The following is a 67500-nucleotide window of genomic DNA, read 5'->3' on the forward strand; positions in this document are numbered from 1 at the left end:
GCACAGCACAGCACAGCACAGCACAGCCTGGCACAGCACAGCCTGGCCTGGCACAGCACAGCACAGCACAGCACAGCACAGCACAGCACAGCCTGGCACAGCCTGGCCTGGCCTGGCCTGGCACAGCCTGGCACAGCACAGCACAGCACAGCACAGCACAGCACAGCACAGCACAGCCTGGCACAGCACAGCACAGCACAGCACAGCACAGCACAGCACAGCACAGCACAGCACCAGCACTAGCCTAGCCTGAGCCTAGCCTAGCCTGGCCTAGCCTAGCCTGGCTGAGCCTGGCCTAGCCTAGCCTGGCCTGGCCTGGCCTGGCCTAGCCTGGCCTAGCCTAGCCTGGCCTGGCCTGGCCTGGCCTGGCCTGGCCTGGCCTGGCCTGGCCTGGCCTGGCCTGGCCTGGCCTGGCCTGGCCTGGCCACAGCCTGGCCTGGCCTGGCCTGGCCTGGCCTGGCCTGGCCTGGCCTGGCCTGGCCTGGCCTGGCCTGGCCTGGCCTGGCCTGGCCTGGCCTGGCCTGGCCTGGCCTGGCCTGGCCTGGCCTGGCCTGGCCTGGCCTGGCCTGGCCTGGCCTGGCCTGGCCTGGCCTGGCCTGGCCCTGGCCTGGCCTGGCCTGGCCTGGCCTGGCCTGGCCTGGCCTGGCCTGGCCTGGCCTGGCCTGGCCTGGCCTGGCCTGGCCTGGCCTGGCCTGGCCTGGCCTGGCCTGGCCTGGCCTGGCCTGGCCTGGCCTGGCCTGGCCTGGCCTGGCCTGGCCTGGCCTGGCCTGGCCTGGCCTGGCTGGCTGGCCTGGCCTGGCCTGGCCTGGCCTGCACAGCACAGCCTGGCCTGGCACAGCCTGGCACAGCCTGGCCTGGCCTGGCCTGGCACAGCCTGGCCTGGCACAGCACAGCACAGCCTGGCCTGGCACTGGCACTGGCCTGGCCTGGCACAGCACAGCCTGGCACAGCACAGCACAGCACAGCACAGCACAGCACAGCCTGGCCTGGCCTGGCCTAGCCTGGCCTGGCCTAGCCTAGCCTAGCCTAGCCTGGCCTAGCCTGAGCCTAGCCTAGCCTAGCCTAGCCTAGCCTGGCCTACAGCCTGGCCTGGCCTGGCCTAGCCTGGCCTAGCCTAGCCTGGCCTGGCCTAGCCTGGCCTGGCCTGGCCTGGCCTGGCCTGGCCTGGCCTGGCCTGGCCTGGCCTGGCCTGGCCTGGCCTGGCCTGGCCTGGCCTGGCCTGGCCTAGCCTGGCCTGGCCTGGCCTGGCCTGGCCTGGCCTGGCCTGGCCTGGCCTGGCCTGGCCTGGCCTGGCCTGGCCTGGCCTGGCCTGGCCTGGCCTGGCCTGGCCTGGCCTGGCCTGGCCTGGCCTGGCCTGGCCTGGCCTGGCCTGGCCTGGCCTGGCCTGGCCTGGCCTGGCCTGGCACAGCCTGGCCTGGCCTGGCCTGGCCTGGCCTGGCCTGGCCTGGCCTGGCCTGGCCTGGCCTGGCCTGGCCTGGCCTGGCCTGGCCTGGCCTGGCCTGGCCTGGCCTGGCCTGGCCTGGCCTGGCCTGGCCTGGCCTGGCCTGGCCTGGCCTGGCCTGGCCTGGCCTGGCCTGGCCTGGCCTGGCCTGGCCTGGCCTGGCCTGGCCTGGCCTGGCCTGGCCTGGCCTGGCCTGGCCTGGCCTGGCCTGGCCTGGCCTGGCCTGGCCTGGCCTGGCCTGGCCTGGCCTGGCCTGGCCTGGCCTGGCCTGGCCTGGCCTGGCCTGGCCTGGCCTGGCCTGGCCTGGCCTGGCCTGGCCTGGCCTGGCCTGAGCCTGGCCTGGCCTGGCCTGGCCTGGCCTGGCCTGGCCTAGCCTGGCCTAGCCTGGCCTGGCCTGGCCTGGCCTGGCCTGGCCTAGCCTGGCCTGGCCTGGCCTAGCCTGGCCTGGCCTGGCCTGGCCTGGCCTGGCCTGGCCTGGCCTGGCCTGGCCTGGCCTGGCCTGGCCTGGCCTGGCCTGGCCTGGCCTGGCCTGGCCTGGCCTGGCCTGGCCTGGCCTGGCCTGGCCTGGCCTGGCCTGGCCTGGCCTGGCCTGGCCTGGCCTGGCCTGGCCTGGCCTGGCCTGGCCTGGCCTGGCCTGGCCTGGCCTGGCCTGGCCTGGCCTGGCCTGGCCTGGCCTGGCCTGGCCTGGCCTGGCCTGCTGGCCTGGCCTGGCCTGGCCTGGCCTGGCCTGGCCTGGCCTGGCCTGGCCTGGCCTGGCCTGGCCTGGCCTGGCCTGGCCTGGCCTGGCCTGGCCTGGCCTGGCCTGGCCTGGCCTGGCCTGGCCTGGCCTGGCCTGGCCTGGCCTGGCACAGCCTGGCCTGGCCTGGCCTGGCCTGGCCTGGCCTGGCCTGGCCTGGCCTGGCCTGGCTGGCCTGGCCTGGCCTGGCCTGGCCTGGCCTGGCCTGGCCTGGCACAGCACAGCACAGCCTGGCCTGGCCTGGCCTGGCCTGGCCTGGCCTGGCCTGGCCTGGCCTGGCCTGGCCTGGCCTGGCCTGGCCTGGCCTGGCCTGGCCTGGCCTGGCCTGGCCTGGCCTGGCCTGGCCTGGCCTGGCCTGGCCTGGCCTGGCCTGGCCTGGCCTGGCCTGGCACTGGCCTGGCCTGGCCTGGCCTGGCCTGGCCTGGCCTGGCCTGGCCTGGCTGGCCTGGCCTGGCCTGGCCTGGCACAGCCTGGCCTGGCCTCTTGGCCTGGCCTCCTGGCCTGGCCTGGCCTGGCCTGGCCTAACCAGCCTAACCTGGCTAACCTAGCTAGCCTGCTAACCTAACCTAGCCCTTATTTTCTTTGAACTAACTAACCCTAACCTAACCTGACCTGACCTGACCTGACCTGACCTAACCCTAGCTAACCCTACCCCCGACCCGACCCATTTACCCGACCTAACCTAACCTAACCCTAACCCCCTAACCCTAACCCTAACCCTAGATGGACATAAGTTTCATAGTGAGCTGTTGGGTGTGACCCAGTATTTCAGTATAAAATCCAACATTTCTGCAATACATCTTAATTAAATGGTATTACATGACTTCTACATGAGTTTAGCTTATGATGCAATTCTGTGTGAGATAATGCATGAATGTAAGTCATATACACTACACTAAAAACTTTCCATTGCCACTCACCTGTTTAATTGACTCCTTGCCCTAACCATAAGTCCATCATGGGATTTGTTGATGATGGAGAGTGGACAGTGGTGCATCATGGGAAACGTGGTCATGCCCACATGCACAACACCATAAAACAGCTACACAGCCTTTATCTCGGACAGGACACACAATTCAATGTGTCTGTGATCTTCTATACAAACTTGCATGAACGATTTGGGTCCTGACACATAGTGAAATTTGGGCTCCCATTCATTTTCAATGGGAACAAACTTTCACTTATAACTTCCAAACGAAACGTCGGGTTGAAATGAAAGTGGGATCTGCCTGCCATAATTTGGGGTCAAGCTTTCCAACGGTACCAACCACGTCTCTCTATGACCTTCCGCTTACCCTAAATCCTAACCCTAACCCCCAACCCTAACCCCAACCCTAAATCCTAACTCAGCCAGCGCCGCCCGGGTCTATGTTGGCCATCCGCCCATGTTCTCCAATTGGCTAACAACCAGCACCTGAAAAAGAAAGGACATTGATTAATCCTAACAAACAAGGAAATTCACATACTTACCTGTTTGTAAAAAGGAAAAAAGGAAAAAAGTAATTGAAATACTTACCTGCCCTGTAATAAGAATACTTACCTGCCCTGGAAAATAAAAAAGCCATTGAGCCTGAATGCAAGCCACAATTAGTGGAAACAAAAATACAAAAATGAAAATACTTACCTGAAAAAGCAAAAAAGGATAAATTTGAAGGAGGCGGAGTCAACCCGTATAAAAGCAGAAAACACAGAGAGGAGTGTCATTCTGCATGCAGCCAGCCAAAAGTAAGCCTCATGGTTAGGGTTAGGGTTAGGGTTAGGGTTAGAGGCTACACGAATGATTGCCCACTGCTGATAGTTTGGGGGTGCCATAGAGAGCAATATGGGCTGGGGATGACACAAGATAGCAGATCAGTGCCTGAAGAAGGCTAATAAAAAGCCGAAATATTGCACACACTGATCTGCTATAAATTAAAGACGTCAATAAAATGTAAATTGAGCTGGAAAATTCCTAAAAGGAATAATTTTTTGAAACACTGTCCCATGGATAAAGGATATTTATCCACCATGAGACAAGTAACATTCCATAAGCCATTAGTTTATGGTTAAGGGATATGCATCCACCATAAACAGCTAAAGCAATCTCGGTGATGGGTAAATGAGCGATATTTAAGTCAATAATGACTAGGGGTAGGCTAATGCACAAAGTGGTGACCCATTGGATGAAGACACAGGGGATGGTTAATGGGACACGAGGCAGGCCCGTGCACAACGTTGGTCTCGGCTTTTAGCCGGGACCACGGCCTGGGGTAACCCTAATTCCTAACCCCCAAACCCAACCCTAAATCCCAACCCTAACTCCCAGCCCTAACCCTAAATCCCCAACCCTAACTCCTAATTCTAGGCTCCCATTCATTTTGAATGGGAACAAACTTTCACTAATAACTTCCAAACAAAACGTCGGACTGAAACAAATACTCCTGCCTTGATTTGGGGTCGAGCTTTCCCATGGTACCAGCCATGTCTCGCTACGACCTTCCATTCTGGAGATACAGCAAAACAACTTCCAGGGGGTGATATCTCGGGAAAGGAGGGTCTCAGCAAAACGAGGGTGGGACCATTGAATCTGACACCCCCGAAAATGGGGTGGTACAGCCAAGTGAGTGAGGGCGCTACCGCGGTGTAGTTAGCTTGATATTCAGACATTAGACAGACATTCGAAGCGGTAGTTTAGGGACCGTCGACAAATTTCTGTACGACTGAAAAAAAAAAACTTAAAAAAATTTATTCAATAGCTTCTAGGTCATGTGACCCTGTGACCCCAAACTAGTACCAAAATAATCTACTTGGACACCTCCACAGGGTACACCTCTTTGTATCCCAAAAATGTCTTCATTGATTTTTATTCATTTGTTTATTTTATTCATTTGTTTAACTCCTTTCTTATATAAATAAACAAATCATGTTTTATCAAATTCAAATTTTATTTGTCACATACATATACATACAGAGTACGACATGCAGTGAAATGTTTTTGTGTGTAGCAGTGGTCTAGTGTCCTTTCGTCCCTGGTGGGGCAGCTGATGTGCTGATGGAAATTCGGCAGTGTACACTTGAGGTTGGCACTGTTAAAATCACCCAAAACATTGAGCGCAGTGTCCCGGTGCTGTGTCTGGTGAAGGTTTAGAGTCTCGTGTAAGTCCCATATCGCAGTGTCCGTGTCCGCTTGAGGTGGAATATAAACGGCACTGACTATGACCGAGCTAAATTCCCGAGGGAGATAAAAAGGGCAACATTTGATGGTCAGAAGTTCAAGATTCGGTGTGCAGGAGCGTGAGAGGGGAACAATGCTCGCGCTGTCGCACCAGTGGTTGTTCATCAGACACACTCCACCTCCCCTTGTCTTCCCCAAATCCAGTGTTCTGTCCATGCGGTAAACTGAGAAGAACTCGACCAGCTGGATGGCGTGGTCCGGTACCGCTGGGTCCAGCAATGTCTCGGTGAAGCAGAGAAGGTTGCAGTCCCGAATGTCCCTCTGGAACTTGACCCTTGCCCTGAGGTCGTCGAGCTTGTTTTCCAATGACTGGACATTGGCTAACAGGATACTAGGTAAGGGAGCGCGGTGTGCGCGTGCCCTCAGCCTGTTCCTGACGCCGGCTCGTTTCCCTCGCGGACGCCGGTACGGGTCGCATCCTTTGTTCTTCCTCAGGATCTCGCTCGGCCAAGATGGGTCCGGGTCCAAAAACGGCGAAAGCTGAGTGCATTGTGCACCAATAGAAATAAGAGTGGCCCTATCGTACGTAGTGATGGCCATCTTACAAAAAGAAACCGGTGTGTGTGTGAAAAAATACGAAAAATAAACAAAGACAAGCAAGGTTTGGTCGGAGCAGTCGTGACGGCAGCCGACCTCACTGGCGCCATCTTGCATTTTATCACGATTACACACCGTTTTTTATTGTTATTACATAATAGTCTACTTAAACACACAAGCAGCATTTCCATACTTTTTTTCTAGCTGTTTGAAGCTGCAAAGTGTCCATTCCCACACACTGTGCATGCATCCATCTATCACATGCATCACACTGGACCTGTTGACATAATTTGATATATTTCATATATATATATTAACTATATATTATATAACTTGTATTACACACACACACACACACACACACACACATATATTAATCTTTTTTCTAACTAATCTAATATTTGCCTTACTAACAGTTACAACTCACCCAGTTTGTAATGGGAGGTCCAGATCCTGGAGGTTTTGAGGCACCACACATGGCACAACAGTTGTGCTCGTCAAATACTGAAGTGAAAATAGAAACCAACTTGTAAGTTTAATTTTAAGAATATTTGTACACAAGCCCCTGTGAATCAAGGGGAGCAAGTAGCCATATTTAAAATTATTACATAATCTACTCAACCAACATGTAATAATTTGTGATGTAAGAACTTTTTCTATGAGTAGGGGTGGCGGTGCAATTCACAGACCTGATGCCTATAGGATCTCAAGGGCCAGGTCTCGTCTGTCCTTTTCCATTTCGTTTTCATTGGTATGAAAGTCCATATTTGGTATGTGGGGGAAGGCATTCATCACTGCTTTGGCCATCTAAAAAGAAACAAACACACAGAAAGCCTTATATATCACATTTTTAATGATGCCTTCTTTTGCTGTAATACAGATGCCATGGCAATTTAGAGAAGACATACAACATGCACAAGTTACACACTGGAGTGATTAAACATTCCACCTTAATGATTCATTGGATGTGGAATGTAGTTATTGGAGAAACGATCATTTCATTACCTTGACTACTATAACACCACAGCTATTGCCATCCTGCTGGACTGGATAACTCCCCCTTTCCATTTAACATCCAACCAATCTGTCAAACCGTGGCGTGTCCTCCGCATCTTTAAATACTCTCTGAAATTACATTTTAATATTAAATATTTAACCAATTCACAAATAAATACATGAAAAAATCGGTTGTTGTCATCAAATAATTCAGATGTGCATCTATACATTTATTACTCACTAGTGTTACCTTTACTGTTGGAATGCTTATATTTGTAGTTACTACACCTTAAAAAATTGTAATTAAGTCTACACAGTAAAGAAAATAAAGTATAGCAAGTGAAAGTAATCATTTTTTAAACATGATAAAATGTAGTTTTAGTATTATACTGCAGTTTTTTAGCCACATCTTCTGAGTCTTTCAATTCTGATGAAGTGCATGCTGGGTCCAAGACAAACACAGTGCTGTTGACTGCATTTGCATACTGTAAAGAAATTTCATAATTAAATTCACAAATAATAAACTAGTTAAAGGTAAGGATTTTAGGGATAATTATTTATTTAAATAATGTTCACTTACCATAAACTTCCAGTGATTGTTGTTTACAAGGAAAAATGACAAAAGTGCCTGGTAGTTGTTCAATTTAACCTGCAAAAAGATGTGGAAATACTGAAAAAAACTACTAATGGGCACAACTGATATAAAATACCACATGGAATACAGAATAGAGAAACCATATATTTGATATTCTATAACTATTATCAAAATAATATATTTAATTTATATTTGAGGATATCAAATATATTATTTATCATCAAAATAATATGCTTGATATCCTATAACATCATTTGACAGATTTCATACTTTTTTGAAATTTTAAGTTTTTTGAAAATACATTTTCTTCAACTGTTTGTTGTACCATGTACAAACCTCTATGCATTGAATAGGCAAACGACTATTTTGTTTATTGTGTTCTATGTATGTTTTTTTTCATTTCACTATACGTTCATCCCTTCAGTATTGACCCTAACCCTTTTGTAGGTTTTGAAATGTAGTCACAGGTCAACAGTCTCAGTCACGCCTGTCACTACTGTTCCTGTAACTATCCCCATCACTTTTAGTGTATATAAACGAACCATCATTTACCAATGTTTTTGAGTTACCTGAAAGCATTTCTGTTTTTTCCTGATAACTTGTTTTTTCTTCATCAACTGCTGTGGTAACAAAGACTTTTAACAAAGTCTTTTACCCCACCTGTCTTTGATTGTTTTCATTTGTGTTCTTGCACTCATGCAATTTATGTAGTTTAGGGCTCTTCAGTATAATTCAAGAAAGTTAATTTAAGTAAGCAATTTTTTGTTGCTTTTATGTAGCACCATTGTCCTAGCTGTTTTGTTGCACTATACACTGTATTCACTGTACATGGGTGAAATTATAATAAAAGCCACTTGACTTGACTGGTTAGGTCTATTTAGCATATGTCTGCTACCACCTTCTTTTAACACTAATACTTTTTTTGTATACACACAAAAACATTTGACCTACCTTTGGTAAACTGTGGTGACATAACTGGTTCCGTTCTCCAAACAAAATCATGCCCATTGTGTAATGGTTTAATATGTAAATAGTGTTCTCCATGTTACATTTCTGGACACCAACATGCAGTAAACCCTCAATTACCTAGAACACAATTGTTCCATACATTACCATTCATGACACATGAAACAGGTGTATGTAGGTTAAGGGTGGTCTGCAGACTCCTCTTTATTTATCATCATCATGTAAATATGAATATTCAGCATGGAATGTAAATTCTGAATGTGTTTTGGGACAAAAATACACAAATATTTGGGTAATAGGGACTAAAGGATTCATTTGCAAAAACAGATATCTCCATTTTCATAAGTGATTATACAAATGATCACAAATTATAATTTTTTTTATGGACCTCCAAAAAAACAATCTAATTGGTGTGGGGTTGTTTTAATGAAGTAAAAATAACTCATTTAGGATTCAGAATGTAGCACATATAAAGAATTCGAAATAAAGAATCTACGCCACAGATTTCCAGACAGGTAAATCAGTGATCAATCATAGCATTCAAGAGAAACGCACAACACCTGGCTGCACATATACTTTAGCACCCAAGAATCGGCACATGGACTGCAAACATTAGGTAGCACCAGGTATGACAGTGAGTAGCTCCAGTAACAGAGACAAAGACCGAGAAAAGAAAACTGAAGAGAAAAGAGAAAGAAAAGAAAAGAAAAGGAGGCTCTTACATGAAGCACAACATCTCATGCAGCGACTATTAAGTGTGCCCCTTATAACAATGACAGGCAGTGTATTTTTTTGGCATTTATCTGTTTTTCAAAAATGAACCCTTCATATGTTTTCAGGAATGGTGTGATGCCAGTACAAAACATACCCTGCCTGGCCAAAAAAAAAGTCGCACACTCTTGAGATTTCATTTGATGTCCATCACTCCGGAATAGGGTTAGTCTGGACTCATCGCACCACATAACCTTTTTCCATTGCTCCAAAGTCCAATCTTTATGCTCCCTAGCAAACTAAAGCCTTTTTTTCTGATGAGTCTTACTAACAAGTTCTTTTCTTATGTCCCAATCCTGAGAGTTCTCATCACATTGTGTGTATATGGAAATGTTCTTACTATCATTATTAAACATAGCAATGGTTTTTACTCTTGATTTTTTAACATGCAACTTCACCAAGTGTTGAGGGATATCCATTCGTGATTTTTTTCCAACCACATTTCTTCCACAAAGTTTATGGCTCAGCACTATTCTTTCTGGTTTTGATTTTGTGTCGAAGGGCTCTTAACGCAGTTCCAGCAATTTCAAAGCTCTCTAATTGTTTTCTTTGTTTGATGCAACCCAATAATTTGACATTTCTGAAATGGCAACCTTTTTTTGTCCAGGCAGTGTATGTTTTCTATTCACAGAGGGAATTTATAAATAGACTGCAACAGAAAGTTCCATGGTTGAATGCTGTACACAGTATGTTGATACAGCTATCAGTGATAATCAGTTGGCATTTTGCATTACACAAGATTTTATCTGGATTACTGTACTGATAACAGCATGATAAAAAAGTGTATATAAATTATGGAAAAATTTAAAAGAACAGAAAAACCTACATATGCTGACGTTTTTATACATACAATATAGAAATGTTGTGTGAAAATGCCTTACCTCGCCTGTCAACCACTCATGAGGTCGAAGTGAACAGAGCTCACTGTGGTGGATAACCATGTTTCTTCCTTTCACCTGTAATGGGAGCACTGCGACAACCACCTCCGTGTCATGTTTTTGCCACAGTGAGTTTAACTGCAGATAAAAGTATAAAACATTGTGAATTAAATAGAATACAAACACTTGTACACACATTATTACTTGGATATTAGACAAAGGATTCATTCACTGTATATATAGTATCTGTTAGAGCTCTTCAGAGCAGTGTGTTCAACTGATGCTCGATTTCCAAACAACATAAAATTTCCTGTTTTAGTTAATTTTTGATTATGATGATTTTTACCAAATAAATGAATGTTCATTGGAAGTTGAGTCATTAAGAAAGTTATTTTCAGATAATAATAAAGAGATTAAAAATATTTACCTGTGCATCTTTGTCTTTACTTTGTACAATAGGTTCTTTAACTGTTGTCTCATCAGCTTGTTTGGGGGTTGGCAGTTTTTTGGGTGGACTAAAGTACTTGGATTTACACTTTTCTTGAGCAGCAGAGCTCTCCCTTTTCACCCACTGTTCTTAATCTTCATATGTCTTGGAACTTGGCCAGGTTGTGTTTAATATTGAGTCTTTTTTCATGTTATGTACTGTTATGTGTTCTATGTATCGTCCTTGAATTGAGGCAAACATTTTCGAAATAAAATCTGGTACCTTTTTTCTTGACAGGATGTAGTCCTTCACCAGCCGAAACCATAGCTCTATATGGCAATTGGTTTCCCTGGTCTTTAGTTTAACATCTGTCTGTATCCTAGACTTGGTATGCCATGATATATCCCCAAGGAGCACACCACTCCACAACGGAAAAATACCCATGTAATTCTCTGTTAAGGCTTGAATGATTCCAGGGCAGTGGTATGGATTTTCTTTTCCTACTTTACCCTCTGATAGGACATCACACTCTGCCTGCTCATGCCTTATGTTAAATATGTGTGTAAATGGTGACTTGGCAACTATTGTCCTTGTATTGGCATCTCCGTTCTCATTTACATTTTCTGTTCCTTGTACACTGTCCCCCAGTGCCACATCCTTCATTCTTAAAATACACTGGTCCAGTGTAGATTTTGATTCCTTGACTAAGTCTGTGTTCTCCTCTGCACTGAAGAGGACACACATATGGTAAAACACAGACAAAGCATCCTGCATGGTTGTTGAATTAAGAAGCTGTGCAAAAATGAAAGTAGCATATTCTTGTACATTTCTGTCTGTCACTCTTCTGCTGAAAGCTTGGGACACAGCCTTAATAATATGGGCTGAGCAGAGGTGCAGCACTGTGAACTTGAGTGATTTTTTGGGTGTATCACTTGAAGGTCATGTGCTCTGTTCAGGTATGCTGTAAGATGCTCTTTGTTGAAGGCTAAGAGAACACTGTTGATGAGCGCCCAGCTGTAGTCTGTTTCAACAAATGCAATTCTCCTCTTAGTTGTAAATGAAAGTTTTCTTATGAATTCCATCGGCCAAAAGCTTATTGTTGGAACTGAGTGAGTATTACACACAAGTTCTGTCACAGGTAAAGGGGGTTAATCCTTACCCATTCCAGGTAAGACAAGAGCATAGTACAGCACCCTTTTTTTTGATCTGTTATTTTTTTAACCACTCCACCTGAAGGTGAAGAGTGATGTGTGGAGACTTTTTTATATGCTCAGCTACAATCCTTATCCCTGTGTATGTGTACAAATGTACAGCAAATGGATCGATTTGAAGATGCTGGACATATCCTTTTGATGAGGGAAGGCTGGCAATCTCTTTGATTATTTTTTGTATGAGCATCAGCTCTAGCATGATCTCATTGTGTAGTCTTGAGCTTTTCCTTACTTCATAAGAGATTGTTTTCAGGAGGTCCTTGGTCAAGCTGTGGTGGTGTGCTTTGCAACATAGAGTAATAATAATTACTAACACCAGTGGATATAGCTTTTGCAATTTTTCCTCTTCTGTGGTATTTGGCAGGCCTGAATCTTCTTTCCTGTTTAAGGTGTTGGACTTCACCAATGCGAAAGACTTTAAAGAATACTTTTTTGTCATCAGATTTTGGCTGGTCTTGTTTATAGAACTGATACACTGCCTTGCAACCAGAGAATGTACAATGCGCTTGGGCATGGAAATAATGACAACTTCTCTTGTGGCTATGGGGCATCTTTACACGTTGATATTTAAAGGCCAGTGTACAACATGGATTTTTTTTAACAAATTCTTTATAAAAAATGTCTGTCCATGGTACACGCAGGCAGTTCCTTCCATATTTAGGTTTGATTTTTTTTCCACTTTTTTGCAGAGATAGAAATGGAAAAAACCTTTGGCCCTGGGTTGCACACCACTGTTTCCCTTTTTTTCCTTTTAATTCTGCTTGAGTCTTTTGGTTGTTCTGTTTTTTTAAGCTCTACACATGAGCTGATCTGTCCATTAACATCTTCATCAACATGCGTGACTTCAGAAAGAACGTTTGCTAAATCATTTTCAGTTTCAGTGTCATCTTCATCTTTTCGGTATGTTAATGTAGCATTTGACAGTTCTTCACAATTTTTATGTTTGTCTTCATTCTTTAATTCACTGGATTTGTCACTTTGCAGTTCTTGCATTTCCAGATCAACACATACCATGATCTGTTCTTCATCATATTTGTCATCACCATCTTTGGCATCTACATGCATCATTTTACCGGAAATATAGCCTTTTACATTGTTCTTGTAAATTTCTTCTCCTGTGCTTGATAATGTTTGCTGGTGTCCTTTTCCCTCAGCTGTAGGTGTTTCCCCATTGTCAGAATATTTTTTTTGTTGCATCTCTGACTTAGCTTGATAAAGCTGTGTGCTACTGTAATCATCATCAATAGACATTGGTTCATTGTGAACATCTGACACTTCGTTTCTTCATTTTTTCCATGTTCACGTGGGATTTCATTTGCTGTATTCTGCTGTACAATGTTTGTTCTTCCTAAATGCATTGATATCAGAAATAAGATTAATGTTAAAAAGTAATAATAAAAAGGTCAATTGTCTTCATAAATATACTGCCATATGCTGTCGGACTGAATAAATTTAGGAAACATACAATTATATATTGTTATTAATGGGCCTAGTATAATATAAAATAACAATAATGCATATATTTAAAATAAGTAAAAACACATTTAAACACAAGATGTAAGATTAGCTTATTATATAGTGATTATATAATATATGGTCATGGCTGTTCAGTCAAAAAAATGTGGCTATAATGGAAGTCTATGGGGCAAAAACAGCCATGAACAGTAAATGAGGGAGAACAAAATTTAAATCTGATGCTGCAAAAATGTTGTTACTAATCTTTGACATGTCCAAGACTCTGATAAAAGGTAAAAAAAATATTTATGATATTTACAGATTTATGCAAAAAAAGTTGAAAATATTGAAAATATTTATCTGATATATTTTTTAAAGCAGTTTATTTTAGTGGCTGTTTTCATCCCGAACATAACATAAATGTTATGTTTTCTAACAGTGCACAAGGGTTAACCCTTATATACTGTAGGGGACGTTTTCATCCACTAGGGGTCACTTTTTATTCTTAATTCTTTTTATTCATAACTTTCTCTGAATTTCAGCAAATGGAATGATTTTTGGAGACAAACTTGTAAGAGCCATACTTCAAATTTTTACTGTGTAAATGTATCGTTAGAGTTGTTTGTTTATTAGTTGTTTATTGTAAATATTTCCTTGGTTTATATTTGTTTTATACTGTACGTCTTTTAATGACGTCATTTTTTGTCGCTAAAGGGATAGCCATGCTGGGAGCACGTGTATAAGACATTGACTAGTCATGCCGTAGGCACGTGTCAAAGACACAAGCTAGCCATGCTGGGGCCACGTGAACAAATATATAAGATGTAGACGAGCCGAGGGAGTACGCAAAAAAAACTAACAATGCATCAGTGCCAATGTTGTTACTAATATTTGACATATCCAAGACTCTGATAAAAGGTAAAAAATAAATATCCAGTCCACAATCACTTATTATATTGAAAATCAGTCATTTTGTGTGTTTTTTCCCCAAATCAGTGACATCATTTATGAACATGGCAATTAAAGAGTTAAAATCCTGGAATTTTTTTTTTAAACATTTAGTAGTTTTGATCAGAACTGAGGTTGATTAACAGATTTATGCAAAAAAAAAAAAAAGTTGAAAAAAATATTTTTCTGATATATTTTTACAGCAGTTTATTTTAGTGGATATTTTCATCCCCAAACATAACATAAGAGTAGTGTTTTCTATCAGTGCACAAGGGTTGGGTTTTATTTTAAAGTTTATTTATTTAAACTTTTTTTAAACTTTTTTTTACTTATTTTTTTTTAATTGCGTCGACCATTGCAAAGTTCTGTAGTAAATAATGCTGAAAGAGTGACATTGCAATATAATACCAATTTGGTAACTGTAAACATTACATGCTGCTTTGCAGCCATATTATAGACAATACAATACAATACAGTAAATTGAATATAGTATAGCCAACTGAAGACAGGAAGAATATACAAATTGAACATAATCTGGAATGGAATGGTGCTCAATTGTGTTTGTCAGACTAGTACCTGGATATTGAGAAATATTGTGAGAGGTGTGTATGTGTGGTCATCCACAACGCTGTTGGCTTTATGTATGCATTCTGTGGTATAAATGTCTGTGATAAAGGAAATAGAGACTCCAACAATCTACTGAGCTGTTCTCACTATCCACCTCAACGTCTTGCAATCAGAGACAAACCTGGAAGGTATAGAAGAAATCATTTTTTATTAAAATAAAAAAAAAATTATAAGATTAATCTTTATTGATCCTGAGGGAAATTGCAGTTCTGCAACAGCCACAGACAGCTAAAACACACATAAGAAAAAAGGATACAATAAAATAAAATAAGCCAAATGCACACAAGTACTATTTATATATACACATGTACAGGGAGGTAGTATGTCTTGAAAAGACATTTGTGCAATTATTGGGCACACTGTGTATAAGATTGTCCAGCAGCTGTGAGAATAAACTTGTATATACAGTGGCAATTCACTCCTTATCAGCAACAAGGAGGTTAACAATAGCCTGGCCCTGCAGGAGCTCATTAAAGAGCATAATGGCTAAAGGTAAAAAATGACCTCCCATAATGTTCTTTATAGCAGGGAACCTGTCTAAGTATATTACTGAATGTGGTCTTTTGTTTTGTTAAGAAAGCACAGAGTGGGTGAAATTCATTGTTCAACATTGTCTCAATGTTTTTTAAGTTTCTTGTCACAACATTGTTTCTTGTCATCAACATTGTCTCAAAGTTTTGCTTGACCACCGTCTGTAGTGAGTCCTGTCTGGTTCCTGTGACTGAGACTGCTTTCCTGAGCAGGTTATTAAGCCTATTGGCATCACCCACACTCACACCATTGCCCCAGCACACCACAGCATAAAAGATCACAATGGCCACAACAAACTGATAAAACACATTCAGAAGTGCCCTGCAAACACGAAACAACCTGAGTCTTCTCAGGAAATAGATGTGACTCAATAACAGGCACCCAGGTATTTGTAGTTGTTGACTACCTGCACACACTTACCCTCATTGGCAACAGCAGACCAGGAGTTGATCGTTCAGAAGTTGATAACCATCTCCTTTTTTTGGATAATGCTCAGTTGAAGATGATTCAACTTACACCGTTCAACAAAGTACCCGACCAGGTCTCTATGTTTGCAGATGGCACAGTTCACTGTTGTATTTACAGTCAGAAGTGTATAGAGTGAAAAAGAAAGGAGCTAATACAGTCCCTTGCGTGCTGATCATGAGCATGCTTGATACACAATCCCTAAACTGCACAAACTGGATATGATAGATGGCTCAATTTGCATAGCACGGAGCTTATCCCCTGCAGTCTTGGGTAAATGGTGTGGTGTCTCACTAGAGTAATTTGTAACAGGTAAATCACCTGCATCATACACCCCTATATGGTCCTGATATGGAAACTGAAAAGGGTACAGAACTGTTTTAACCAGGGGATGGAGGTAGGCCAGTGATGTCTGGGCTACTGGTCTAAAGTCATTCAAGACTTTTGGTTGTCCTTTCTTACTAACTGGAACTAGGCATTAATGTTTTAGATATAACAGGGACCCTTTCCAGCTTCAGGCTAAGATTAAAGATCCACTTTAATACACCACACATCTGCTCAGCACATTCTTTTTAGAACCCTACCATCAGGACCAGCAGCCTTCCTTCCACTGATTTTACCCAGCTCCTTTGTGAATGGGTGTTTGACGTAATCCCTGATGTTTGAAGACAGTGACAATAGCTGGGGTGCAGATGTATGTGGAGAGTGGAGAGAAGGTGTGAAGGTGTAGATGGGGATGTGACGTCCTCTATGATGGGTGAAGACAGGAACAAAGGCATCGGAGCACATGGTCACATGACCTGGAATATATTGAAGAAATAGTGAATTTTTAAAGAAAAAATTAAATAAAAATCAAAGGAGACATAGTTTCAATGCAATTTTTATTTATATAGCACTTTTAACATTAATCATTGTCAAAAATAAGCTTACAGAATCAAAAGAAAATTAGGGCAATCAGTAAAAATTGTGTGAGAAAATATATATAAAAAAAATTTGGGATAGCAAATCAGTGTACCCTGTGGAGGTGTCCAATTAGATTATTTTGGTACTAGTTTGGGGTCACAGGGTCACATGACCTAGAAGCTATTGAATAAATAGTGTTTTTTTTAAATAAAATTAAAAATAAAAGAAGAGATTTTTTGGGATACAAAGAGGTGTACCCTGTGGAGGTGTCCAAGTAGATTATTTTGGTACTAGATTTGGGTCACAGGGTCACATGACCTAGAAGCTATTGAAGAAATAGTGGGTTTTTTTCAGTCGTACAGAAATTTGTCGACGGTCCCTAAACTACCGCTTCCGAATGTCTGTCTAATGTCTGAATATCAAGCTAACTTCACCTGGTTGAGGGGTCGGGTCCGGCGTGCCTGTGACATGGTTTAGCTACTAACATATTGCGCTTCATAACTGTCTGAGTTGAGCTGGAATTTTTACACTCAGCGCCTGTGAACATAAACCCCGCCTACTTTGATTTGATTGGCCAGCATCACAAACACTTATGAATGCTGTAAGACTGCTGAGGCATCTCGGAGGAAAAGATCTGTTATCTTGGCTTTTTATCCTTGCAGCACCAAAGCGGAATTAATATAAGGTAATTATTTTACAACTTTTGTTATTGGAAAAATACCGAGGTCCGGACCTCAATGGTGGGTACAGCCCTGAGTGGAGTCTGCACTTCTATCTCAATGCTGTGGGCTTTTGATTGGCCCAACCCACAAATGCATCAGCTGCTACTTTCACTCCCTTAAAGTCTCTGATAAATTTGTTAAGGCTGTCCTTTGTTGGATTCCACTGTTGGTTTCATACTCATATCCTCCTCAGTGGAGGAGAGAGTCAGCAGCAGGTCAACATACAGAGCATCCGGACGCTTACCAAAACACCTTAGTGAGAGCCTGGTCCTTAGCCCACCTCCTGGTTTCCCCTTTTGTGCACAGTTTTCTGTGACATTTGTCGTCACTTGTCTCTTCCCGTCTCTGCATGTGCTTATATGATTCTCTGAGAAAAACTGCAACATCGTAAATTAATTAAAAGAGAGATGTACTTTCTACAACACTGCTTGTTGTGGCTGCCAATACCAGATTCAGAATATGTGAATAACACCAGACATGAATCTATGAAGGAGACTGCTCTGAGAGAAATGCAGAGAACCCTTGATAATGTTCCTGCGTGTTCTGCACCATCAGTGGAGTTGCCCACACATGTACCAGTGTCAATACCAAGCTTGTGTAATGTCTGTTTGAGCATCTCTACAAAATATTTTCCTGTTGATGCTTCACAGTCTACCACAGCAACCTCCAAATGTTCATGGATGGCATCAGTAGCATACCATAATCACTGCACATTGGTCTTTTGAGGTTATATCTTGGGTGGTATCTATTTGGACTGAAAACATGCCTGCCTGTTTAATCACATCTGCAATTGTGCTCTTTATAATTTGGCTGATGACGTCCACAACTTTAAAGATGATGTCTTTTGACAGGAATGTCACAAGACAGCCTCTGCCCTCTGCCCCAGTGTCATGTTGCTTCTTACTTTGTTCAATACTAGTGTTCAAGTGCTGTTGAAGGCACATATCATACTTGCTCAAGAGAATTATCAACTCTAGGAAGTTGCCATGATCAACTGCAGAGTTCTCCAATGTATAAGCAGCCTCTGCTTTATCTCCTCTGTAACTAAGTCAACATTTGCCAATGACTTTTGTGACATCTACTATGCGCTCCATTACCAGCCGCTTTTTCTTTACTTATTCAGAACGTAAAGGCAATTGGTTGCCAGTCAATATACTTTTCAGATCTGCCTTTTTAGCCATTATAAAGTAAGCATCTGCACTGGGCATTACTTTTCTCATGTTCCTCAATTCTCTGATTCCATGCATCCTCTGTTTCCATGCATTCATGCCTCCCTTTATAAAAGGACAAGTGCAAATGCCAAACACACAGAACAGTAGAGAGAATGATTTTTTTTCATTGTAGGTCAACCACTTGCGGTTGGTTCTGTTGTGAATTCACCAAAGCAGACCAGGGGACTCAGAAGTAGTGTTCAGCAGGACACTGCGGTGGTACCGTAGTCACCAAGTCCAGCGAAAAGAAGCTTGCGTTACAGTTTTAAAGGCCTTGAGTGGGCAATCCATGAAGATATGACAATACAAAAGGCTTGAGGTGATACGCCCCCAAGGGGAGGTAGACCTCATAGGTGTCGACTCCCTGGTATACTAATGCAAAAGCTTAGAGGTGATACTCTTAAACAAAGCATTGAATGGGAGAAAAATCCCCAGAGCTGGCCCCCCAACTGTAGGCTAGTTCACAGTTCCTCATCATCATCTGATTTGATCACCATTTGGTGGTGAGAGCTGAGATATGTAAATTATTATTCAAAGAAAAATGTATGTTACAGTAGATTCTAGAGTAAACTCAAAATATGTTTTCCTACAGTTCCATCCTTTCTGTTCTAAACATTTGCTAAGGGATATTTCTGTGGCTGTTGAGGATGATAACTGAAAAACATGTCAAGGTCCTTTGTCTGAGGATGAGCAAAATAATCATACTTATCATTCTCCTCATCTACACTAATTGCTTGTGGATCAGGGATCTTCTGCCTGGCTGCTGTTGTCTCACTGAAGATCAATGTCTCGGTCTCTTTCTTTTTCTCACTTCCCTCAGCATCAGGCATATCTGTATTAAACCACAATCACACATAAAATAAGTCAAAAGGCTAAAATCAATTAAATTTAATTGAAACAGATAATCAAAAGAAAAAAACCTGAACTGACTAAAAAAATTCCTTTAATGTAAGTCACTTTGGATAAAAGCATTTGCCAAATGCATAACAGTAAATGTTGCTAGACAATTCAGTTACCTTCAGTCGTCAGATGAAAAAATATCAGTCAGTTTAGCACATTTGGCCGCATCATTCTCCAGAGCCTTTCTGTTTTTTAACCTGGATTTTTCAGCTACTCCTGCCATCTTTTTACTATCCATTTTATCCTTCCTGTGATTAGCTCATCTCACTCTCAATTCATGCCACAGCATTAATCATTTCGGTCTGTCTCCATGGCAACAACCTGGGCACACGCGCTTGTGTTTGAGGAAGAGAGCGCGCTCTAACAACAGAAAACAGCACTTTTTAATGCAGGGTCTCATTATGCGCTGATTTAAATTCAAATATAGTGTAATTAGCTTAGTTATCAGTCACACAGTAACTTAGTTATCAGTCACACAGTAACTTAGTTATCAGTCACACAGTAACTTAGTTATCAGTCACACAATAACTTAGTTATCAGTCACACAGTAATTTAGTTATCAGTCACACAATAACTTAGTTATCAGTCACACAGTAACTTAGTTATCAGTCACACAGTAACTTAGTTATCAGTCACACAGTAACTTAGTTATGTCACACAGTAACTTAGTTATCAGTCACACAATAACTTAGTTATCAGTCACACAGTAACTTAGTTATCAGTCACACAGTAACTTAGTTATGTCACACAGTAACTTAGTTATCAGTCACACAATAACTTAGTTATCAGTCACACAATAACTTAGTTATCAGTCACACAGTAACTTAGTTATCAGTCACACAGTAACTTAGTTATCAGTCACACAGTAACTTAGTTATCAGTCACACAGTAACTTAGTTATGTCACACAGTAACTTAGTTATCAGTCACACAATAACTTAAACACATATATACGTTTTTCTGTGTATGTGACAAAAAAGCAGGAGAGTCTGCCAGCCCAATTTATGTGCAGGGCAGAGCAGCCCACCGGGAATTCTTCCGGTTCTCCCAGTGGCCACTCCGGGCCTGCTGAGGAGTGATGGACCTGCGGCTTGCTGCCTCAGAGGAGGGTGTATAGTGTTTAAAGGCTGAGACTTTCAATGAATCTGAGGTACCCTACTGATGATGTGTCCTAAAATTTAGCTAAAATAAGGCCAGAACTTATATAAAATAAATAAATAAATAAATAAATTATTCCCTATAACCCTATTCCAAAATCATTAAAAATCCCAACAATTAAGCATTAATGAAGGTTGACCTACTCAAATAAGTACCTCACCTCTGTTATAAGCCCAATGGGGTTTAATAATGGAGACAAATTTTTTCCTTGTCTCCCTATACAACCATGCAGGCTTCGGTCTGTGATCGGGGAATCATTGTACATTCACAAACCTAACCCTATTATGGTGTCCTTAAGGTGTTCCCAGGTCTGTTTTTGTATGCTTATGGTGTCCCCAAGTCTATTTTGGTATCCTTACGGTGTCCCCAGGTCTATTTTTGTGTCATTAAGGTGGCCACAGGTCTATTTTGGTATCCTTCAGGTGTCCCCAGGTCTGTTTTTGGGTGCTCAAGGCGTCCCCAGGTCTATTTTGGTGTCCTTAAGGTGTCCCCATGTTTTGATGTCCAAAATAGACCTGGGGACACCTTATTTACAACAAAATATATCTGGGGTCACCTTAAGGACACCAAAACAGACCTTCATTACAATAATCCAACATAGTGGTACCAAAAGCATGGACTAGTTGTTCTGCATCATGAATGGACATCATATTTCTTATCTTAGCAACGTTTCTGAGATGAAAGAAGGCAACAATAGTGATATTATCTACATGAGCTTCAAACGAAAGAACAGAGTCAATAATCACACCAAGATCTTTTACTGCTGGACATGATGAAACAGAAAGACCATCCACTGTTACTCTGTAATCAGAAAGCTTACTTCTAGGTGCATGTGGTCCTGGTACAAGCACCTCTGTCTTTTCCTTATTAAGCAGGGGGAAATTGAAAAGCATGTTCTTTACATATTTTTCAGTCATATTAATCTGGTGCAACTCTGCTGAATATCAAAATATCACTGGAACTCAATCAGCATAACAGTGCAAGTTAATACATGTTTTTTTTTATTTTTTAAAAATGTACTGTTTTTCACATTTAAAATTAATTTACCCAATTGTAGCCAATATAAAAGAAAAGCCACAGGCCTGAAAAATGAAACACTGAGATTCTGATCTATTTTCTCATATTTAGCTGTTTATCTCTAGCCCAAATGTCTTCAGTGAATAGAAAAAGGGTAAAAAAATATGCTACACAAAATTAATTGAATTGAATTCTAATACTTTCAGATGGGATTGTAAGTGAAATAAGGTCAAGAATGAAAGGTAAGAATGTACTAAAAGGTGACAACAGTATTGTGAAATAACATGAAGAATGAGTTTTGTATTGAACATTTACTGAATTAATTTACAATATATTTACTCATTATATTTATTGCTGCAATTGTTAAATATACTTATTGCTGTTATTTATTTACTCTTTCTATTTTTATATTCTATACTCTTTTTATGTCCTATATCTTTTGAATAAAATGTCGTTAGAGACTTTTATTTTGAAATGTTTTAGACCGTAGTACGATGGATCGTTGCAGACCAGCCACAGGAACCACCCCCCCCCCCTTCCCCATCCCCAAGTGATTCAGATCATTTACCTCAGCTCAATAAAATGAATCTTTCTCCTCGGAACGGCTCATTGGCATATTTTTTTCTAAACCAGACATTACACTTTCACCAGTGATTACTCAGATTTGTCTGAGTATAAATGACGTTGTTTAGTGAAATTCCACTTTACTTTGTATTTAACAAAATATCGTTAATTTTTCTCTGCTGCCTCATACAAATGAAACACACGCCTCACTATTCACACTGACGAACATAAAAGAGCCGATTCAAAGAACCGACTCACTGAGTAATACAGTGTGAGTGAGTATTATTAATTAATCTTTTTTTAAACGCCTCCCATGACGTGTTCCTGCTTCCAATCCATTCTGTGCGCTACACTCCAATCCAGTAGGTGGCGGAAATGCATTCTCTAAGTCGATCTGCCAACCGCTAATAAACACCAGAAGAAGAACCGACTCACTGGCGAACACTACTGCTGTGGGTTATAGCAAGAGATTAGCGCTAACGTTGGGCAAATGATGGTCAGGTGCAAGCGGTCAGTCTTATTACTATAATTGTACAGATGAGGAGATTAATGTGCAGCTGAACATGACTACTGTCACAGACACACTAAGAGTGATTTTATTTGAGTTGTTTTTTATTTTTGCGATCATTCATATTTCACTAGCGACTCCGACAGGTAAGCTAAGATAACGTAGCCGCTAAGCTAACAGAGAACATATAAACTCCTGCTAAACCACATCAAATCCCACACATACTTCTTATCCTGTGTGTGTTCAAATTTTATTACATACACCTTACACTGTGAAATGACTGTCCATGTTATAAAAATAGAGTCAAATAAAAAATGTAAAAAGTATAATAAAGAAATAAAAATGAAATTGCTGTAAAAATAAAATGGGATTAGCTGCACAAGGGAAAACAGTAGCTTAAGAATAAAATGAATGATATGAATCTAGGGTTGTTATGAAGTGCAAAATGTGTGTGTGCGTGCAGTTTTTAGTGCGTTATGTAAAGTGAACTGCGCAAAAAGTCCAGTTGAGGTAGTGACCGCCATGAAACAAGTCCCGATAAAGTCCAAGCTCTAGGTGTTGTCTCAGTCAAGGCCCGAATGACCTGCGGGAAGAAGCTCCTCTTTATTTTCCCTGTTGCCTACAAGGAGTGGAAGTGCTTCCCTTTCTGTCCAGTCCAGAGATGAGTCCATTGTTGGGATGGATGAGGTCCTTCGCTATCTTTCTTGCCTCCTTGCTGTAGATGGACTGCGAGTCGGGGAGCTCGGTGTGGATAGTACATTCGGCTGATCTCCTCACCCTCTGGAGGAGCTGACTGTTCTTCTTGGTGCTTTTTCTAAAGCAGACTATGATGCTTACCATGACGGGATGCTCTGGAATTAAAGGATCCTGATGGAATGGTCATAGAAAGTCCTTTTTCCTATGTCATATAAACGTCTAAGGTGGTAAAGATGCTACCAGGCCTTTTTCACCAGGGTGATGTGCCCTGGGGTCCCGTTGATCAGGAGTAGTTCTCCTGCCTTGTGCGGAAGTCCACTATCCTTTCGTTTGTCTTGTTGGCATTCAGGAGGAAGTTGTTCTCCTGGCACCAGTTCTTCAGGCTGGAGAAGGTGGGGTGGTATATGTTTAGTGAAATAGAAAACATTAGACCATGTAATCAATGTCCAGTTTTATCTGCTGATATGAGTTCAGGTTTTCATTCCAGTCCAGCAGGAGCCTCATCTGATTCCACCTGTTTAATCAGATGAACTCAGCTTTCAGTAGACTCAGCTTCTGCTTGCTTAGAATGAAAACCTGTACTCACATCCTTACATAAGATTGGACACATCTGATTATATGGTGTTACAAGATTACAAGAATGTTTGCAGGCTGCCACAGGGAGGCAAGAGAGCAGGAGCCTAATGTTAGGGCTGGAGTCTTGGGAAACCACATGATTTACTTCTGTACTTGTTAGCTTAAACCAAACAAACTCCTGTCTGATTTCTGTTCACAGATGAAGGTGTGATTCCTGAGTTTGAAACTGCTGATGGATTAGATTCCTATGACGATGGACAGACGACAGAGGACTCGGTGTCTTTCTCTCTGAGACAGTTTAAGACGGCAGAAATCGCAGATGCCGTTCTGGGGACACATCTGTCTGAAAACACAGCTGGGATTGAAGCTCTTATTCCTAAAAGCCAGATCTCTACACCATGTGAGAAGAAAGTGACACAGGGGGTGATGAAGGAGAAAGCTGTAATGGATCAGGAGATTGAGATGAAGCAAGAAAATCCAGCAGGAGGTGATGAGCAGAACTCCACAGAAAGTGCAAAGACGTATAAAGTGAGCTGTGATAAAAGGAGCATCACTGGACTTGAGAACTTCTCAGTGCAGGTTCTCAACTCATCACAGGTACTCTACACCACAGGTATCAGCCAGAGAGAGCTGCTAATTGTTTCCTCATCACAAAACTGCTTCACTGTAAAAATTCCCTGACAGGTTTGTGAAATATTTTTTCAGTTTCTTATTACATTTCTGTAGTTATAAAATTGTGCTCTGTGCTCAGACCAGCAGCAGCAGCAGCACACAAAAACAAGCAGAACCCTTTATTTTAAATCAGAGCTGGTGATCTGCAGTGATGGGAGGTAGAGAAACTGTTGTGAGGCAAGTGATGGAACAAAACTGACCTTTATGCACTTGCGAAGTGAAGCAATTAGTCAATGACCAATAAGCGTGATGGGCAGGGGTGTGTTTCTGTTTTATTCAAACTTGTTTTTTAGTTCCAGTTGTTGGTTCCTACTCTTAGTTCCTAAAGCACTGTTCACTGCTGTTGTGTTTCAGTACATCAAACTTTTAATTCCCCATTCTCATGTTTGATGTGAACAATAACTAATGTTCTTGACCTGTATTTGCATGACTTTAAACAGTGAGCTGCTGACTCATGACACTGAACAATAAAGAGGCCAGTGAGAGTATTTAATACGGTGGTTTTGTATATCACACATTAAACAATAAACTCATCCAACACTCATGAAACTATTCTTCTCTTATATTACTGTACATTCTAATGAGTTTATGTATGTGTGTTTTCTTTTTCTCGAAGGACCTTATGGACTTCCTGAACTCAAACGGCTCTGAATGCTCATTAGTTCTCTTCTACACTTCCTGGTGCCAGTTCTCCGCCCACCTTGCTCCTCACTTTAATGCTCTGCCAAGAGTTTTTCCCATAATGCATTTTCTTGCTCTTGATGCCTCTCAACACAGCAGGTGTTCACAGTAAACCTTTTGTTTGTGTCTGAATAATGTGAATATATTTTTGTGGTGATTTTAAATTTGTATTTGTGTGTGTGTGCAGTTTGTCAACGCGCTTCGGGACTGTTGCTGTGCCCAACATTTTGCTCTTTCAGGGCGCTAAACCCATGGCACGCTTTAACCACACAGAGAGAACACTTGAGACGCTAACAGCCTTCATCGCTAATCAAACAGGTTAGTGTGTGCCTGTGGTGTGTAGGTGTAGACGACACTTATAGCATTTCAGCCCGTGGCTTAACCAGCCGGATTGCTAAGTGTTTAGCCTGGTGTCTAGTTGCTTGCTATCAGTGAGATGTGGACAAGGTAAATGTTAATTCTGGAATGTTCTGAAACCGTGTGTGTTTCTGTCCTGCTACTCTCGTGTACATATAGTTTTGAACATATTTACATTATAGAATTAGTTTATATTGGATGACTTTTTGATGTTTTTTGGCCATTAATTCCACACAATAATCCATGATAATGTGAAAATATTCCCTTGTTATGGGTTTTTAGACTTTTTTGTGCATTTAAAAATATAAAAAAATAAGAGAGTTAAGTCTTTGACTTGTTAGACGCCCCTTTAGCAGTTCTTGGGTAAGTTTCTCCAAGCTTTACACACCACTTTCCATTTCTTCTATAATTCCTAGCAGATCCTCTGGAGGTCAGTCAGAAAATATAGGGAAGAGTTTGTGTTCAGTTGTGTACTATTTTGTGCAGATAAATGTTTAAAAAAAGGTAAATTGAATCAATTTGTACTTTTATTTAAAACAAAGTGTGCTAAATCAACATGACAGAATTGTGTTTGTATTTCAGGGTTTGAGGCAGTTGGAGGTCAGATGGTGACGGATGACGATCGTGTTGGTCCTTTACTCAGCATGCCCGTGAGGAGCATCGACTGGCTTTTTGTGTTCAGTGTAATGTTTTTAGCTGTGTTCAGTTTGTATGCCATTCTTCGGACTGACAGCATCAGGCTACTCATCCCTGGCCACGAACATGACCACCAGGACTAATTATTATTATTATCATTATTATTTTTATTATTATAGTGGTCTGTGTACAAACCCTTTCTAAATCTAAACAATCACAATAAAAAAAACAATAAACCATGCTTGTTTTGGTTTTATTTTTTATTGACTTGTTTTTTTGTTGACTTGTTATTTTTAATTCACTTGTTGCTTATTCTCGAAAATCACACTGAAACCTCGTTTACACTGATGTTTTATTCATTAACACACAGGACAGGTTCCAGCATCAGACAGGTAACCTGGACAGTAGTGGATGCAGTGACTGATCCCTGCTGTGATTGACAGCAGAGAGCAGATTCACTGACCACCTCCGGGGCCACAACTACACCGGGGTATCCCAGGGATTTATCGCTGTATTTATTAGTGTGATTTTCAGGCTTTAGATGCAATCTTTGTTTTGCGCAGGCAGAAGAGTAGACAGCCTGGGCTGTGTGTGTGTGTGTGTGTGTGTGTGTGAGAGATACGCTGCACTGTGCACGTGCGCTATGAGCTGGTTAATGTTTAGGACTTTCTGCACTGAAAGTCGGAGTGTTTTATCCAAACGCAGAAATCTTCTACTGTCCGCAGCTAAAATGGTAAGACTTCATGTTTCCTCGGGGAGTGATCATTAGATTTATAAACTAACATACCGCTGCAAAAATCACCCGTAGCCCAGAGTTAAAGCCAAATTACCTCAGCTCTAATCTACACGGCTTTAAAGAAATCGGACTTTTGATATTTTTCAGGTCTGATCTTTGATGTTATCATTGATCCTAACGCTCCGAGGCCCGGAGTCAAAAATACACGACGCTTCGAAACACTATTATCGCTGGATACGCACTGCCATAATCACGTGACCAGTGACGTCAACACAGCCACGTGACTTCAGAAAACTGATTTTTTTTTTTTTAAAAAAAAAAAATAGAAAAGCTCGTTCAAGGACTTTGTTAAATAAGAGGAAATTTGTGGTTTTGGAAGAATTTGAAAAATCCTTCTGAATTTCATGAAGAAAAAATAAATTTGTCCATGTATGATATTTGCATTAAATAATCTACTTACAAAGATCACTTGTTTTACACTTCAGTTTAGCACACTATTCTGCTTATGATGATAAAAGCGATAGACTATTGTTTTACAGTATATATGAGAGAGGGGGGGAGGGGGAGGGGGGTGTATAGGTATATAGTATAGTATATATATCCATTTAATATATATATTGCAGTTTATAATACAAAACTGTATTATAAACTACATTATAAGCTGTATTATAAGATTTTGCTCTATCAGGATGCGAATGTAGAAATCCACACAGCAAGAACATTTTCCATGGCCTGTGTGATGTCCTTATATTAATACACCACTAGGAGGCACTCCTTTTTTATGTTTCCTGATTTAATTGTATGTAAAGTGAGATGAGAAAGAGAGGAAAGCTGATCCTAAGAGAAATATGTTTTTGTGTTTCTCTTCTACATGAAGACATAACAGCTTGCACATTCACCAGATTTATATATATAACAGAGACTTTCGAGTATTTTGGAGGAGCGTGTCACCTTTTACTCCATTAGCCTCACATAGTGACTTGGCCACTGTTATACAAGAGGAATGGCTCAAAATTCCTCTGGCCACTGTAGAGGACATGTATTTGTCATTCCCAAGACACATTCCCAGTTAATGATTTATTGGCCACAAAAGGAGGTCCTACACCATCCTAATAAATTATTGTTGTTTAAAACCAGGTGTTTCAGTTTCATTGTCCATTCAAATTTCCACTGTATATTTATATTTATTTGTCTTTTTAAAATGTATTATAATCAACTGCATCAGGAGAAAGTCTTATAATATCTAATTTTTTTAGCAGAAATTTATGCGGCAGTGTTTGTATTTGGCCAACAGATGGTGCCATCAAGGCATGTACATCAGTGGAATAACCTGTTATACATCTGCCCCTGGGTCTTTATTTAACTAAATGTGTGTGTGTGTGTGTGTGTGTGTAGACCACAGACTCACACTGGCTCAGTGCAACAGAAAGAGAGCATGCGCTGATGGAGTTGAAGGCAACGGGGTGGGTGGAGCTGGAGGAGCGAGATGCGCTGTATAAAGAGCTGCACTTCAAAACCTTTAATCAGGTTCAGTATCTTATTAACACAAGATCCCAATAACACTGTGACACTAACACATTAATACAACCTGTCTAACACTGTCTAATTACCGTTGTCATTACCACTATCTCATTAACTAACTGCTTCATCAACACTGTCTCAATAACACATTTCTTTTCTTTTTTATTTTTCTAAAGAGTATATTGAGCTCATAAATGGAGAGAGAAAGTTTTAGAATCAAGGCTACTAAAAAGTGGGTGGAGTCACTGTCGAGTTCCAAAGTGGGTGGAGTCAATGATTTATTGCTAATCCAGAGATGAGTTTTGAGCTCAAACTCTGTTACTACATTTCCTCCTACTGATATGTGTATGGATTAACTAAATCAAGAACCCCATCAGCCACCCCCCCTTCTGTGTGTGTGTGTGTGTGTGTGTCAGTCCTCATCAGTGTGACAGTGAGCAGACCCTAATTCAGCTGCAGTTGAGGTTTCCATCAGAATCATTTCTTTCACAAACAATCCAATTGGTTAAAATGTTTCATCTGTCTATGAAAACCACCAACTATCCAGTTATCCATATGTTTCTCATCACTTTCCGTCTGTCTGTCTATTCTGTTTTTCTGTCTCTAGCAGTCACTGACTATTCGGTAGGTCTTTCTGTTCGTCTTTCTCTATCTGTCTCTCAGTCAGTTTCTCTGTCTATCTCTCGATCTGTTTTTGCCGTTCTCTCTGCCCCATGCTGTAGTAATTACAGATTTTTTCCTCTTGGGTTTGTATAATGTTAAAGTGCGTCATGCTTTTGGAGTTTTTATTTTAGTCAGCTAATCTGTTAGGATGTGTTTTCTATTAATAAACTAAAATGTTATTAAAGAGATGACATTTAATTATTCTAATTATTTATTCTAATTGTCCTGTGTGGTCAGGTGAACTTGTATTTGAGGCTGTAGGTGTTAATGTTTGAGGAAATGCATTTCAGCATATGAGCAGTTATTGATATAAGCTCTGTGAAGGATGAAGTGTGAATCATATGCTTGTAAGTGAAAGTGGAGTTTTAGTGTCTTTCTTTATATGTTTCTTTACATCTTTGCAGAAATTCAGGTGGCTCTTTTCAATGGAGTTTATGCCCAAAATGATTGGTTTTGTGAGCTGATGGCATTCCACAACTAACTATTTTATAAAAAGATGAGTTTAATTATAACCTGGTTGTTTTTTGTTTTTTTTAAATAGTGGGCTTAAATTTTCTTGATTTGTTCACTAATGCATCTTAGCCTTGTGGATGTTTCCAGATCTGATCATTAACAGACCTTTTGTTTTTTGTAATCTGTGATTAATGTCAAATTGTACAGTTTTACTAGGAAATGTTCTGTCACTGGGCCTGTGTTGTGGTACAAAGCAGAACCGAACCAGGTCACCAGTTTATAATAAACATAATATTTTATTTGATCTTTTCTGTGTCAGTACTTCTGGATATCACATATAAATAAATAAATAAATAAATATATATATATATATATATATATATACAGCTTGTACTTCATGACAGTCAGTCTGTAATCTCCCTCAATGCCCATCAGAGTGGCAAGTTTGAGGAGAATTTGTGGGTGGGGGTATTGGGGTGGGGGCTAATGGCTCGGCCCATGTGCCAGTAGTTCTGATTATTGGAGGCCCTGCAGTGTGTCACATTAAATTAGCAGCTGTGTGACAGACAGAGTGTGCAGGGGGAGTGCACATAATGACACACAGCGAGAGGAAACAAAGTGTCGCGCAACCAAAAGCTCCTTGACCTCTCAGGCTCTGTGCTGGAGGAAATTGTCTTCCGTGCTCTGTCTATCTACTGTGTGTGTGTGTGAGAGAGAGAGAGAGATTAAAGAAGTGTTTGCCAAAGCTTAAAAAATGTAATTCAATTCAATACGATTACATTTTATTTGTATAGTGCTTTTAACAATGGACATTGTCACAAAGCAGCTTTACAGGAATCTAAAATGAGAATTTTCTAAAAATGCATTGTTTGGTTGATTACAGTGCTGTTTCATAGCAAATTATTTTAGCAAGATTATGGATATCATAGCAGACCGTAGAAGACTTTGTCATTTGTAATGTCTGAATGTTTTGAATTCACTTCAGGTGGAGTTTGTGTGAAACAGCCGGAGATTTGAAAGTCAAACTAAATGTAAGAAGTTATTAAGTTAAATTGAAGCTCCATGCATTACAGGGTTAAAGTCACGCTCTGCTGCACCAGTTCATTTCACACTTTATCCTCCAGATTTGATGTGAACGAATGAAGGAAACATATTGGACAACAATCAGCCGCTGCAGTGATTTAATAATGGCCCAATGTTCCTAACTAGAGCTGAGAAAGAGCAGGCCGTCGCACCCTGGGCTCACGTTGCAGGAATCTGACAATTACGTTAAACTGATTGCGAGGTGGTTTGTACTCTGATACCCAACCTGATCACCGAGTCGCTGATCGTGTTACATCATGTGTTGGAAAATTGGTTACAACACACTAAAGACTTGAAGCAATTTCCTGCCACGAGTGGCCATGCGTTTGTCAGTCAGTGCGGCCATGGCAGCGTGTGGTGTACAATGGTCTTTCAGTGGTCTAATTATCTGCGGAAGCATTTAGGGGCTTAATTGAGATTGCAGAGGGAAATTGCTCCGAAATAGCTGGCGCAGTGAACACGGCACAACTGAGGATGCCGGCCGCTCTGAGGTAATTAGAATTCACATAATCACTCAGAATGGCCTCAGATTGGTGTGTTTGTGTGTGTGTGTGTGTGTGTGTGTGTGTGTGAGAGAGGGACCCACTACATCACCTGCTGTATATACACTGAGTTTGCACTTTGTTCTGTATTATCTCTACAAAGTTTAGGGCCTCAAACTGGAACCACAGGATTTGTAGTAGGATTTTCTTACTACTTTAATTCTGTCCTAAAGGATGTTACTTGTACCAGTCATTAGCAAGCCTTATATTTAGTCAAAAAAGTCTTGTTTTATTTCTGGCTTTCATGTTTTTGCTCATTGTTGTGCATATTTTGAATCTGCCTTTGATAAATAAAGCTTTTGTTTACTATACTGTCGCCGTATCTGTCACCTGACAGTAACACTCCGTTTTGATGCTCTTGTAAATCAAAATGAGCCAGAATGTATAGGGGGCGCTGTAGTCTGGGTTTTTCTGTTTCTGATAATATCTCCTGAACCATGAGGCCTACAGTCAGATTGTGTGTTCCTTGATCACCCAAAATGAATCATGCTAGATTAATCAAGCTAAATTAATGTGCTTCAGCGTGAAGAGATAACAGTGTCACTGCCGGTTTCTGCCTGAATTGGTGTTTGGGAATTCAAGACTAAAGCTGTCTAAAAATAAGACACAGTAATATATAAATTTTGTAACAATTGGGTTTGGGAAAAGCAATAAATGAACAAAATAATAATACTACTAATAATTTTTTTTTAACTGTTCTCAGACTAAGAATGTGTTCAATGTAATGATGGGCTGAAAATAATAAAATGCTCAGAGTAATAATATGCTGTGAGTAATAATGCTCTCAGCGTAATAATTCATGGGGATGTGTGCACTGTTTGTCTTTATGCAGGCGTTTGGATTCATGTCTCGAGTGGCTCTGCAGGCGGAGAAGATGAACCATCATCCGGAGTGGTTCAATGTTTATAATAAGGTAATAACTTCCACTGAGCGCCGCTCTGTCACCCCACTGCAGGCGTTTATAAAGCCTCAGTCAGTGTTTAACATGAGAGCGGCATGAGCCGAGCCGAGAGGCCCCACGCACCGCCGCCAAGCTTTCAGCGTGTCTGCATTGACACGGCTCACGCTAACGCTGCTAGTTCATGTTTCACACCAGAACAATGAGAAACTGAGACGATCCTGTGTTTTATGGTGAATTTTTTGTGTGTGTGAAGAAAGTAGCCAAGGTTTTGGACAAACAAGCCCTGAAATCCAGCTGAAGCCTCTGCGTTAGCGACAGTGCTTCTGCTGCTCTGTGAGGAATTCCACCATTAATCCTCTCTTTATGAAAGGCTCCAGGCTCTCGCTCTGCTACTTTCCATTGAGTGTGAGTGTGTTTTCCCTCACAGTGGAATCTCTTGTTATTTTTTAGGTCCAGGTCACATTAACGACACACGATTGCGGAGGCCTGTCGAAGAAAGACATCCGTCTCGCCAAATTCATTGATAAAGTCGCTCTGAAGATGTAGTGTTGTAAAATGGCGTCATGTCGATGGTTAAGTGTGTGTTTCAGGCTGAGTTCAGATTCAGACGCGCTGGATCGGTCTGGACCTGCTGTAAAGGCTTTAAAAGTTATTTAGTTACTGTAAACAAATCTTAAATAAAGAGCATGAATATCAATGTTATTGTCATTATTACATTATTAACAGAATAAAAATTGTGCAATGACTCAATGAGGAAATTAGATGGTAAAGAGAACATAAGATAACAGACAGTGCAATAACACTACGAGATGATAGATGGTATGATGATGTGTGCTGGATGTGAGCTGCTCTGGGCCGGAGCAGTTTAGTAAATGGATGGTGTCTGGAGAGAAGCCGGAATGGAGGTGGACCTGTAGCACCTTTATGACGGCAGTTCAACAGAGAGGTGGTGGACAGGATGTTTGTAAAGAGTTCACTTCTACAGGTAACCGCATCACTACAGTCGTGTCATCCACAGTCTTGATTATATTGGTGCGTCTGTCTGTGGTGGTGCAGTCACTGGTGTAGAATGAGTAGAGGAGTGGTGAGAGAACACAGCCCTGTGGTACTCCTGAGCTGATTGTGCTGGGGTATAAAAACTTCACTTCCTTCCTGTAGGAAAGTAGGTGACCCCCTGGCCATGTTTGAAAACATGTTGAGATTTTCTGTGGTGTAGCTCAGGAACTACAATGTAGATGGGGTTGATGATGGTGATATTGACAGTGATTGATGCATTTGTGCTCAGCATTCTCAGTTCTTGTTATTGATGAAAAGAACTCTTTATTTGTGACGCTATTTTAGCTACTGAACATAAACTGTGTTCATAAGAATGTGTGTGTGTGTGTGTGTGTGAGAGAGAGAGAGTATCTGCTGGTGGAAGGGGGGTGAATGTGTGTAATGTGAGCTCAAATCTAATTATTTATGTCTTAAACTTCTAAATTGTGGCAAAAACCTTAAAGAAAAACACAACCACAATGAGCTCATCACAGCGGAAAATGAAACACATACAAATATAAATGCTCGCTGCCATAAGAGAACATTCTGTCTGACAGCACATGCTTATTTTCATCTTAGACATAATTGGAAAAAGAACAAAACATGAATTGTGTGTTCTGATTAAAGACCCATTTGTCTCTGCTTTGATTTATGGACTTTTTTAATCTAATGACAAAACAGCAATTGATCCAGGACTCTTCTTGATTTGAGAGAAAGCAAATGACATCACTGGTTTTAATGCTAAGATGAAACAACTGACCCAGAATCAGGTGGTAAATGTTGAGAGATGGAGGAAGGGGTGCTGTGTTTAATAGAGTACGTTTTGTTTTTGTGTGTGTATGTGTTTTTTTTTTATATATATATATATATATATATATATATATATATATATATATATATATATATATATATATATATATATATATATATAATGTGTGTGAGTGTGTGTGTGGATGCATATGTATATATATAAATATATGTGTGTGTGTGTGTGTGTGTGTGTATTAGACACTGAGGGCCTGTATAGAGGCTCACTATGTCTAAAGATGAATTGCTCTAATCATTCTATTATTCTATTATATCTATAAATTTAGAAGCTGCACTTTGTTAAAAAATCCACGTATTCAGCTTCTGGTAAACCCATATTAATTTAACTCACTGTTCATGTATATGTTTATATTTGTTTGTGTGTGTGACTGGTGTTGTGTTGTGTTGTGTTGTGTTGTGGTGGTTGTCACTACAGAAGCATTATTATATGTGATTATGTATAGTCCTAGTTATTTTATTAATATATGAAGGTATTTATGTAGATAGAAGTATAAGCAGAGTTATGATTAGATACCTACTATTTAAAAGTATTTATACAGTAATATGTAGTTATACAGTAAACAATTGTTATCTACTGTGACTGTTGCATGCAAATAAAGAAGACGTGATAAATGCAAATGTATTGTGGTCCTCCTACACCAGACACAATACTATTAGCTGATTGGTGGATGAACTGGTTCCCATCAGAATGAATCAATGGCCATCATGCCTTATTAACCTCAGGGTTAGCATTGCTAGCTGTTGCATAGGCTCTAAATTTATGCTAAAAACTTTATTTTTAGTAAATATGACTAAGGATCAGAATTAAAATATAATTTTTCATACATATGAATATGCACTGTATTCACCTAATCTCTCTCTTTCACACACACACACACACACACACACAGAGAGAGAGAGAGAGAGAGAGAGTATGTAACCGCTGTTATTTTTACAGCTCCATTTACACTGCGGTGTGTGTGTGTGTGTGTGTGTGTGTGTGTGTGTGTGTGTGTGTGTGTGTTAGTCTGTCCGCTGTTGCATTTCCTGCAAAACAATTTTTTACACATGACATAAGCACAACTCAGTAACCCGGGATAATAACGGGATAATCATCAGAGCCACTGATGTTCTGAAGTTCTGATCTAAATTCATCAATAAAACAGAGATTTATTTATCTTCTATGTTTCAATCAAATCAGTTCACGTGAATGAAGCTTTTAGGACCAAACGAGTGTTGAGAACCAAAACCATTTTTTAAAATGGAAATTATGGAAGATCTATTCATGATTTATTTCAGGTGTTATTTCTATATAAGGAAATGATATTAATAGAGATTCCGTTCCAGGAGAACACGCAGGTTATTCCAGTTCAGGTTAAATAAACAGTTTAATATGAGGCGTTATTAGCTTCACATCATTTCCTGAGTCATTATTGCTGATAATGCTGAATGCAGTGAATAAGGTGATAAAGTGAACGAGCTGATGCTCGCGCGCTCTCTTAATGAAGTTTAACTACGGACTTTTAGACCACCGTTAAAACTCTCAAGTTATTTTAATTATTTCACTAAAGGCTAATGTTTACAAAAACAGATTATTTGTCATCTGTAATGAATTTTGGTATACCAGCTCTCAGAATAAAAATCTAATACATAAATACAGTTACAGAAAATCTCATAACTTTCATTTAAGTAAATCTGAACATTTCAATACCTTTTTTAAACAAAATGATGAATTATATAGAAGGTCCATTGCGTGATAGTTCACGTGATTGTATAAAATTGTGTAAATTGTATATTACCCCTAGTACACACCTAGTCACATTTTAATTCAGTTGTTTGGATATGAGTAGTTTTATTAGTAACCCGCGGAGGTTAGTTTAGACGTTGTGCAGAAATTGTGTTGTGAGTGTTTAAGGTTACAATTTATAGTGTTAATTAGTAGGGAATTATTTGTGTATCTTTAGCTAAAGAGCATATTTCTTAGTGACAATTATTTTAAAATAATTTTTAACCATTATTTATGTTTTATTTTCCATAAACACGTGAGGACAATTTTCAATTCATCTCAGTACAGAGTTGTTTAACCTACAATTCTTCTTTACATTTCTGTACAAAACATGTTGTTGTTGTTTTTTTTTTTATTATTCACAAACATGCGGTTTATATCGGATCAGTCAAATAAACAACGCACAAAAAAAATAATAAAAAAAAATAAAATAAAAAATATAAGCAGGCGAAGCTACATAACGGAGAAAGATTAGAGTTTATATACACTCCACTAAAGCAGTCTGATTAAATGGCCCGAAATGGCAGGATTTTTTATTAAAAGCAAAAAAAAAAAAAAAAAAGTTATTTTTGTTTTTGTTCAATACATTAAACTATTTACAGAGTTGCAATGTAACATCTTCACTTTGAAATCCAAGCGCGTGGATTTGATTAAGTCATTGTGCAAGTTCGGGTAAACAGGAGAGTCGCAAAAATCCATCCGAATAATACCAACAAAAAAAATTCAACAATAACAGCGGATCCAGTTTTGGTCGCGCGGGCGATTTTTTCCCTTTTCTATTCTTTACGTCTCCGTTAATCCGTTAGCTGTTGTACTGGCACGCGGATCCTCCGTATCCAAAACCGGGATGCTGCTTGGGTTTGAGTCTAAGGGTCGCTAGGCCGGAGCTGCACGTATCCCGGTAGACCCCGTAGGGCGCGGGGGGCGGGGCTCCGTACGGGCACGCGGAGGAGCTCATGGCAGAATTGATAGAGGAGCCTCCGAGGCCGTTCAGGTTGCTGATGCTGTTCATGCTGGAGGCCATGCTCATACTCATGCTCATGGAGGAAATTGAACTCGGGGACGAGAGCACGGGCTGTGACGCTAGCGGGCTCATGGAGTTAAAGAACGGGAAGTTTTTGGGCGCGAGCCCCTTGTTGGTCCAGTTGTTATAGCCGTATGCCGGGTACATGTCCTCATAGGGTTGCACGAGGCCACCGAACTGCGGCAGATAACCGTTTTTACACAAATCCATCTGCTGATTCCGCTCGCGCTTCCGCCACTTCGCCCGTCGGTTCTTAAACCACACCTGAGCCATAAATAAATTAATAATAATAATAATAATAATAATAATAATAATAATAATAATATGATTTAACATTCATGAAAACAAGATCTACAAACAACAAAACACAATCGTATATTTATACATCAGCATCGTCACGTGCGCTTCGGAAATTTTTAGAAAAATTCTACAGCCTTTTCTTCTACAGGGGTAGGAAATAAATGGGCTGTTTTCATCGGGTCACTTTTTCATTATAAAATACAAATATAAAAAAAGTTCGGGAAATAAAGGAATTATTAATAATGAAACAATAATATATACTAATATAGCGATAATGAAATAAAACAATGACTGAGCATAAAAACTATAAAACAAAAAGAAACTTAAAACTTTTAAGACTTTTTAAATAGATGACGAATTTTAAAGGTGAGTTTTTTGTTTTTCCAGAAACAGAATGAAAGCAGAATTAGCAAAGCTTAATTATAATATTGTTATAAAAACTATATTATTAAACTATAACAACAATTTTGTTAGATTTAGAGAATTATTTTACAATGAATAAAATACATGTACGTGTGTAAATATATGGAATCAGTTGCTGTATATGTTATAAATAAATGTGTGTAAATTAGAAACATGTTAAAAAATAGAAGTGTGCATTAGAGATATTCTAACTCATTTGAACTCAGATGGAGAAACTGTATTCAGGAGAAATCGGAGAGAGATGTGGGCTTACTGTGCGGATAAAAAAATAATTTTGGAATATTATTTAGACCTAGATTTATTTCTGCATTAAAACTAAATGTATAAATAATAATGAATAATTATGCAATTATACTAAAGTGAAAGTTAAAAGTTCAGCGCTACAGAACTTAAATAAAGTTAATTGCTATCGTTTGCGAATGTTAAAAAAGCTTGATGTTTTTAAGTTTTACTTTAAAAGTTTTAAAACAAAGGTTTTTTTTAATCTTATACAAGAGAACACAATCACAGTCAATATGCAACAAAGTCTTTTTGTGCCAGTTTTTTTTTTCTCTCTTTATTTTTCCCGACGCTGACGGGGTTAAAGAGGACTGTTTTTGCCCAACAATCGCAGAATTATTTTCTTTATTTTTTAATTATTATTTCATTATTAATTATTTCTTGAAGAAAATCTGATACTTTATAATTGTGTATAATTCAGATTGCGGAGGTCTGCGCGAGCTTTTGCTCTGCTGGAATTCTTATTTTCTATTTTTCGATGTCAAATCTGGTCTTATACTGAACCTGAGCGGTATTCATTTACAAAATAAATATATATGGTAATAATATGATGGTATTTTTTAATTGTCTTATATATGTTTATATACATTTACCTTTTCTAAATTCTAAATTAATTAGGGTTTTTGTCGTGTGTTTTGACGTATATATATATATATATATATATATATATATATATATATATATATATATATATATATATATATATTGATAGATCGATAGATATTATATAGTTAGTAAAGTCTTCTCTTACACGGACTCGCGCCTCTGTCAGATTGGTCCACACTGCGATCTCCTCGCGCGTGCTCATGTCCGGATACCGGTTACGCTGAAACGTAGCCTCGAGCTCCTGCAGCTGCTGGCTCGTGAAGTGTGTCCGCTGCCGCCTCTGCTTCTTCTTCTTCGGATCGTCCGGGTTTCCGTCCTCAGTGCGCTGCTCAACAATTCGTTCCTTCTCTGTGGAATTTATTCACAATTCACTCCGTTTAGCTTACTCACCTTTAATTATTACATTTTATATATTTACAAATGTGGGGTAAATACAACGCATGCTAATGATTTAAATATTACTTAAGTAAGTTAGTCAGAGAGACAAATATATAATAATGGGTCAATTCTACCCAAACTAGCTATTTGTGAACAGTGATAACTGCAACATGGAATAAAATCTGCTCAAACAAATTGAGTGCAAATTGTTACCTCAGGTTTGTTGAGTAAATTCAATAGGTTTGTTTTTAAAGTGACTGAAAAAATATATATATATATTTAATGTACGTCCTTCTAGCTAGTTTAACTTTTTTTCTATATTGTTTTTTTTCTATATTGTCTAATTGCATTTACAGATGTACATTTAAAAATTTGTTTGACAAACTTAAAAATCATTAGCAATCACCAGTTTTATCTTAAATCTTATAATTATTCTCTTATATTATGACTATTCTCAGTCTTTACAGATGAATGATTTTTGCACCGTTTATGTGATCATTCAGTCAAAATCAAATTTTAAACGTGTTTACAGTGACACTTGGAAATAAGTTATAGGATAAAAATTATAAATAAATAAATAAAGAGTTCTTATGGAAGCCGATAAAACATGCTTATACTTTTTGCGAATGAAACTGCGATAATCTGCACGCGCCTGAATCAGAGTCTACAGATAATCTAATCTTAATCTAAATCTGAGGCTCATTCTACAGGAATTACCTAGATATCAGAGTTCACTGGCCTGCAGGGTTTTTTTGTTAGACTGAACATTGTTGTGTAGTTCCGGTAAATAATAAATGGAAATGTTACTGTCTATTTCTTATTACTCATTCATATCGCTTCCAAAAATTTTCGAAGGTAAATTGGTGGCTCTGAATGTCAGACTGTGAAATGGAGTGAGTATTAAAGCTTCTCTTCCACTACAGATTTCCACTAAAGCGATTCTCTTTGATCCGCTCCAGTGCCGTGTGACTGTCCAGTTGAAGTTTACAGTCAGTTTGCTGATCGGTGTGTGGCTCATCTTATTAAAACTGGCAAAGACGCTGTACGATAAAGTCAAGTTGACTAAAAAACTAAATATGAACTCTATGTTACCGGAAACTACAAGTCATTCTAAATTTTAAACAGAATATCATTAGAAATTAGCAATAAGAAGACCTGAGAGAATCTGGCCGCACCTGGAGCGCTCTCTGCAGGACCTTTTATAACTGAAGATTCTTCTCATGTGTAATTTTTATCAGGAGCTGTTTATCCACAACACTCTGCGTTATGAATGTAATATTCACTAATACTTTATTTATCATTAATGTGTAGTAAGGAGACCACCACAGTGAAGCGACTCGCACTAACGCTCATACTGCTCGTGCTGCCGTGATGAACTCCTCTCCCTCGCGCGCTTACCTGCAGTCTCAGTGTCCGATGATTCACTGCTCGTGTGCTCCAGTGTGTCGCGCGCGACGTGAGCGTGGAAAGCGGAGGCCATGTCGCGCGCTGGCGGGAGTCTCGCGGCGTCGGTGGCGATTCGATCCAAATTCATCCCACCTTCAGAAAAAGATTGCGTGTGTGTTTGAGCAGTGTGTGTCTCACTCAGCTGCCGCCATATTCCCGGGCAGTAAGACAGACAGGGAGAGACAGACAGACAAACAGAGAAATATATACAGCAGGTCTGATATTCCCGAGGTAAAGGCTAACACTGCGACTTCAGTTTGCGCGAGTTTCGCTTTCCACCGTGCTCTCCTCCCCGGTCCCACCCACACACACACACACACACACACACACACACACACATACACACACACACAGAGTGCTAATCTGAATTGAATAAACAACTGCCCGCGAGGCTCTCTCTCTCTCTCACACACACACACACAGGTGCAGGTTGGTGGAAGGCATACTGAGGGTCAACAGTAAATAGAGTACTGGACGAATTCACAGAAAATCTGATGTGTTGCTCACAACAAAGTTCACAATAATCACACTACTCACAACAGAGTGCACTATTCTTACTCACTTCTCTCTCTCTCTTTCTGTGTGTGTGTGCGTGTGTATGTGTGTGTGTATGTGTGTGTGTGTGTGTGTGTGTTATTATATATATTAAAACACAACATAATCACACGGGATCTGTGAACGGAAAATGAAACACACACGTGCGCGCATACGCAAAAACCCCATTCAGTCTGAGTTTAGACTTTTCAGTGCATTAATGAAAATGAAAATAGAAATACTGTATAGAAATATTCCTGGCTTAATTAAATGTTTTTACACACAAGGGATCGTGCGGACGTCTGACCGTGCACGCGCACACAAATAAAATAAAAATAAATAAACTGCCCATTTATAGCTCATTGATATAGCAGAGAGACAGACAGGTCGCTGTTTTGTCTCACTTAACAGTTATTCAATATTACCTACAGCTGTATCCTAACAAGTGTGTGTGTGTGTGTGTTTAATTGTGTTATATTAATCTTATACATTGCAGACACGCGCATGTTAATGTCAGCACTGATGTCGCTTTGTTTAACCTTAAGGTATTTATCGCATTTTAATAAAAATGTATTCTCATGAACAATGTCAGATTCGGGCCCTTATCTGTAAAATAATTGATATGAAGTTCAGTAATCACTATGTAACTATAGATCTAACTATTTCAGGTGATTAAGCTCCTCGGTTCAGGCTGTAATCCATCACACAGTTCCGTCTGAAAAACACACAGCAGTCTGAAGAATACCTTTTAACCATTTATTCTCCTCTTCATTCCCTACACTGATCCAGTAACTAGAAGAACACTGAAATCAATACAAACATCATCGAAATATGATAAGAAATGTCAATACATAAAAAATACATCAATACTAAATCATCTGAGGAAATTGGGAGGAAATCTGTAGCTCTTTATAGAGAGGATGATTAAAGCGGCACACAATTCAAGTTTTTAATTTATCTGTATCTAAAGCATGTATTTAGTTATTTTATTCATTTTGCATCCTTTTACACACACTTATTTCTGTTTAATATTACACACGTCCTTGTTGTTAATAATAATAAACCAATGATATTTAAAGTGAGAACTGCTGAAAAACGAGAAAGTGATGATTAAAACACGATCGCATTCATTTAATCTGCTAAAGTTATATATATATATATACATAATGTGTGTGTGTGTGTGTGTGTGTGTGTGTGTGTGTGTGTGTGTGTGTGTGTGTAATGATATATTTGTGACGTTTGTTTTTGTTCAATAAAGCAGTGTAAATTGTTTCAGTATTTTCAGTATGATGGCTTTAACGCTCTAACCCTGGATTTTTACAAACTCTTATTAATAACGTCAGCGCTTTTAATGTACAGGACTGAAAAGGTTTATTTGCACGAGCACGATATTAATTAAAGGATAATTATAATTTTAAACGGGATTATGAAATTGCAACTAAAAGGCCTGCAAATGCGACAATTGCTGGATTGGTTTAATTCAGTGATAAACAGATCATTACTCAGATAGAGGACAGAGAGAGAGAGAGAGAGAGAGAGTGTGTGTGTGTGTGTGTGTGTGATTTTACAGGCGCCAGACTTTAAGGATTTGAAGCCATTTGATGAGGTTTAGTGACAGAGAGTCGGTGAGAGCTGCCTTCAGGGCTCTAAAGTATTCATCATCATCCTCCATTAAAATCCTTACACTCCATCCCGCTCTTCACTTCCGCATCTCTCGCCCTCATTCTGTTTTAATACCGGGAGGTCAAAGGTCACGCGCTCTCTCACGTGTTCAGATGACTACGTTATTTTATAATAACATGTTTATAAATATTATATTGGTTCTCGGATCTATCTCACAGCTAAATCTATCTATCTAAATCACATCTATCTACACTTCAGTCTCATTTTGCCTCGAATTTATTTTTTATCTGTTTACAATCAGTAAAATTTATCTGCTCTAATTATCATCAGCTACAGAAAGGACACTTAAATTCTAAACAATACTCAAAGACAGAAATAAAAACATTTATCAATTAAATAAACACATGCTTCTGATTCAGAAAAGCTAGGTCAAAATAATGGCTTAAAAAACAATAATAATAATAATAATAATAATAATAATAATAATAATATTATTATTATTATTATTATTATTATTATTATTATTATTATTATTATAAATAAAAAGAAGAAGAAGACAGATTTAAAGATTCAATGTAAAATCCAGGTCCTGATGTAAATTATTTGCTCATTATACAGAGAACAAATGAGGAGCTGTAAATACATAACAAAAAAAATATGCAGATTAAAAAATTGTTGTTCTTTAATTTTCAGAAAAATTGTGCATGTTTAGTAAAGCTGAAAGTGTGTCTGACATCACAGGACATTTTTAACTTAAAAACAACTATTTACCTCTAAAGTACTTCTAATTACTTCTAATGTTAAAACTGTAAAAGAAACTTTCCAGTATTTCAGATCATTCTCTACTTTGTCGCTGGTCAGAGAAAGCGGACAGAATACTTCACAGTTTATTATTTTTACTTTAAATAAAAATAGAGCAGACGCGGATAAAACGCAACGAATAAGACCTAAATAAATTCCATTAACTTACAATTACAGTTAAACTCCAATTACAGCAGAAAAGAGAAAGCGGTGTTAAAAAGAGCTTACACGTGTTAAATTGTTTTCCTGTGACCGGAAGTGATTTAACGCGGTGGTTAGTTTAGTTCTTGTTCTATCTCACCTGCGTCCAGTCCGCGCGCAAATTACAGGTGATCTCGTGCTCCTTAATGCACTGATGCCGAATAAAAAATGAATATTTTCACTGATTAAGAATATTAATTATTTTTTCATTAATTCACGTGGAAAGCTGTTGCGCTCTGTGTTTAGTGCATTCAGCACTTTTGGTTTGGTTTGCGGTTAAATGTACTTTTAAAAAATATATACAGAAACTGCAAATGGAGGAAAAAAATAAACAAGGTCTTTATGTGTTAGTGATTCCTTCTGATGCGGATAAGAAATATTATTTGAGCCTTTAATTTCAGGCCTTTAACTCGGTTCGAGCTTTCCGTGTTCTGTTTATTCTTTCTCTCCGAAAACCTTTTCTATCATTTATGTAATGATTAATATCATTTATTTATTTATTTATTTATTTATTTATTTATATGTAGTCTGATTTAATTAAGAGTGTTTTCTCCAAGCTTGTTGGTAAATGATTCTAAGATTTTAAACGATATGGAAGGATTGCTTGTTTGTTTATTCTTAATCAGGTGTAATGTAACCACGAATAATATCGCGTTAAATGTAAAGTCTAGATTTTCACTCCCATGAACGTGCACTTACATTTTTTTAAGCAAAAAAGGCCAGTAAAGACAATTGCACACTACTACTAGTACTACTAATACTACTACTAATAATAATAATGATACCGTGTGTAATCTGTGCATTTATGGTCTGCGGATTTTATCCAAATTTACCACAATATTATAGAGTACTCATTAGCAAAGTGTGGAGCTGTGAGAGAAAGAAAGAGGGGGGTGTTCAGTACCTGCAGCTCCACATGACATCACACTTTTGGACAAGTTTATTTCCATTCCTAATCTGTAAAATAAAAACAAATGAAAAAATGAATGACTTTAATGGGATATTACAGAATTTTAGACACAGCACTGTTAGTCACAGTCTTGGGATTTTGATGTATGAGAGATCTTGACTTTTTCCCTTAAAAGAAAAAAAAACCCCAAAAACATCTTGTCACTCTGCAAGAACCTGAAAATCTTAAATAAATAGAGAGTTCTTCTGCTAGGAAAAGCTCTTTTAAACTCCAGAACACTCACTCATCCATGGTATCAGTATAAACACACACACACACACATATATATATATATATATATACTGTATGTATAGGAAAATGACAACAGAAACTTTAAACATCAAAACACTGTGAAATGTGTCCATAAAGGCTGCGTGTCTGCTGACCTCTCTTATCTACACTGACCTCAATTTTATACCCTTAATAAATCTCCGGTCTGAAAACCACTCACACACACACACACACACACACAGAGAGAGAGAGAGAGAGAGAGAGAGAGATACACATCGTGCATGCGTTACTGAAATATATATATATATATATATATATATTCTCTCTCACACACACACACAGTAGGTGCGTTATTAGTAGGGCGATTAAGGGCGATAACACGGAATTCACAGCCTCACACGTACTAGTGACGTCACAACATTCGCTTATGACTTTCACATTATTAATTAATCCACATTATTGATTAAAGCAGAGCGTGACATTTCCATTAAAACCCCGTGCACTCACCTGTCAGTCCCGCAGTGGTGTGTGTGTGTGTGTGAGAGAGAGAGAGAGAGAGAGAGAGAGAGAGTTAGTTTCCGCGCTATCAGAATGTGTCCAAGTGCAGGTAAATCACAGCTCCAGCCAGGTGTGTGCGAGCGCGTGACCGGTTTGAAAAGCCGCCCGCAGTGCGTGAGCAATCTTTTTCTGCTTTTCTGACGTCACTCTGGCGGACCTTTTCAACCCCCTCCCCGCACGCGACCAACTAATACACATCTACTACTACTATAATAATGAAATAATAATAATAATAATAATAATAATAATAATAATAATGAATGAGTTGTCTTTACTGATTTTAGATTTTCTTTCTCTTTGATTTCAATATTTTGTTTAATCAGTTTTCCCCTTCTCCTGGACAGTAACAGTGAAGTTTATGTTTAGTTCAATATTGCACTATTACAATATTGTGTGTGTGTGTGTGTGTGTGTGAAATATACCTCGTAAAAACACTTTATGAGTTTATTGTAGGATTTGTCTAAAGCCTCACACTTCACACAGTTTTATTTTATTTTATTGAAAGCTGCAATAAAATGAAGGACAGAGTTAACGATCATCAATGTGGAACTCTGTAGAGGTGTGTGTGTGTGTGTGTGTGTGTGTGTGTCTATAAGTGAGTGTAAAATGCCATAAATGCCTTCAAAACCTTTTCATGACACTGAATTATACTGTATCGTATATTAACATTAATTATTTATTAATTAAACTTGATATAGTACAGTATAGTATTATATAGTTCAGTATAATATAGTATAGCATAGTACAGTTGTTGATCTTTCAGCTGCTCCCTACGTGTGTGAGGGGTTGCACAACAACTTGGCACAGATTTTACATCAGATGCCCTTCCTGCCGCAACCCTCCCATTTTTACCCAGGCTTGGGACCAGTGTCCAGTGGCTGGGGTTTGGCCACTGGAAGGGAATCGAACCCGGGCCTTCCGCATAGTAGCCAAGAAACCTACCACTGAGCCACCAATGTCGGTAGTACAGTATGGTATAATATAGTATAGTATAATATATTATAGAATAGTATAGTATAATATAGTGTAGTATAGTATAATATAGTGTAGTATAGTATAATATAGTGTAGTATAGTATAATATAGTGTAGTATAGTATAATATAGCATGTGCTTCTCCCTCCTGAGGATGAGATGGTACCAGGATGCACTATGGAAAGAAGGCAAGCTGTCAGAGACAGTGTGATGATCTGGGCAATGTTCTTCTGTAAAACCTTGTGTCCAGACATTCTTGGGGATGTTATTGTGATTTGTAGCACCTACCTAAACACCGCTGCAGACCAGGTTCTTCACCCCTTCATGGTAGCAGTGTTCCCTAATGGCCTCTTTCAGCAGGATGATGCTCCCTGACACAGTGCAAACAGTAGTGTTCAAAAATGGGATAAGGTACATGACAGAGTCCAAGGTGTTGACTTACAGGATGTTCTGCTAACGTCTTGGTGCCAAATACCACAAGCTGCAGGCTTTTATTCCAATCATTCAGGAGATCTGATTCCGCCTGTTCATCTTTCCCCTCCACTGATTGCTCCTGTACGTTCAGTGAGTATAGGGAATTATAATGAGTACAGGGTTCTAATGTGTCTCTGAAGCTTCACTTATGATCACAGAACAGTAGAGAAACACATGCAGCTTCATCACTCTGATGATTTCAAACTAAATATAAAAGCATTAAATAATCTCTTTTATTTGCACCATCTGTTTATGGGTGCAATCATTACTAAATGGACCTTTAAGACAAAGAACTCCAAGGAGGAAAAGAACACACACACACACAGAGCAGATGCAGCACAGTGCTGTGGCTTTTATTTGCATGTGTGAGATAAAGATGGGTTCTGGGACCATAAACCAGTGTATAGGAATGTTTAAGTCACACACTGATAACTGTGTGTGTGTGTCTTTTATTGAGCCCTGAAACAGTCTGATTCATTTTCTGCTTGTGGTTTAATCGATATATTAAACGCCTGTCATTAAATGCCTTCTGTTCGCTGTTTAAATTTCCCAGTTGACCAGAAACAATGTGTTCTTTAGTATTTCTGAATGAAACTTCAGGTGATGAATCAAATGAATCAAAAGGTAATGTTATGTTGTGGTTTTGTGTGTGTGTGTGTGTGTGTGTATGTGTATGTGTGTGTGTGTGCATAATAATGTGTAACAAACAACACTGACATGTGATAGGCAATGTGGCATCAAGTCCTCTCCCATCATGCTTTGCTGCTGAGCCATGTTTTCTTAAGTTTGAAGTCTTTTGTTTCAGCTTTCCTGAGAGAATTTTCTTTGTGTGTGTGTGTGTGTGTGTGTATGTGTGTGTGTGTGTGTTAGCCGGGTGTGTTTGTGTACCTATGCTACACAAACTGGGTGTGACTAATTGGAGTGGAGGAGTGGATGTGTATATGGGATGAGTGTGTGTGTGTGTGTGTGAGAGAGACAGACAGAGAGTGAGAGAGAGATGTGTGTATGTGTCTGTGAACCTTTTCTGCATTGAGATTATTGATGATTAGCTGGTTTTCTAACTAGCCTAAATGTTGCTGAGTAAGATAAAAACCAACCTGTAGACAGACAGATGCTGCACACATCTGGACACACCACATTTACATTTATGGCATTTATTAGACATTCTTTACCCCAGCGATGTACATATTACATTAAATGTTAACATGTGAAGTTTTATTGCAACTGTGTTTACTGCAGCAGTGCATTCTGGGTAACTGGCTACTACGACCTGTAGCTCTACATCACCCCCAGTGCTGTGGAGACAGAATCATTGCGCTGTTACTGACCTGTCTGTGTCTGAGTCTGAGTCTATGCCTGAGTTTGTGTCTGTGTCTGAGTCACATGATGTGTGTGTGACTCTCAGTACAGAGCTAGCTGTGTCTATCGGTCTCACATCTCAACAGTGAAAGCATAATGAACAAATAGAGAATTAACTGAGTGAGGAGTTACACACAGCAAATATAAACAAACAGCACAGGCATGACAGACAGACAGACAGAGAGATAATCAAAGGACATCTACTTTGTAGAAACTGACACATATATGAAATACGGGGAATCTGTCTCACCTCAAGAGATACGGATCTGTGTGTGTGTGTGTGTGTAATGTGCAGCTCAGAGGTCATGTAAACACAGCTGCCATGTGTGTGTGTGTGTGTGTGTGTCTGTCTGTCTGTCTGTCTGTCTGTCTGTCTGTCTGCCTGTATATGAAAGTTTGGACTCCATCTTTTAGCGGATGGACCTGTCTCTCTCGCCTGGTCTCTGTTTTTAATCAATCAGCTCACCTGTCACTCTGCTCTCGCTGCCCGTCTCACCTCCTGTCTTATCTCATCTCTGATCTCGCCCCCACACCTGTACTGCACACACATTACTACACACACAGACTGTAGTGCAGGGAGACAGGAGAGTAGGGTCATGGTGTTACAGATGTGTGAGGCACTGACAGATGTGCAGTTATATTGCTGAGGAAACAGGGTTTAAAGTCTCAGGTGTCAGTGTGTGTGAAGATTTTTAGAGAAAACAAAAATAATATTCACATGAAGTGAGTTGTATCTGTCTCAGTTTAACCCATCACCATATTTGTCACCATATTTGGTATTGGTCATCATCAGAGTGAGCCTCACAAATGGATTTTGATACTCCACTCTGTTAGCCTGTAATGGGCCAAGAAATCTGACAATGAAGCCTGGCAAACAGGAAGTGAGGTTGTAATTTATCCGCAACTTCATGTACGGAAACAAAACTTGACAGGCATCTTCAGGTTCCTTAGGCTATGCAACAATTTCTTGACAGCGCCACTTACTGGTCAAAAGTTAACATGAAAAATTTCTAACATCTAACTGTATTATTGTGACTCCGCCTCTAGATTTTGTCCAGTTTTCATTTGGCTCACATCATCCTGACACCATTTTAAATGTCAGAGTACAACAGTCAACAGCACAGGTCTCACCACCCTGCTGTCCATCTAGACCTTTCCTCCTACGGTCAGAGAATTTCAGCACCGTATTTAATCACACACACACATCATGAGTGAAACTACAGATCACTCTTCAGTCCCTTTGCCTACAGTTATGGCTTTATTTGGATTGTTCAGGCAACAACTGTAGTACATGTGTGAATGTGTAGCTCAGAGTCTGCTTGTAGTTTTTATTATTATTATTATTATTATTATTATTATTATTATTATTATTATTATTATTATGCAGATTTCTGAAAATTCTTTTTGTCCTTTAGATGTAAATGTGTTTGGAATTTTGGGTTCAGTGCTATTAATTCAATTCAATTTATTTGTATAGCGCCTTTTACAATGAACATTGTCTCAAAGCAGCTTCACAAAAGAAGAGAAACTGAGAAATTGGAGGGGAAAAAATGAAAATAAAAAATAACTAAATAACTAGAAATAAAAATAAATTATTAAATTAAATTATTAAACTATTTTATCCCTAATGAGCAATCCTGTGGCAACCCTATTAGGGTGCTAAACACTAACAAAACCCTGTGTGCAAGGCAAAACAAGACAAAAACGGTAGGACAATAAAGGGTTAATACATAAAGCAGAATATAAATCAGAATATAAATTAGGACAAAGAGAACAGAAGAAGAGCAGCTGTATAAACCAGTACCATGCACTGTGGCTCCGCCCCTTTTTTTTCCACACATGAGCTGCAGGCGTTATCGCTCTGGGCTGCTGAAGCACTCGAGGCAGTATATAAAGCCCAATTTCCATAATCCAGCCCTTAAATTACCGCCTCATTCTGCACTGTTTTAAGTGCAAGCTGAAGGTGAAGTCCAGGCCAAACGGCTCAGGAAGATATACTGTCACATCAAAGTGTGTTTTTACCCTGAGAGAGAAAATCCTGAACCCCTCACCCAGCACCAACCCAGTCATTTCTCCTGCACGCCTTGCTAAAAGACAACTATGTTCCTGAAAAATAATGAGAAACTTCAAACTCACACACACACACACACACACACACACAGGGTAAGGTATCAAACATCATGAAGATCTCAAAGTGCCATGAATTTCAGAGCTTTCTGTGTCTCCTGGCTTTGTGGATGTCAGTGTGAAGTTTATTTTTTAACCCTTAGGAATAGGAAAGAGAGTGATGACTTCTATTTAATCTACATTTAATTATATATTTGTTATTATGTGGTGATCAGTTAGTCTCGAACCGTCTGTCAGGGTCTGAGAGCTAGATACATCACTGTAGAGTGTGTCGATAACACACTCTGTGCTACACACTTTTAAACAAATATTAAACGAATATTAAATGATGTCTTCTAATCGATCAGGCTGCAGTCAGATTCTCTCTCTCACTTCCTCACAGCGAGGCTTTGTGTTTGAATTCAACCCTTCTTCAGGACTCAATTTAGAAATGGTAAAAAGAGCTGATGGAAAATGGATAAGACACGAAGTGTACAGAACCAGTTCTGCTTAGATTGGCAGAACGTTTCACTGGACAGACTGACAGTTGGATTAGATCTCTTGCCAGGTTCAGATCCGACTGAACGTTAGAAGTTTGTTAGCATTTATGGAGATTCTTCAGACCCTAAGTCGCAACATGGCATCCCACGTGGTTCCAGGTTAGGCTCTTGTATGAAAGCTAGTGCAAGACATGGAGCTTTAAGGCAAAAAGGTGTGAGTAGACACACCTTCCTGTCCTGATTGGTTGGATGTTGGTGGTCATATGATGTTTCTCCAGTTTACAGTCTAGAGCTCCAGAGACAGCTGACTTGGCACAAAGTTATTTAAAAAGTATGAATAAGTCTAGTATTGCATCAATAATTTGGTAAGATGTATACCATGGCTAAGCTAGTTAGCTAATTTTGTGAACAGCACTGAGATAAAGAATAAAACCATATTTTTAACAAGTTTATGGTGGAAACACACATCCAGCTCTCGCTCCAAGTGAAATCGGCCGCGTTTCATCCGTCACGCCTGCAGATAAACAGCGGTGAGAATAATTGAGTGCACTTGGCATAGCTGAAAAATCCGGATTTAGTAAAAAACGTGATTTTTGGATCGGCTCATGACACCAGCACCTGAGTTGCCTTCATTTAGACGTTTTTACTGCATGCAGTGATATCAGACTTAGGGGGGAAGTGGAGATCGGGGATTTGAGACGCCACCCCATAAGCCATGTTCCAGCATCTCATACAACTGGACGTGTTTTATTCCTGTGTGAGACTCAAGCAGAGCCGTTTGTGTGTGTGTGTGTGTGTGTGTGTGTGTGTGTGTGTGTGTGTGTGTATGTATACTGAAACAGCAAAGACTGAGCCAACAAAAATGATCAGAAGTCAATTTCTGGAATTTCAGAATAATTGGAACAGTGTGTGGGGATCAGTGCACTCACCTCAACTGAGTCCAGAGCTGGAAAACTTTCTGTGAGTGGAAAATATCTTTCCACATATACGATTTTACACACACACACACACACACACACACACACAAGTTTTATTGGTCTGGAGTTTCCTCTCCTGTAAAAGTTAGACAGGTTCATATTCTGCAGCCAAAACAACAACGATAATAACAATAATAATAATAATAATAATAATAATAATAATAATAATAATAATAATAATTATTATTATTATTATTATTAGTATTAGTTCTTTATATCCCATTATTACATTAATTAATTGAATAATGAAATAAAATATGCTAAATAAGCTTTAGGTCCTGTCAGAGTGGAGTGTCTGTGCATGCCCATGTGGGTTTCCTCTGAGATGTCCAGTTTCCCCTCACTGTCCAAAAACATGCCAGCAGGTGGACTGGCTGAATGAGTGTGTGGTGAAGCGTGTCCCATCCCAGGGTGTTTCCCACCTCTCAGATAGACTCCTAGTCCACCTACACCCTGACCAGGATGGAGCCCTTACTGAGCATAAGTATATATAAACAATTGAATAAATAAATGAATGAATAATGAAAATCAAAACAAATAAACATATAGCCAATAATTATAATATGTCATGTTAAACAATACTGAGATTATACAAATGATAACTACTGAAGCATCTCTTCATTAATCTATACTGTATATAATGTATATTGTGTGTGTGTGTGTGTGTTTAAGCCTGGCTCTGTGTGTGAGCTGATATATTGGTGTATTATTGTGTGTATTTATGTGTATTATATCTGTGTGTAAACACTACTTTGTGTATGCTGATGATTTAACGTTCTTCCATCAAATACTCATTTAGGCACCATTGCCTAGCAACAGTAACAACTTCCCCAAAACACTTTAGTGCACTTAATTTCCTCTGTACAAGTGGGACACAGGCATACGAGTGTGTGTACAGGCATTGTGTGTGTGTGTGTGTGTGTATGTATGTGTGTGTGTGTATATAAACAGTGGAGATGCATTTAGGAGCAGAATCAGTAGAATAATCAGTCAGGATTTAACACAAAGCTGACATCAGGCTGAAGCGTGCACCTGCAGGTAAACAGTGCTGCTCATTCATCATGCTGAGATCATCACTGAGCCATAACGAGCCAATGTCTGACAGATTAACGAGGCTTTATTACACCTCACAGCATACACTTCAGTGCACAGAAACTCCGCCCACAGAATATTTTATCAACACTTAGCAGGAGGTAATAAGGCACAATGAGAAACTGTCCCAAGCATATCTGTGTGTGTGTGTGTGTGTGTGTGTGCGTGTGTACGTGAATGTGTGAGTGTGTAGGTGTGTGAGTGTGTGTGTGCGTGAGTGTGTATGCTTGTGTATGTGAGTGTGTGTGTGTGTGTGTGTGTACATTTTGTTATCTAGGACACTTTGCATTAGGTTCAGCCATTGTTAAAATATTTCCTAGAATAATCAGATCTCAGATTTCATGTTCTATGTATAACAGTTACAGTAATAACAGTTATCTAATCTTAATAACTCATGTTTATATTTGCTCATATTTAAACACACTCTCTACACAATAATTACAGTCCTGTCTTAGTTCTGTCATCAGAGATAAAGGGGAGAAACAGGTAGGGTTGGGGGGGGGGTATTAGGGCACATTTAGGTGACACACACACACACTACACACACACTATACTCTACACACACACATTATACACTACACACACACATTATACACTACACACACACATTATACACTACACACACATTATACACTACACACACATTATACACTACACACACACTATTCACTACACACACATTATACACTACACACACACTATTCACTACACACACACATTATACACTACACACACACTATTCACTACACACACATTATACACTACACACACACATTATACACTACACACACACATTATACACTACACACACATTATACACTACACACACACTATTCACTACACACACAAACATTATACACTACACACACACATTATACACTACACACACACTATTCACTACACACACACATTATACACTACACACACATTATACACTACACACACTATTCACTACACACACACATTATACACTACACACACATTATACACTACACACACATTATACACTACACACACATTATACACTACACACACACATTATACACTACACACACATTATACACTACACACACACATTATACACTACACACACACATTATACACTACACACACATTATACACTACACACACATTATATACTACACACACATTATACACTACACACACATTATACACTACACACACATTATACACTACACACACACATTATACACTACACACACACATTATACACTACACACACATTATACACTACACACACATTATACACTACACACACACATTATACACTACACACACATTATACACTACACACACACATTATACACTACACACACATTATACACTACACACACACATTATACACTACACACACATTATACACTACACACACATTATACACTACACACACACATTATATACTACACACACATTATATACTACACACACATTATACACTACACACACATTATACACTACACACACACATTATACACTACACACACATTATACACTACACACACACATTATACACTACACACACATTATACACTACACACATTATATACTACACACACATTATACACTACACACACATTATACACTACACACACACTATTCACTACACACACACTATTCACTACACACACACATTATACACTACACACACATTATACACTACACACACACATTATACACTACACACACATTATACACTACACACACACATTATACACTACACACACACATTATACACTACACACACACATTATACACTACACACACATTATACACTACACACACACATTATACACTACACACACATTATACACTACACACACACATTATACACTACACACACATTATACACTACACACACATTATACACTACACACACATTATACACTACACACACACATTATACACTACACACACATTATACACTACACACACACATTATACACTACACACACATTATACACTACACACACATTATACACTACACACACACATTATACACTACACACACACATTATACACTACACACACATTATACACTACACACACACATTATACACTACACACACATTATATACTACACACACATTATACACTACACACACATTATACACTACACACACACTATTCACTACACACACATTATACACTACACACACATTATACACTATACACACATTATATACTACACACACATTATACACTACACACACACACATTATACACTACACACACACATTATACACTACACACACACATTATACACTACACACACACATTATACACTACACACACATTATACACTACACACACACATTATACACTACACACACACATTATACACTACACACACATTATACACTACACACACACATTATACACTACACACACACATTATATACTACACACACATTATACACTACACACACATTATACACTACACACACACTATTCACTACACACACATTATACACTACACACACATTATACACTACACACACATTATACACTACACACACATTATACACTACACACACACTATTCACTACACACACATTATACACTACACACACACATTATACACTACACATCTGAGGTTTTTTAATTCTCAAAAATAAAACTCAGACAGCACCCTAATACACACACACACACACACACACACATATCTCCAGCACTCCTTCTTGTGTAAAGATTTCAGGCTGAATAAGAACATTTACATTTGAAGAAATGTGACCTTTTTCCTTTGTACATATATTTTGTAACGTATCTTTCAACACACAGACACACACACACACACAAAGAGGCTGACACGCCCATAGCAGGATGACAGACAGTCTATTCCTCTCAGTTTGAAGAGTAAAGTGATAGAGCAGGTCGAACCTGACGAGCGGAGTGTCAGTCACATGAAGCTCCGTCTGTCCTCCATCAGCCTGACATTTCTGCTAATCCTTCTTCCTGTCAGTGTTACACAGCCAGGCTGTTACACACATACACACACACACACCAATATATAACATGCTCCATATTTAAGCTGACTACATTGAAACTTGAAACTTGTAAGATTTGTGTATTTTATGAAAAAGAATATTTAAATTAATAAACATTAATAAACATACAAGTAGTTAATTTCATCACAACACAGCTGGAAACATGGACACAGAACACGTATGTACTGGCTGATGATAATAATTTAGTTTGCTAGCATGTAACCATGAAGTGTTTTTTGGAAACGAGACGGAATCTTCCAGAACATCCAAATCTATCGGTCAGCAAATGAATGAGAAAAACTTCATATGGATAAAATGACACTTTCTGTGACAGAGAGAAAGATCTAGATTAAATCATCTGTAGGAAAATGTGAATAGTGAAATAAACACACACTTAAACATGAGAGTATAGAGTGAGCTGATGATGCTAAAGTCTCACACAACAGACTTAATAAGTGTTTAGTTTTTACAAATGAGGAATGGAGAGCTGAACAGCAGAGAGGCTCTTAACTTTATATTATTTTATTAATGACGGGGTGAATTATCCTCGACTTTATGTAAGACGGCGTGTGGAAAAGTGTGTGATTCTGTAGGGAGGCGCACGTCAGCGTTATTGGAATATCTAAGATAATCTGAGAAGTGATTGCTGGAATGAATATTAAGTGACATTGGGTTTACTGGGTGAAAACAAACATATGACGAGCCAATCAGCACACAGCAGATGCTATGAGGGTAACCATGGCAACAGCAGTAATGTGGTGCGAGCTGGTTTGACATGTCGTTACACACCGCAGACCTCCAACAGCGTCTCTGCTTCATCCCCCATAATCCCTCTGTTCAGACCTTCAGTAAATTATGAGCTGATTCTTTAGAGTGAGTGTGTGAGTCAGCACACACACACACACACACACACACACACACAGAACTCTATCAGGACTGAGCTGTTTTGACATTTTTGGATTATCAGATCTCAAAACATTTCTCCAGTCACTCACCAGTTTGGCAGTTTTTATTTTTTATTTATGAGCTGCTTGATGTTTATCCCATTGATAGTCTTGAAGTCTTGATGTTTTGATGTTAAAGAAAGTTGTTTAGTTTATGTTGGTGTATGTGAGATGTGTGTGAAGTGTTCCACACGTGGCACTGCGGCAGGAAACACAATTCTTATCACGATTAAAACGCCAGTCTTTAAGTGTCCTTTTGTGTCGCACTCCAAACATCAGATAAGAAATGACAGTAAATGAAGTCTGTGTGTGTGTGTGTGTGTGTGTGTAGGCAATACCATGGTGGCTTGTTAATACAAAAATGAATGTGAAAAAAGCAGAGAAGTAAATGTGGATCAGTGAGATGTCTTCTTCTTCTGTTTGAGAAGTTTCTTAGTTCTGCTCTGAAGCTACGAGGTTCATGTAGCTGGAGGTGGAGAGCTACCAGTTTAGCATAAAGATATATAAAGATATAAAGTATAAAGTTATTGTCTCAGTAACATTACAGCTTCTTAAATCATCTGTATAAAATCAAATGTGAAGATTATTTTGATCTGAATCATCATCATGTCTGAGCTCCCGAGTTCAGGCTCGTGGCTCCTGAAGCGTTCTGTTCTTCTGTCCATGTTACATGTTTACATGTTACATGTATACAATATAATAACATAGACAATGCTGTGAGAGTAGTCTTACACACACACACACACACACACACACACTTGTATTTAGTGCTCCATCTTAGAAGGTTGTGTAGTTTTGAAAGAAAATTCAGAGTCAGCGTTCCTTCATTTACACAGCAATGAGACACCTCCAGAGATAAACACAGTATTCCTCAGTGTGTGTGTGTGTGTGTGTGTGATTTTTTATTAGACAGAACAATTACAGCGAGAGTGTGAAGTTTATACACTCAGGGATTAACTTAAAACTCACATCTATGTGTGTGTGTGTCTGTGTGTGTGTGTGTGCATGTAGCTGTCACATTCAGTTTGATTGATGGATAATGAAGGAGGACAGGAAGACCAAGCGATTGACCCAGATGTTGTATCAGAATTGCGTTTGTTATCCAGACGTGTGCTCGCTGTGGGATTTCAGATAAATATACATGAGAGGTTCAGGTGGATCTGTGCAGCCAATTTACACATAGAGGTGAAGGAAAAATCCCTAACAAGTCGGAGTGTTTAATGAGCCACTACGTTTGTCACCTCCACCTCCTGCACAAATCCCTCTGTATTTCCTCCCCATGGGTTTGTGAGTCCACAGGAATGAGAAATATTCCATCTTCATCCTTCACCTTCTCCATTCAGGATCCATGCCACTGTCCTCGGCTAACCCTTCAACACGGCTTCATGCTTTATTTATACAGGACACACAACTTTTAATGCAGTTATTATTGTTAATTCATCATCACTAAAATTAGAAAGATATCTAGTCTTTCATTTCTGACATCATTGTGCAGTGATGATGGTAAAGATCGTATAAACATCTTCCTGCTGATTCACAGGCTTTCGTTTGGACGAGTTGTGCAGTAAGGTCACTCATGAGGAAAAGAGGTTTGCAATATGACGTGTTAATTTAGCCGCAGGAAGAAAATGACAGAAGAGAAGTGGCACGCAGTGTTATTGTGGTTTCACGCTTCGTTTCTTTCAGTCTTTCAGTCTGTGTGGAACATAACAGAGAAAATCACTGCCTGGTACAGATGTTCACCCAATACAGAAATATATAGAACACAGGAAAGGAATTTTAGCATTTTATTAGAAATCAGTGTCTGTGTCTGAAGCTGAAAACAACAAATGATCAGTAACAAATAAAAAAAATAAAAAAAATAACTTTTTAATTCAAAACTATGGTTCTGCTAAAGGCACAAAAATATGAGAGTACTAAAGAGTGCAATGACAACAGAGTACAATAGTGTTAGGGTAGAGTTGGTGTAGAATTAGTGTAGAATTAGGGTAGTGTTAGTGTAGAGTTAGAGCAGAGTTAGGGTAGAGTTAGGGTAGTGTTAAGGCAGTGTTAGTGTAGAGTTAGTGTACAGTTAGTGTAGAGTCAGTGTAGAGTTAGTGTACAGTTAGTGTAGAGTTAAGGTAGTGTTAGTGTACAGTTAGTGTAGAGTTAGTGTACAGTTAGTGTAGTGTTAAGGTAGTGTTAGTGTAGAGTTAGTGTACAGTTAGTGTAGTGTTAGTGTAGTTAGTGTACAGTTAGTGTACAGTTAGTGTACAGTTAGTGTACAGTTAGTGTAGAGTTAGTGTACAGTTAGTGTAGAGTTAGTGTACAGTTAGTGTAGAGTCAGTGTAGAGTTAGTGTAGAGTTAAGGTAGTGTTAGTGTACAGTTAGTGTAGAGTTAGTGTAGAGTTAGTGTACAGTTAGTGTAGAGTCAGTGTAGAGTTAGTGTAGAGTTAGTGTACAGTTAGTGTAGAGTCAGTGTAGAGTTAGTGTAGAGTTAAGGTAGTATTAGTGTACAGTTAGTGTAGAGTTAGTGTAGAGTTAGTGTACAGTTAGTGTAGAGTTAGTGTAGAGTTAGTGTACAGTTAGTGTAGAGTCAGTGTAGAGTTAGTGTAGAGTTAAGGTAGTGTTAGTGTACAGTTAGTGTAGAGTTAGTGTACAGTTAGTGTAGTGTTAAGGTAGTGTTAGTGTAGAGTTAGTGTACAGTTAGTGTAGTGTTAAGGTAGTGTTAGTGTAGAGTTAGTGTACAGTTAGTGTAGTGTTAGTGTACAGTTAGTGTACAGTTAGTGTAGAGTTAGTGTACAGTTAGTGTACAGTTAGTGTAGAGTTAGTGTACAGTCAGTGTAGAGTTAGTGTACAGTTAGTGTAGAGTCAGTGTAGAGTTAGTGTAGAGTTAGTGTACAGTTAGTGTAGAGTCAGTGTAGAGTTAGTGTAGAGTTAAGGTAGTGTTAGTGTACAGTTAGTGTAGAGTTAGTGTAGAGTTAGTGTACAGTTAGTGTAGAGTTAGTGTACAGTTAGTGTAGAGTCAGTGTAGAGTTAGTGTAGAGTTAGTGTACAGTTAGTGTACAGTTAGTGTAGAGTCAGTGTAGAGTTAGTGTAGAGTTAAGGTAGTGTTAGTGTACAGTTAGTGTACAGTTAGTGTAGAGTCAGTGTAGAGTTAGTGTACAGTTAGTGTAGAGTTAAGGTAGTGTTAGTGTAGAGTTAGTGTACAGTTAGTGTAGTGTTAGTGTAGAGTTAGTGTACAGTTAGTGTACAGTTAGTGTAGAGTTAGTGTACAGTTAGTGTACAGTTAGTGTAGAGTTAGTGTAGAGTTAGTGTACAGTTAGTGTAGAGTCAGTGTAGAGTTAGTGTACAGTTAGTGTAGAGTCAGTGTAGAGTTAGTGTAGAGTTAAGGTAGTGTTAGTGTACAGTTAGTGTAGAGTTAGTGTAGAGTTAGTGTACAGTTAGTGTAGAGTTAGTGTAGAGTCAGTGTAGAGTTAGTGTAGAGTTAGTGTACAGTTAGTGTAGAGTCAGTGTAGAGTTAGTGTAGAGTTAAGGTAGTGTTAGTGTACAGTTAGTGTAGAGTTAGTGTACAGTTAATGTAGTGTTAAGGTAGTGTTAGTGTAGAGTTAGTGTAGAGTTAGTGTACAGTTAGTGTAGTGTTAAGGTAGTGTTAGTGTAGAGTTAGTGTACAGTTAGTGTACTGTTAGTGTAGAGTTAGTGTACAGTTAGTGTAGAGCTAGTGTACAGTTAGTGTAGCGTTAGTGAAGAGTTAGTGTACAGTTAGTGTACAGTTAGTGTAGAGTTAGTGTACAGTTAGTGTAGAGTTAGTGTACAGTTAGTGAAGAGTTAGTGTACAGTTAGTGTAGTGTTATTGTAGAGTTAGTGTACAGTTAGTGTAGAGTCAGTGTAGAGTTAGTGTACAATTAGTGAAGAGTTAGTGTACAGTTAGTGTAGAGTTAGTGTACAGTTAGTGTAGAGTTAGTGTAGTGTTAGTGTAGAGTTAGTGTACAGTTAGTGTACAGTTAGTGTAGAGTTAGTGTACAGTTAGTGTACAGTTAGTGTAGAGTTAGTGTACAGTTAGTGTAGAGTTAGTGTAGAGTTAGTGTAGAGTTAATGTAGAGTTAGTGTACAGTTAGTGTAGAGTTAGTGTACAGTTAGTGTAGAGTCAGTGTACAGTTAGTGTAGAGTCAGTGTAGAGTTAGTGTAGAGTTAGTGTAGAGTTAGTGTACAGTTAGTGTAGAGTCAGTGTAGAGTTAGTGTAGAGTTAAGGTAGTGTTAGTGTACAGTTAGTGTAGAGTTAGTGTACAGTTAGTGTAGTGTTCAGGTAGTGTTAGTGTAGAGTTAGTGTAGAGTTAGTGTACAGTTAGTGTAGTGTTAAGGTAGTGTTAGTGTAGAGTTAGTGTACAGTTAGTGTAGTGTTAGTGTAGAGTTAGTGTACAGTTAGTGTAGAGTTAGTGTACAGTTAGTGTACAGTTAGTGTACAGTTAGTGAAGAGTTAGTGTACAGTTAGTGTACAGTTAGTGTAGAGTTAGTGTACAGTTAGTGTAGAGTTAGTGTACAGTTAGTGAAGAGTTAGTGTACAGTTAGTGTAGTGTTAGTGTAGAGTTAGTGTACAGTTAGTGTAGAGTTAGTGTAGAGTCAGTGTAGAGTTAGTGTACAGTTAGTGAAGAGTCAGTGTACAGTTAGTGTACAGTTAGTGTACAGTTAGTGTAGAGTTAGTGTACAGTTAGTGTAGAGTTAGTGTAGAGTTAGTGTACAGTTAGTGAAGAGTTAGTGTAGAGTTAGTGTAGAGTTAGTGTAGAGTTAGTGTACAGTTAGTGTACAGTTAGTGTAGAGTTAGTGTAGAGTTAGTGTACAGTTAGTGTACAGTTAGTGTAGTGTTAAGGTAGTGTTAGTGTACAGTTAGTGTAGAGTTAGTGTACAGTTAGTGTAGAGTTAGAGTAGAGTTAGTGTACAGTTAGTGTAGAGTTAGTGTACAGTTAGTGTACAGTTAGTGTAGAGTTAGTGTACAGTTAGTGTAGAGTTAGTGTACAGTTAGTGTAGAGTTAGTGTAGAGTCAGTGTAGAGTTAGTGTACAGTTAGTGAAGAGTTAGTGTACAGTTAGTGTAGAGTTAGTGTACAGTTAGTGTACAGTTAGTGTAGAGTTAGTGTACAGTTAGTGTAGAGTTAGTGTAGAGTTAATGTAGAGTTAGTGTACAGTTAGTGTAGAGTCAGTGTAGAGTTAGTGTAGAGTTAAGGTAGTGTTAGTGTACAGTTAGTGTAGAGTTAGTGTACAGTTAGTGTAGAGTCAGTGTACAGTTAGTGTAGAGTCAGTGTAGAGTTAGTGTAGAGTTAGTGTAGAGTTAGTGTACAGTTAGTGTAGAGTCAGTGTAGAGTTAGTGTAGAGTTAGTGTAGAGTTAGTGTAGTGTTAAGGTAGTGTTAGTGTACAGTTAGTGTAGAGTTAGTGTACAGTTAGTGTAGAGTTAGAGTAGAGTTAGTGTACAGTTAGTGTAGAGTTAGTGTACAGTTAGTGTAGAGTTAGTGTACAGTTAGTGTAGAGTTAGTGTACAGTTAGTGTAGAGTTAGTGTAGAGTCAGTGTAGAGTTAGTGTACAGTTAGTGAAGAGTTAGTGTACAGTTAGTGTAGAGTTAGTGTACAGTTAGTGTACAGTTAGTGTAGAGTTAGTGTACAGTTAGTGTAGAGTTAGTGTAGAGTTAATGTAGAGTTAGTTTACAGTTAGTGTAGAGTCAGTGTAGAGTTAGTGTAGAGTTAAGGTAGTGTTAGTGTACAGTTAGTGTAGAGTTAGTGTACAGTTAGTGTAGAGTCAGTGTACAGTTAGTGTAGAGTCAGTGTAGAGTCAGTGTAGAGTTAGTGTAGAGTTAGTGTAGAGTTAGTGTAGAGTCAGTGTAGAGTTAGTGTAGAGTTAAGGTAGTGTTAGTGTACAGTTAGTGTAGAGTTAGTGTACAGTTAGTGTAGTGTTAAGGTAGTGTTAGTGTAGAGTTAGTGTAGAGTTAGTGTACAGTTAGTGTAGTGTTAAGGTAGTGTTAGTGTAGAGTTAGTGTACAGTTAGTGTAGTGTTAGTGTAGAGTTAGTGTACAGTTAGTGTAGAGTTAGTGTACAGTTAGTGTACAGTTAGTGTACAGTTAGTGAAGAGTTAGTGTACAGTTAGTGTACAGTTAGTGTAGAGTTAGTGTACAGTTAGTGTAGAGTTAGTGTACAGTTAGTGAAGAGTTAGTGTACAGTTAGTGTAGTGTTAGTGTAGAGTTAGTGTACAGTTAGTGTAGAGTTAGTGTAGAGTCAGTGTAGAGTTAGTGTACAGTTAGTGAAGAGTTAGTGTACAGTTAGTGTAGAGTTAGTGTACAGTTAGTGTAGAGTTAGTGTAGAGTTAGTGTACAGTTAGTGTAGAGTTAGTGTAGAGTTAGTGTACAGTTAGTGAAGAGTTAGTGAAGAGTTAGTGTAGAGTTAGTGTAGAGTTAGTGTAGAGTTAGTGTACAGTTAGTGTACAGTTAGTGTAGTGTTAAGGTAGTGTTAGTGTACAGTTAGTGTAGAGTTAGTGTACAGTTAGTGTAGAGTTAGAGTAGAGTTAGTGTACAGTTAGTGTAGAGTTAGAGTTAGAGTTAGAGTTAGTGTACAGTTAGTGTAGTGTTAAGGTAGTGTTAGTGTACAGTTAGTGTAGTGTTAAGGTAGTGTTAGTGTAGAGTTAGAGTAGAGTTAGTGTAGTGTTAGGGTAGTGTTAGTGTACAGTTAGTGTACAGTTAAGGTAGTGTTAGTGTAGAGTTAGTGTACAGTTAGTGTAGAGTTAGGGTAGAGTTAGTGTACAGTTAAGGTAGTGTTAGTGTAGAGTTAGTGTAGTGTTAAGGTAGTGTTAGTGTAGAGTTAGAGTAGAGTTAGTGTAGAGTTAGTGTACAGTTAGTGTACAGTTAGTGTACAGTTAGTGTAGAGTTAGGGTAGTGTTAGGGTAGTTTTAATGTAGTGTTAGGGTAGTGTTAATGTAGAGTTAGGGTAGTGTTAGGGTAGTTTTAATGTAGTGTTAGGGTAGTGTTAATGTAGAGTTAGGGTAGTGTTAGGGTAGTGTTAATGTAGTGTTAGGGTAGTGTTAATGTAGAGTTAGGGTAGTGTTAGGGTAGTGTTAATGTAGTGTTAGGGTAGTGTTAGGGTAGTGTTAATGTAGTGTTAGGGTAGTGTTAATGTAGAGTTAGGGTAGTGTTAGGGTAGTGTTAATGTAGTGTTAGGGTAGTGTTAATGTAGAGTTAGGGTAGTGTTAGGGTAGTGTTAGGGTAGTGTTAATGTAGAGTTAGGGTAGAGTTAGGGTAGTGTTAGGGTAGTGTTAGGGTAGTGTTAATGTAGAGTTAGGGTAGTGTTAATGTAGTGTTAGGGTAGTGTTAATGTAGAGTTAGGGTAGTGTTAATGTAGAGTTAGGGTAGTGTTAGGGTAGTGTTAATGTAGAGTTAGGGTAATGTTAATGTAGTGTTAGGGTAGTGTTAATGTAGAGTTAGGGTAGTGTTAGGGTAGTGTTAATGTAGAGTTAGGGTAATGTTAATGTAGAGTTAGGGTAGTGTTAATGTAGAGTTAGGGTAGTGTTAATGTAGAGTTAGGGTAGTGTTAATGTAGAGTTAGGGTAGTGTTAGGGTAGTGTTAATGTAGAGTTAGGGTAGTGTTAATGTAGAGTTAGGGTAGTGTTAGGGTAGTGTTAATGTAGAGTTAGGGTAGTGTTAGGGTAGTGTTAATGTAGAGTTAGGGTAGTGTTAGGGTAGTGTTAATGTAGAGTTAGGGTAGTGTTAGGGTAGTGTTAATGTAGTGTTAGGGTAGTGTTAATGTAGAGTTAGGGTAGTGTTAGGGTAGTGTTAATGTAGAGTTAGGGTAGTGTTAGGGTAGTGTTAATGTAGAGTTAGGGTAGTGTTAGGGTAGTGTTAATGTAGTGTTAGGGTAGTGTTAATGTAGTGTTAGGGTAGTGTTAGGGTAGTGTTAATGTAGAGTTAGGGTAGTGTTAGGGTAATGTTAGGGTAGTGTTAATGTAGTGTTAGGGTAGTGTTAATGTAGAGTTAGGGTAGTGTTAATGTAGAGTTAGGGTAGTGTTAGGGTAGTGTTAATGTAGTGTTAGGGTAGTGTTAATGTAGAGTTAGGGTAGTGTTAGGGTAGTGTTAATGTAGAGTTAGGGTAGTGTTAATGTAGAGTTAGGGTAGAGTTAGGGTAGTGTTAGGGTAGTGTTAGGGTAGTGTTAATGTAGAGTTAGGGTAGTGTTAATGTAGAGTTAGGGTAGTGTTAATGTAGTGTTAGGGTAGTGTTAGGGTAGTGTTAATGTAGTGTTAGGGTAGTGTTAATGTAGAGTTAGGGTAGTGTTAGGGTAGTGTTAATGTAGAGTTAGGGTAGAGTTAGGGTAGTGTTAGGGTAGTGTTAGGGTAGTGTTAATGTAGAGTTAGGGTAGTGTTAATGTAGTGTTAGGGTAGTGTTAATGTAGAGTTAGGGTAGTGTTAATGTAGAGTTAGGGTAGTGTTAGGGTAGTGTTAATGTAGAGTTAGGGTAGAGTTAGGGTAGTGTTAGGGTAGTGTTAATGTAGAGTTAGGGTAGTGTTAGGGTAGTGTTAATGTAGAGTTAGGGTAATGTTAATGTAGTGTTAGGGTAGTGTTAATGTAGAGTTAGGGTAGTGTTAATGTAGAGTTAGGGTAGTGTTAGGGTAGTGTTAATGTAGAGTTAGGGTAGTGTTAGGGTAGTGTTAATGTAGAGTTAGGGTAGAGTTAGGGTAGTGTTAATGTAGAGTTAGGGTAGTGTTAGGGTAGTGTTAATGTAGAGTTAGGGTAGTGTTAGGGTAGTGTTAATGTAGAGTTAGGGTAGTGTTAGGGTAGTGTTAATGTAGTGTTAGGGTAGTGTTAATGTAGTGTTAGGGTAGTGTTAGGGTAGTGTTAATGTAGAGTTAGGGTAGTGTTAATGTAGAGTTAGGGTAGTGTTAGGGTAGTGTTAATGTAGAGTTAGGGTAGTGTTAGGGTAGTGTTAATGTAGTGTTAGGGTAGTGTTAATGTAGAGTTAGGGTAGTGTTAGGGTAGTGTTAATGTAGAGTTAGGGTAGTGTTAATGTAGAGTTAGGGTAGAGTTAGGGTAGTGTTAGGGTAGTGTTAGGGTAGTGTTAATGTAGAGTTAGGGTAGTGTTAATGTAGAGTTAGGGTAGTGTTAATGTAGTGTAGGGTAGTGTTAGGGTTGTGTTAATGTAGTGTTAGGGTAGTGTTAATGTAGAGTTAGGGTAGTGTTAGGGTAGTGTTAATGTAGAGTTAGGGTAGAGTTAGGGTAGTGTTAGGGTAGTGTTAGGGTAGTGTTAATGTAGAGTTAGGGTAGTGTTAATGTAGTGTTAGGGTAGTGTTAATGTAGAGTTAGGGTAGTGTTAATGTAGAGTTAGGGTAGTGTTAGGGTAGTGTTAATGTAGAGTTAGGGTAGTGTTAATGTAGAGTTAGGGTAGTGTTAATGTAGAGTTAGGGTAGTGTTAATGTAGAGTTAGGGTAGTGTTAGGGTAGTGTTAATGTAGAGTTAGGGTAGTGTTAATGTAGAGTTAGGGTAGTGTTAGGGTAGTGTTAATGTAGAGTTAGGGTAGTGTTAATGTAGAGTTAGGGTAGTGTTAATGTAGAGTTAGGGTAGTGTTAATGTAGAGTTAGGGTAGTGTTAGGGTAGTGTTAATGTAGAGTTAGGGTAGTGTTAATGTAGAGTTAGGGTAGTGTTAGGGTAGTGTTAATGTAGAGTTAGGGTAGAGTTAGGGTAGTGTTAGGGTAGTGTTAGGGTAGTGTTAATGTAGAGTTAGGGTAGTGTTAATGTAGAGTTAGGGTAGTGTTAATGTAGTGTTAGGGTAGTGTTAATGTAGTGTTAGGGTAGTGTTAGGGTAGTGTTAATGTAGTGTTAGGGTAGTGTTAATGTAGAGTTAGGGTAGTGTTAGGGTAGTGTTAATGTAGAGTTAGGGTAGAGTTAGGGTAGTGTTAGGGTAGTGTTAGGGTAGTGTTAATGTAGAGTTAGGGTAGTGTTAATGTAGAGTTAGGGTAGTGTTAATGTAGAGTTAGGTTAGGGTAGTGTTAGGGTAGTGTTAGGGTAGTGTTAGGGTAGTGTTAATGTAGAGTTAGGGTAGTGTTAATGTAGAGTTAGGGTAGTGTTAGGGTAGTGTTAATGTAGAGTTAGGGTAGAGTTAGGGTAGTGTTAGGGTAGTGTTAGGGTAGTGTTAATGTAGAGTTAGGGTAGTGTTAATGTAGAGTTAGGGTAGTGTTAGGGTAGTGTTAATGTAGAGTTAGGGTAGAGTTAGGGTAGTGTTAGGGTAGTGTTAATGTAGTGTTAGGGTAGTGTTAATGTAGAGTTAGGGTAGTGTTAATGTAGAGTTAGGGTAGTGTTAGGGTAGTGTTAATGTAGAGTTAGGGTAGAGTTAGGGTAGTGTTAGGGTAGTGTTAATGTAGAGTTAGGGTAGTGTTAGGGTAGTGTTAATGTAGAGTTAGGGTAATGTTAATGTAGTGTTAGGGTAGTGTTAATGTAGAGTTAGGGTAGTGTTAATGTAGAGTTAGGGTAGTGTTAATGTAGAGTTAGGGTAGTGTTAGGGTAGTGTTAATGTAGAGTTAGGGTAGTGTTAATGTAGAGTTAGGGTAGTGTTAGGGTAGTGTTAATGTAGAGTTAGGGTAGTGTTAGGGTAGTGTTAATGTAGAGTTAGGGTAATGTTAATGTAGTGTTAGGGTAGTGTTAATGTAGAGTTAGGGTAGTGTTAGGGTAGTGTTAATGTAGAGTTAGGGTAGTGTTAGGGTAGTGTTAATGTAGAGTTAGGGTAATGTTAATGTAGAGTTAGGGTAGTGTTAGGGTAGTGTTAATGTAGAGTTAGGGTAGTGTTAATGTAGAG

The 67500-nt window shown here is 39.3% G+C and overlaps 3 protein-coding genes across 3 annotated transcripts; 2 read left to right on the forward strand and 1 right to left on the reverse strand.

Annotated features, from left to right (window-relative positions):
- The first annotated feature begins 22683 nt into the window (after positions 1-22683).
- txndc15 (thioredoxin domain containing 15) lies at positions 22684-26639 on the forward strand. Its single transcript, XM_058416441.1, has 5 exons — positions 22684-22926; positions 24252-24649; positions 25341-25504; positions 25593-25723; positions 26345-26639. The coding sequence occupies exons 1-5, from the start codon at positions 22836-22838 to the stop codon at positions 26539-26541; spliced, it is 981 nt and encodes a 326-aa protein (XP_058272424.1). The 5' UTR covers positions 22684-22835; the 3' UTR covers positions 26542-26639.
- Positions 26640-26939: 300 nt separating this feature from the next.
- Positions 26940-32994, forward strand: LOC131369136 (pterin-4-alpha-carbinolamine dehydratase 2-like). The gene is made up of 4 exons (XM_058415601.1): positions 26940-27131; positions 28530-28661; positions 32229-32309; positions 32748-32994. The coding sequence occupies exons 1-4, from the start codon at positions 26940-26942 to the stop codon at positions 32841-32843; spliced, it is 501 nt and encodes a 166-aa protein (XP_058271584.1). The 3' UTR covers positions 32844-32994.
- Positions 32995-36431: 3437 nt separating this feature from the next.
- Positions 36432-40648, reverse strand: pitx1 (paired-like homeodomain 1). The gene is made up of 3 exons (XM_058416176.1): positions 40334-40648; positions 38703-38905; positions 36432-37213 (listed from the first exon to the last, which is right to left on the reverse strand). Exons 1-3 carry the CDS (start codon positions 40467-40469, stop codon positions 36728-36730), a joined length of 825 nt encoding a protein of 274 aa, XP_058272159.1. The 5' UTR covers positions 40470-40648; the 3' UTR covers positions 36432-36727.
- Between the last annotated feature and the right edge of the window lie 26852 nt (positions 40649-67500).

Source organism: Hemibagrus wyckioides, linkage group LG18 (assembly GCF_019097595.1).
Source record: "Hemibagrus wyckioides isolate EC202008001 linkage group LG18, SWU_Hwy_1.0, whole genome shotgun sequence".
NCBI classification, from domain to species: Eukaryota; Metazoa; Chordata; class Actinopteri; order Siluriformes; family Bagridae; genus Hemibagrus; species Hemibagrus wyckioides.

Excerpts from the sequence above, each read along its gene's own strand:
- txndc15 (XM_058416441.1), top strand. The coding sequence starts at position 22,836 with ATGACTACTGTCACAGACACACTAAGAGTGATTTTATTTGAGTTGTTT. Across the intron at positions 24,650-25,340 it reads AGGTTCTCAACTCATCACAG|GACCTTATGGACTTCCTGAA; the intron begins GTACTCTACACC and ends TTTTTCTCGAAG. Across the intron at positions 25,724-26,344 it reads CTTCATCGCTAATCAAACAG|GGTTTGAGGCAGTTGGAGGT; the intron begins GTTAGTGTGTGC and ends TTTGTATTTCAG.
- LOC131369136 (XM_058415601.1), top strand. The coding sequence starts at position 26,940 with ATGCAATCTTTGTTTTGCGCAGGCAGAAGAGTAGACAGCCTGGGCTGT. Across the intron at positions 27,132-28,529 it reads TACTGTCCGCAGCTAAAATG|ACCACAGACTCACACTGGCT; the intron begins GTAAGACTTCAT and ends GTGTGTGTGTAG. Across the intron at positions 32,310-32,747 it reads GGTTCAATGTTTATAATAAG|GTCCAGGTCACATTAACGAC; the intron begins GTAATAACTTCC and ends GTTATTTTTTAG.
- pitx1 (XM_058416176.1), bottom strand. The coding sequence starts at position 40,469 with ATGAATTTGGATCGAATCGCCACCGACGCCGCGAGACTCCCGCCAGCG. Across the intron at positions 38,906-40,333 it reads ATCGGACACTGAGACTGCAG|AGAAGGAACGAATTGTTGAG; the intron begins GTAAGCGCGCGA and ends TAAATTCCACAG. Across the intron at positions 37,214-38,702 it reads TGACAGAGGCGCGAGTCCGT|GTGTGGTTTAAGAACCGACG; the intron begins GTAAGAGAAGAC and ends TTTATGGCTCAG.